The sequence below is a fragment of the Saccostrea echinata genome, unplaced genomic scaffold (assembly GCF_033153115.1).
Source record: "Saccostrea echinata isolate AGI-Se365-2 ecotype Australia unplaced genomic scaffold, CSIRO_AGI_Sech_v1 ptg000062l, whole genome shotgun sequence".
In the NCBI taxonomy this organism is placed as follows: Eukaryota; Metazoa; Mollusca; class Bivalvia; order Ostreida; family Ostreidae; genus Saccostrea; species Saccostrea echinata.
Window position 1 is genome coordinate 6,621,574 of NW_026889811.1, and position 60,948 is coordinate 6,682,521.

The window sequence follows — 60,948 nt, forward strand, 5'->3', positions numbered from 1 at the left end:
GACACTGCCATTCTTTCTATAAATTTAGGGGTACCGATCTCTTATCCGCAACTCCTCTTATACGACTGAATAAGATTTAATGATACTTTCACATCTTTGTTACATAGTGATATTGTGCACCTCCTATTTCACTTTTGATCGGACACATATTTCGGGTCTCCCATAGCAAAACATGAGCTTTGCCATTATAAACATATGGGAGGCGGGGATGTCATTTTGTGAGCTCAGTGCTCACAGTACCTCTAGTTTTTAATACATGTATCTATAAATCAGTTAAACACGAGATAACCATAAAATCGGCAATGTAAAATGAAGTTCCAAATGCTTTTAATTGTCTTTAATTAATATGATGTTTATTATATTAATAATACTAGTTTTAATGCATAGTCACATATTCATACATGTAAAATCGATCAAGGTAATTTTTCCTCCCTACAACGTTACGTTACAGAAAATGACGTTATACTAGCATTTTTAGCTCACCTGAGCCGAAGGCTCAAGTGAGCTTTTCTGATCAAAATTTGTCCGTTATCTGTCGTCGTTGTTGTCGTTGTAAACTTTTCACAAGTCCATCTTCCTCTCCAGAACTATTGGGCCAGTTTCAACCAAACTTGGCACAGAGTATCCTTGGGTAAAGGGGATTCAAGTCAAATGAAGGGCCACGCCTTCTTCCAAAGGGAGATAATTACAAATTAGTGAAAAATTAATGGCATCTTTTAAAAATCTTCTTCTCAAGAACCACTGGGCCAGGAAAGATGAAACTCATGTGGAATCATCCTCAGGTAGTGTATATTCAAGTTTGTTCAAATCATGACCGGGGGAAGGATTGAGCCACATTGGATGAACAAAGTTTTACATAGGAATATATAGGGAAAATCTTTAAAAATCTTCTTCTCAAGAACAGCAAAGCCATGATTGGTCATATCTATTTGGAAGCATCTTCAGGTGGTGTAGATTCAGATTTGTTCAAATCATGACCCCCGGGGGAAGGATGGGGCCACAATGGACAATCAAAGTTTTATATAGGAATATAAAGGAAAATATCGTTCAAAATCTTCTTCTCAAGAACCACTGGGCCAGAAAAGATGAAACTCCTGTGGAATTATCCTCAGTTAGTTTAAATTTTAAATTATTCAAATCATGACCCCTGGGCGTAGGGTGGGTTCACAATGGACAATCAAAGTTTTACATAGGAGTATATAGGGAAAAAAATTATAAAATCTTCTTCTCAAGAACATCAAGGACATGATTAGTCATATTTATGTGGAAGCATCTTCAGGTGGTGTAGATTTAAGTTTGTTCAAATCATGACCCCCTGAGGTAGGGTGTGGCCACAATGGACAATCAAAGTTTTACACAGGAGTATATAGGAAAAAAAATTAAAAATCTTCTTCTCAAGAACAGCAAAGCCATGATTGGTCATATTTGTATGGAAGCATCCTCAGGTGGTGAAGATTCAAGTTTGATCAAATCATGACCCCCAGGGGTAGGATGGGGCCACAATGGACGATCAAAGTTTTACATAGGAGTATATAGAAAAAATCTTCTCGAGAACAGCAAAGCCATGATTGGTTATTAACTATTAGGAAGTATCCTAAGGTAGTGTAGATTCATGTTTGAAAAAAATCATGACTCCTTGGGGATAGGGTGGGGCCACAATTGATGATTAAAGTTATGCATAGAAATACATAGGAATATATTTTTAAAAATCTTCTTCTCAAGAACAGCAAAGCTATGATTGGTCATAATTATATGGAAGCATCCTCAGATAGTGTAGATTCAGATTTGTTCAAACTATGACCCCCGGGGGTAGGGTGGGACCATAATGAAAGTTCAGACTTGTGGGGAAAAAAGTCACAGACGAAGAAATATGTTAGCATCTTTAGTTAGAGTAGATTCAATTTTGTTCAAATCAAACCCCTCCCCGTTTTTTTAGGGGTAGGTCGGAACCACTTATGCATTAAAGCTGTTCGATACTGAACTGATTTTTGTTTTTTTTTCTAGCCACAGTGCACAGTTGAGCGATGTGGCCCATGGGCCTCTTGTTCTTTTAAATCACAATCATACCTCAAACTCTCTTTTTTCCAAAAATATATTCGATGTCGAAAAAAGAAAAAAGGCAAAGCAAAGCTAAAGGTCTTCACTATCAATTGACAAAAAACCCGTTAATTTTTGAGACAGGGCCATTTTTGATGGTTCGTGTCTCTTGCTCTTTAATTTCAGTAGCTAGTGTATATATACGTGTAAACTATATAGGGGTAACTGGGTCAATTTAAACGAAATAAAAAATGTTTTGTTTATTTTTATCCGATGAAAACAAAACAAAACCTGAACAATGGTTATCTAACACAAAAATACGATATTTCAAAGCTTATATGAAATATGAAAACTCACAGGTTATTTTTGAGGAGTTTGGAATTTTATGAAAATGTCCCATTTACCCCAATTTTTCCTAAAGAGGTTAAGCCGATTAAGTACATTCTCAGTGAGCAAACTTCACCAGGAAAATAATGAACTTTCATATTCGTATATAAATCTACAATACATATAATACATCATAAACATGGAGTTTTGGTCACAATAAAAATACATTAAAAGCTCAGATAGTTTTTTACTTACAATATGGAACCAAATTTTCTAAGTGCACTGCCATAGCATTTTTTTAACACACACTCATTAATGTTCATGCGCAACCAGCTAAACATTAAATCGAAAGTAGGACGTTCAAATAGATTACGTATATCAAAATGTGGGACTTTACCTATTATCCGCATATCTTGTACAAAAGTAATTTAAAATCTTTCTTTTTGTAAATTTATACAAAAGTAGTTTAACTTTTTTTTGGTTCGATCTAGATCGTTCTGGAGATGTTTCAATGGGAGGGGTTTTCAGGAAAAAAAAATTATGAAAAATATGAGTATCGAACATATGAAATATTCACTGCACTGTAAAGCAAGGAAAGACTGTAAAATATAAGTCCCAGAAAAAAAACAATTAAATGGCTGTGTTTACCGTTTCGTTGTAATATCATGCATGTTAAGATCATGCAACTTTTATTCTTAGCGTAAATTTGTTAACAAGCAACGATAAGAAATATGTTCTTAAATCTTTTTTGGAAGATTGTATCAAAATTCTTGGTCTACTGACATTCTTTTTTTTGTCCCCCACTTTCTCGATTTCAAGCGAGGGGACATTATCTCATTCATCTGTCAATCTGTCTCTCCCAAAACCTATAACATTGGCCATTCCTTCTGAATGAGAAAAGACAAGGTTATCACATTTCATATGTTCATTACCTGTAACAAGACCTTTCCAAACATACTATGATTTTTGACCCCGTGACTTTGACCTTGAAGTTTGACCTACACCTACTTTTCAAACATTTTAACAAACTTTGGCCATAGCTTCTGAATAACAAAAGATAGGATTTTCATATTTCACGTGACATGTACATTTACCTTTTCAAATTACTTTGATATTTTTTGACCCCGTGATCTTGACCCTGATGCCTGACCTACTTTTTAAAAATTTTATTTTTGGTTATAACTTTTTAATGCGATAGGATAGGGTTTTTATATTTGAGATGTGTATTACCTGTGACAAGACGTTTTCAAACATGCTATGTATTTTGACCCCGTGACCTTGACTTCAAGTTCGACTTAATTTACAAAAATTTTAACATTGGTGATAACTTTTGAAGGAGAGATGATAGTGTGCTTTTATTTGACAAGTGCAATACTTGTGTCAAAACATTTCCAATTGTGCTATGATATTCGACCCCGTAACCTTGACCTTGAAGTTTGACCTAATTTATTATTGCTGCTAACGTTTGAAGGAGCGCAGATCGGGCATTCTTATTTGACAGGAACATTACCAGCAACAAGCATTTTCAAATGTACTAAGATTTTAAACCTGAAGATCTTGACCTTGAAGTTCGAGAGGTAACCGAGTTCAGAATGTTTACACCTTTGACAGACAGTTGCTTTTGATACTATCTTGCATAAAAGATGGAAGTTCTACTCTGCATGAAAGAGGATAAACTAAAAGAACGTTATACAGTATACGTGTACTATAGGAAGTGTTTGAATTGATTGTCATGATTTAATTAATCTCTTTCGAATCTTGACATCTCATATGTACCATTTCACAAAACTTTTATAAAATACCGGAAGTACTGACTTGATTGTCATATCTTTATGATAAAATGCCATCTGAGATTCTGGGTTTTTTTTATCAATCTCTTTCGAATCTTAATTGACATCTCATATGTACCATTTCACAAAATTTTATAAAATACCAGAAGTACTGACTTTTTCAAAACTTTCATTGATCTTAGTCCCCAAGTGTAAAACAACTGCTCTAAAGTTTTCGAGTTGTTAGTTGCATGGTTTTACATTCAGCGAGTGTACTTCTTGTCTCAGAAGATAATTTGAAAATTCTAGATCTCCCTCTCATGTAAGCATAGAATCGCTCGCGAGTCGAGGTAGTCAGAGCGAAAGTTTCGCTTCGTTCTAGAGTAGCGGAGAAGGAGTTGATCCTTACGTCGAGGGTTTGAATCCCATTGTGGAACGTGAAGAAGACTGATCCTTTATATGAGACCGTATAAACCGGGCTCCCTTGTCACGTTAGATGGTAGTAAGAAAAAAAAGACCCCCCAGTGCTCAACGGCTAAAAGTACCGCGTACCGAGTAAAAGTTTAGCAGCCTTCCAACCTGGCAGTCAGTGAAATATTCAAACACACATTCATATACAATGTAGTTTTTCTTTAAAACACTTTAGTTAAGGAGGAAAACCTTTGATTCCGACAATCAAAAGAAAGACACATGGGTTAATTAAGTCCAAATAATCCGCCTGATATTTAATTCAGGTAAATTGATTACTTTTGCATTTCTTTTTTTACAATAGAGAAATATTGCCATTAAGAGTTCACATGTTTCCGTTAAAAGTGTGTTCTATCCTTTTATCTATACTCCCACGCACGTTTCAACCCGCTCCGGACAGAGCTTAATCGTCTGTAGTCTGTCTAATTTCCTCGCCTTCTTTATAATCGATTATATGAAAATGCTTTGTCTTTGCCTTTTTTAACAATTTATAGGACCGCCTTCATTGTGAATCGATAATAATTTCCCACTCACTCATGATTCTTCTGTCAAGTCTGAGGAAGAGTTCTCAATGCGACGGAGAGCATTCTCTTGAGACGCTGGCAGTAGTGTGGATGGAACTCTACGTAAAGCCAGAAAAAATATTTATAAAAAAAAATTGGTTGTATAACTTATGTGTGTCAAAGTGTAATCTCATTAAGGCACGGAAGATCTGACGTAAGTCGTGAGATTGAATATAAGAAACAGTGATCAGTTTGAGCACGTTATAAAGTAGCGTTATGGAGAACGGAAGATACAACATTTCAGCGTTATCGCTTTCGAGGCCATCAGAATTGTTAGAAAAGTTAACTTTAACTGGGAGTTCTTTACTGCTTATTGTGGCCATTATAGTGAATATACTGGCTCATTTTGTGATTGCATCAATATTTTTAAAATCTCGTCCTTTTCGTCAAAGCCGGCATTTTTATATCCTCAGTGTGGCTCTTTCGGACTTTTTCACTGGAATGACTATACCTTTTTTAATTTTAGAGTCGATGAATTCCCGGTGGACTTTGGAGCCTTATTTGTGCCCGGTGTTTCTAGTGATAAGACATTCCATGATGTTCATCTCTCTCCTGAGTGTTTTGCTGTTTACCCTGGATAGATGGTGGAGTATAAGTTTCCCACTGTCCTATCGAGCACGCCAAAGCCAACAAAAATCGGTCCTAGTTCTTATAATTGTTTGGATTTTTGCGGCAATTGTTCACATACCTGCCATTTTTGTATGGAATTCTCAGTACATGCACAACGGATACAAAATGACGTTCTGTCAGTATCCGTATTATTTTGATCGAATGTACACAATTTCCTTGACAGTGCTTGAATTCATCTTGCCCATTGCTTTTCTTTTGACCCTAAATGCTTCAATATATGTGGTATTAGTAAAACGTCGGAATGCCACGGAAATAAGAAGATCACTTAGCACCAGCGAGAGAGCAGTCCGTAGTCGGAAAGACAACCAATACCCTTGTTGTATTCCAAACTGCCATTGTAAATCGAATAAATCTGACAGGTTACAGCCACGTTCGACACAACTGGTCAAAAATCACAGTGCATCGGAACTACCGTCGCCATCAAATAGTATCAGTATTGACAGTAGAAGCAAGTCTTTAGAAGCGGTCACTGCAGTTTCTTGTCAGTATAGTTTTTTGCGAAAGGAGAGTGACAACCTGGTACGAGATTTTCTTTTACGTCAGAGTATGAGAGCGTTGTGTTCGGTTGGTATTCTCACCATTTGCGCCATCTTGTTTCGCTCACCATACGTCATTGCCATACTCATCGATGTGTTTTCTTGTCCCGTGCCTTCAGGAATATTGGTGTTTCTGCAGAACTTAACTGTAATCAATGCTTCCATTAATCCTTTTTTATACAATCTAGGAAGTAAAACCATTAAGAAAACTCTCCGATCCTGCATTAAGTCTAAACTGAAGAAGACGGATAAATTTGGTGAAAATTTAGCCAGCATGTATTGTATTCTTGAACGAAATGGCAAAGTTTCTACCATTCTCAATCAAAGAGCATAGCCATGATTTGTAAATGATATTTTAAGTATAAAAATGTGAATTTCTTCCACTGATAATAATATCGGTAATTATCCAGATATTGGTGCCATTTTCTTTCACATTTCAGTTGCTATTTATTTATTTTTGTTAGAAATTTACTATTGAATAAAAGATTGTTTTTGTATTCGTTTTTATTATTTTTGATCAATTGCTCTAGTTTACAGTTTTTATTTCAAAAGAGCGTGTCTGGAATTATTGGAACTTTACAGATATATTTAAGTCTGTTGATCGTGCATAATGCTAGCACGGAAGTGCAATGAAGGGTAGATGACCTAATTAGCTTTAAATAAATCGTGGAATTATCCTCATTTCACGAGAAATGTCCACTGGCTACAGATTCTGACAAAATTAATCAATGAATGATGAATCCATTTATATACCACCGTACTTAACATTGCTCAAAGACTTCGTTCATATGGACCTAATCTCATTCAGAAAAGAAAATCGATTGCGTCGTGTCATTTGATGTTTAACATTAGAAGAAGGAGCTACAGTGACTGCATTCACTATCATGTTGAATTTTCTTGCCTTTGTAGAGTGTTTTTCTTTTTAAGTTATTTTTGGTCAGGGGGTGTATGACTAATTAGAATACTAGTCAAAATACTACAGAGTGAAAGAAGCCAAAAATTGTTTCAAACAATCTTATTTTTTGACATAAAACCCGTCATTTTAGTATCAAATAGAGAAAATAAGGATGGGATTGGTTCATAGATCACCTGAGCTGAAAGCTCAAGTGAGCTTTTCTGATCACATTTTGTCTGTCGTCCGTCTGTAAACTTTTCACATTTTTGACTTTTTGTCCAGGAACTCTAGGCCAATTTCAACCAAACTTGCCACAAAGCATCCTTAGGTGAAGGTGATTCAAGTGAAAATTTGGTGGTATCTTTTAAAAATCTTCTTCTCAAGAACCACTGGGCCAAAAAAGTTGAAATTTATATGTAACCTTTTTTAAGTAGTGTAGATTCATATTTGTTCAAATCACGACCCCTGGGGTTAGGGTGGGGTCACAATGCAGGATCAAAGTTGTATATAGGAAAAAAATCTTCAAAAATCTTCTGAAGAACAACAAAGCCATGATTAGTCATATTAATATGGAAACATCCTCAGGTAGTATAGATTCAAGTTAGTTCAAATCATGATCCCGTGGGACCACAATGGGGGATCAAAGTTTTACATAGGAATATATAGGAAAAAATCTTTAAGAATCTTCTTCTCAAGAACAGCAAAGCCATGTTTAGTCATATTGATATGAAAGCATCCTCAGGAAGTGTAGATTTAAATTCGTTCAGATCTTGATCTCCGGGGGTAGGGTGGAGCCACAGTGGAGGATCAAAGTTTTACATACTTTTATTAGGAATATATAGGAGAAAATCTTCATAAATCTTCAAAAACCTTTTTTTCAAGAACATGATGTTTAGTCACATTGATATAGAAGTATCTTGAGGTAGTGTGGGTTCAAGTTTGTTCAAATCATGACCCTGAGGAGTATGGTGGGGCTACATCTATAAAAATCATGACACCTGGGGGTAGGGTGGGGTCACATTAGGGATAAAAATTTTACATTGCAATATATAATAGAAAAAATCTGATGCTGAGGAACAGCAGGGCCTTATTGACTCAGGTGAGCAATGTTGCCCATGAGCCTCTTGAATTTAAAATTTGTACATTACATGTTGGCTCGTGGCGTCGTACACGGCATCTATTAGCACTCTAGTGTTTCCACAAAAAATATACCGTTTATGGGAAGCATAATTTCATTTATTTTCCCTTACCACATGTTAGAATTCGTAAAAATATCAAGCCTTCATTCATACAAATAATGACCATTAAGTATGTTAAGTATTCACTGTTTCGTGAATTTGCGGCTATAACGAGAATTCAAACATGGCGATAAATTATATTGCATCGTTATTGAAAGGTCCTTCATGTAAATGACCAAACGTGTTAAAAACACATTGCGTGACCAAAATATATTTTGATCTCAGTAGGTTTGTTTTCCTTTGAAACTCCCTGTTTCTTTCGATCTGTGTTCTGCCATGCTAGTACTGGCACAAACAAGAGGCCCATGGGCCACATCGCTCACCTGAGCACAGTGGCTAGGATTGATTGATTGATTGTATGTTGTTTTACGTCCCATTGGAGAATTTTTCACTCATATAGAGACTACAACATATACCGGTGAAGGGCTTTAAAGTTTGACCTTTGCTAGGCACTCAGGTCCATTGAGCAGTGAGGGATATTTATCGTGCCAACGCCTACCGTGACACGGGGCCTCGGTTTTTAAGGTCTCATCCGAAGGACCCGCAACTTTCACTTCAAAGTGCCGAGCGCACGGCGAAGGAACAGTTGCTACCTATTTTTATCGACTTAGGTCAGTCGCGGCCGAGATTCGAACTCACGACCTCCCGATCACGGAGCGAGCGCTCTACCGACTGAGCTACCGTGAACGGTTCAGTGGCTAGGAAAAAGCACAAAACAGTTAAGCATTAAAAAGTTTTTAGGGGAGACTTGAATTTTAATCTACCTGAGGATGCTTTTATCTCAGTATAACAAATGGCTTTGCTGTTCTTGAGCAAAAGATTTTTTATGTATATTCCTTTTTAAAAATTTGATCCTCCATTGTGGCCCCTCCCTATCTCCGGGCGTCATCTTTTGAACAAACTTGAATCTACACTCTGAGGATGCTTCCATATCAATTAAGCTAAACATGGCCTTTCTGTTCTTGAGAGGATTTTTTTCAAAATATTCCTAATATGTAAAACTTTGATTCCTCATTGTTGCCCCAACCTACCCCCGGGGCCATCATTTGAACAAACTTGAATCTACACTACCTGAGGATGCTTCCATATCAATTAGACTAAACATAGCCCCAAGGGTCACGCTTTGAACAAACTTAAATCTACAATACCTGGTGATGCTTCCATATCAATAGGAATGATCACAGCTTTGCTCTACTTGAGAAGAAGATTTTTTAAAAAAAAATTTCCTATGTACTCCTATGTGAAATTTTGATCGCTATTGTGGCCCCACCCTATCCCCGGGGGTCATGATTTGAATAAACTTGAATCTACACTATGTAATGAAGGTTTACTATAAGTTTCAACATTTCTGGCTCATGGTTGTTTAGAAGAAGATTATTTGAAAGATGACACCAATATTTCACTTATTCTTAATTATTTCCCTTTAAAGAGGCTGTGGCCATTTATTTGAACAAATTTGAATCTCTTTCACCAAGGATGCTTTGTTTGTGGCAAGTTTGGTCAAAATTGGCCCATTGGTTCTTGAGAAGAAGTCGAAAATGTAAAAAGTTTATAGACGGACAGATAGACGGATGCCAGACAAATTGTAAACAGAAAAGCTCACCTGAGCTTTCAGCTCAGGTGCGCTAAACATGAAGCCTGTCTGCATTGGGTCATATCTACATAGCTTAATTACCATCTTTCGGTATTCCACTTACAATCAGGTATTAACAACTTGATTCGTTTAAGAAATGAATTTTCATGCGGAAAAGGTGGTGTGCAACATCTAAGTACAAAATTCAGACTGTTCCCTCTCAAAATTTAGCGCATTTAATCTATTTCTTCAATAAACGAGCGCACTTGGGTCTTTAAAGTTTTAGTCCATTTATCACAAAAAGCGCTAAAAAATAATCTTTGAAATAAGTACGTTTGCATTATTTACATGAGAAAATGAATTTTGTGATTCAAAAATGTTCAGCCTCCATAAAATATTATGAATAACAGTTCAGTCCATAACTTTAGATCTATAATATCGAATAAAAAATTACTTATCGCCAAACAAGCAAATCTATTTATTTTTATCTTAATTGTTTAATTATTTTGATTTTATTTATTAGTTTATTTTTTTTTAGTTTGTTTTTGGAGGTTTTTTTCTTTTGTTTTCCACGAAAAGAACTCTTGATTTGTTATTCGGAGTTTTCGTTCTCATTCTTCTTGCCCTTCTTGAAAACTTTGCCCGTTTCACACAACTTTACAATTATATAAATAAAGCAGACTAAAGGCTTTGCGTATTTCTAAAAGGATCATTAGTCCTTAAATTTGTGCTTAGGGAGAAAATAACTCAAAGCAAAATTTTCCCGAATTCAATGCTATTTATTGACTATTCGTCTCGGCGTTGAAAACGCATGTCTAGAGCTATTGATACATTCCTGTTTTATATTCATACAGAAATAAATTGAAGTGACTTTCGAACTAATTAACTCGTCGAAGTTTCTTGATGAAAACCTTAGAAAACCTTCGTGTTCTGACGAATTAAATCAAGATGAGGCAATAAATATATCTACTTTTACCCCACCAAACTCGGTGCTCCAAGGCTCCTTAGGTAAGATTAAGTCTAATTTTAAAATAAAATGGATTATAATTTCATATTCTGTCGTTTCAAGCACGACCTTCTTCATGGAAATCACTATATATTCGAGTTTAGAATTGTTCAAAGAATCAGTTAGTGGTTGTTGCTCAGATGCATTGCTCTCACAAGAGAATCAGTGATCTTATGTGCTACTCGGAAGGAATTCAGTCCTTCAAAATCTAATTCAATGATTACTTGAGATTAAGAAATGACAAATTAAAAACAGGGCCAAATAGAAAATTTGAATTAAACGGTAACGAAGAATTAATAGCGATTTAATTAATAGTAACCACTTAAACTTCTTTGCCACGCATGGTCACCGATTTTGATAAAACTTTGCCTATTATTACAACTTGACACCAGAAACATATATCAAATAAAATTTCGTTCCTATGTGTCTTGGTTGCTATGGTAGCAACCAGAAAAGTTAAAAAAAATTGAGATTTTCAGCTACTTTGAATCTTTATCAAGCCTTAATAAAGACCAAGAAAAACAAACAAACCTATGGCATGTCAAACGTTGCAATATTCGATCTTTTCCATTTGTATTGTATAACTTTCCATTTGTATTGTTTAATTTTTATTTGTATTGCATAATTTTTCATTTGTATTGTATAATTTTTCATTTGTATTGTATAATTTTCAATTTGTATTGTATAATTTTTATTTGTATTCTATAATTTTCCATTTGGATTTTATAATTTTCCATTTGGATTGTATAATGTTTATTTGTATTCTATATTTTCCATTTGTGTTGTAAAAAAATCATTTGTATTGTATAATTTTTCATTTGTATTCTATATTTTCCATTTGCATTGTATAATTTCTTATTTGTATTGTATAATTTCTTATTTGTATGCGATAATTTTTCATTTGTATTGTATCCGAGGATTGTTTATTTATTTCGTTACGAAGGATGTCATTGGTCATAAAATTTAGTCTGTATAAAGGTCTCAGGTGCCCATCACAAACTTAGTCTGGTACCCTTCCCACAATTCCGATCGCGCACTCTCTACAAACACAAACTCGGCTCCTCTATTTGCGGTGCATGCTAAGGGACGACCATTTGATTCTCGGGGGGTGTTGAATCCGATTATTTATTTTCATTCTCTCGCAGGAGAGAATATTTATTTCTAATATGACCAGAGACAAGGAGAAAAACAAAAAGAAGAAAATCCGCCCAAACCCGAAAACTCAGTTTTTTGGGGGTGGGGGTAGTTACCACCACTCAAGGTCAATTTATTTATTTTCTCAGTCAGCATTCCTAAGGACAGATTATTTATTTGCCATCTACCAGCGCTCCCTTTTTAGAATCCAATGACCGTCTAACATGCACGCAAATACATATGCCGCCGAAATATGGCTGAAATATTGCCGACTCGGCGTTAAACAATAATCAATCAATCAAGCAAGCAAATACATATGAGCCCAGTTTGTTTTGAACATCCGAAACATCTTCAACCCGATACAGGCTGAAACTTGACCAATGAAATCCTTCGTAACGAAACAAATAAACAGTCCGCGGATACAATACAAATGAAAAATTATCGCATACAAATAAGAAATTTTACAATACAAATAAGAAATTATACAATGCAAATGGAAAATTATACAATACAAATAAAAATTATACAATACAAATAAAAATTATACAATACAAATGAAAATTATACAATACAAATAGAAAAATATAGAATACAAATAAAAATTATACAATACAAATGAAAAATTATACAATACAAATAGAAAATTATAGAATACAAATAAAAATTATACAATACAAATGAAAAATTATACAATACAAATAGAAAATTATACAATACAAATAAAAATTATACAATGCAAATGGAAAATTATACAATGCAAATGCAAAAGATCGAATATTGCAACGTTTGACATGCCATACAAACCATTCTCCCCAAAACATGACACCTTGTTGCCACTTATGCTATAAAGAAACTATTTAGAATTTATCTCTAAGTGGTAACCATGGGTACATTTGGAATACATTTAAGATGCTGAAAAATGCTAAAAAACGCTAAATATTCACAAATGATAGATGTTACATGATCAAACTTAATCAACAACTTAAGAAAAACAATAAAAAATATTCGACCCTAAGTAATCAGGTATTGGCAATATTATTCTAAAAATGACTTTCATGGTTACCATGGTAACACAGTGTTACTGTGCAAAATTTGTTGCTTTAATAGGGTTAATGCTACTATCTTGAGGCATATACATCCTTAGAACCTTGCAACACCAACAACATAAGAAAAATTGGGATTGTTTCTTTGCAGTGTAACCATGGAAACAACGTACTAGTTGTTTCAGGTAACATTTTTTAGTTGCTTTAGGAATTTACTTACTTTTTAATCAAGAAACATATTATTTGACTCACCTTGAATAGTACTTATCTGGTAGAACTAAAGTTGAATATCAGATATTGATAAAGTTTGTTAAAAAATACAACACTGTTGCTATGGTTACCAAGAAGAGAAAATGTTCGATTCTGTTAATTTTATGTCAATATTAAACCCTATGTGCCAGCTTTTTACATCCACTTAGAGATTTAGTGGTAGTCAAAACTGAAAGTCAGGTTAGTTGTTCATATACATCAATCATTAAAGTTTTGGGAATCTACACACAAGGGTACGTATCAAAGAAACAGAATATTTTTTAGATTTGTATGCATGTTTTTTCGCCTTATATCCATAGCAACGCTCTATTTAAAGAATTGAATTTGATTTTTTTGAAATGCGAAAATTAGGGTCACACCAACGCCTTTAAAAATTTATCATCAGTTATATAGAAATATGCTTTTTAAAAAGATAGGATAAGATTAAAACACTAAGAGAGTAAATTTTAAATCCCTTTGTGGTATTAAAACCATGGCAACCATTGCCAACCTATAAGAAATATCATATTTCGTCCTTGGTATATGTTACAAGGATATCTTGTCTATTATTTGCTTGCATTTCAACCTATAATTGTTTTTATTCATAAGTGTATGACTTTATAAAATTAAATGAACAAAATTATTACTTTTGAATACTTTGTTCCATAGTAATGTATGTAATAGTTGATTTACCAAACACGTTTATCATGCATTTAAGACACCAGGCCTTAAACTTTCAGAAAACAGTCATTGCCACTTGTTTGCTTTGCTACAAACGTAAACTGTGGGACTCTGAACAAGTTGAAAAATGCCATTTTTCAAACTTTAGGATATGTTGCTATGGTAACCATGACACATAGCAACCAAGTTTTGCCTGATTTGAGTTCACGGTGTCCAGGACTTTTATCAGAGAGAGTTTGGAGAAATTCTGAGACTATGCGTGCCACAGCTCCTATATAAAAGTTCAAGTCATTACAGAGAATGGCTCTTAATAAGTTTCTTTGTATATATGCAATTAACGAAAATAGAAACTTTGCCATTGCAAGTAAAAGCTTTTGTTTTACCCTTAAAAATGTTTTTTAAAATATAAATCTATACTTAAAAAAATAATATTTCCAATGTGTTTACTGAACGGTCAAAATAAAATCGAAGTTGGGCGGCTGAGTGAGATATTGGACCTGTCGATGAGATACAGTGCACTGGACAGCTATTGACGTTTTTACGTCATACTGTAGGCGGGATCAATTATCGCAAACATGAAAACATGAAAGCCAGCGCAAGATATGGTCAAAATATGGTCTATCCCTGACTACTATTTAGATACACTACATCCAGATCATTACCCTATTATAATTATTACGTTGACTGTTGTGTGAATGTTACAGATTTTTTTTATTTTAAATTTGTAAACAAAGCGCGCATTGCCAATCAAGCACGTTAATATACAATTAGATTGTGTCGTGTGCCTCGTGTATGGATGTTTTGTGTGAAAATGTGGCATTGTTTATTTCTGTGTTTCCGGCTAGGTGATCTAACTTGACCTTTCTTCTAACCAATAATTGATAATTTTCATATATTAATATGCATGTCCCGATAATTCTGGATCCCCACGCTTTTCGCCTTTACGGAAGAAAACTGTTACCGATATATATGTAGTATTATTTCAAAAGTATTACTTTAACTAAAATACATGTATACTGAATTCTTGGTAAGTTTTCTGTTTACAAGTACATGTACCTTTAAAATATTTGTAATATTCAATATGTAAATGTATTTCATATTTATGCATACATGTGTGTATTGTGTTATGAGAGTGTGTTCAATTTATATTTTCTGGGGGTTTTGTTCGATCTCGGAAGTCTTAATAAATTAAGAAAGGATGTACTCAGAATTTCAAAAAAAAAATTGACCTATAGGAGATAACAAATTCCCGGAATATGTCACATTTAAAAATCAATGTTAATTAGTTATTTTCTACCGTATATATGTCTAAATTTTTCGAATGTGCCTTTTGAACCTAAAATTTATTATTTGCAGCTTTAAATTAACTTCCAACGTTAGCTAAAACAGCATTTTGTCAAAAAAATACACCAATTTTTGCATGAATTTTGGCCTAGAAGTCCTTTAAGGCAGGCCTGCCCCTAAATAAAATTATGATACTATGATACTCGATATATCGACGACGTATTATCAATTAACAATAGTTACTTTCATTCATATGTCGACTCGATATATCCCAGTGAACTCGAAATAAAAGATATCAAAGAGTCTGACAAATTTATTTCATATTTGGATATTTTACAAAAAGACACGTCTGTGTTGCCATATAGGGTAAAACGCAAATAACGTGTATTTCGTGTTACAGTAGAGCGTGGAAAATCACAGTGTATATTGTTACCACCACTGATGGGGCAATTCAAAGTGTTTCTGGACAACCTCTATGCTAATCAATTATTATAAGGAGAAACTTTAATTAATATGCATAGGAAAGATTAGAAAATGTCAATAAAAGGTACAGCTGTGACTTTGCTCATGGTTGTGTTTTCTTAAAGACAAAAAAAAAAAAATGCTTTTGCTCCAAAGTTAAATCGCGCGGATTTCTGTTTCCATCTATTGACTATTCTTTTCGTGTTAGTTATACTACAATTGAATTATCATGTTGTAGAATGCCTTGAAAATAGAAAGAAAAAATATAGCAAAACGTACTGAACAATATATAAGAAAAAGTCACATCTAAACAAGAGAAGGGGGTGACAAAAACTGAATGAAAATGATCTTCTGTTTAACCATATGTCGTCAATGAGTTATAATCGTAAAAAAAAAAAAATAGTCATGGGCAGATCTATATAATTTAATTTGTACGATTCAGAGCATTCTTTTTTAAAAGCTAACTATATGAATTATGAAACTTTAATGTGATACTTGTACTACTTTTTTTAAAAATATTTTATTTCCTTAACATTAACCATAAAGTTAAATGATTTCTAATATAAATAAATAAATAAATAAATAACAATAATAATTTAAACCATTCTCCTCGTTTTCAGTATCAGTAGAAATTCTGTTCATCGTTATATAAAAAACAGATTTAAAGAAACATAATGTTTGTAAACAATTCAGACGAGCTGAGATTCAAAATAGACCTACACAGGAAAATGGGATGGGTTTTTTTTGTTTTTTTTTCTCGAAATACATGTATTATTGTATTTAGTGACTAGGCAATCACCGCTTTTAGAAATATATATGTAAATAAATATACATGGAATTAAGTATGTAAAATATGTTCTTCCATCCGCACACGTAATTGTGTTGTCAATAAAAAACATTTGAACAATCATAATATCATTGTGAACTTGTACTATTCAATTTTTGTTTTCACGTGCGTGTTTTAACACGTTTTTTTCCCTTGCTGACTGGAAAGTGTGACTTACATGTATGACCTACTATGAAAAAAAAAAACTCTTTATTTTCTCTCGTTATCTGTACTTTAATTCTTTCTTTCCAAAATAACATTGATCATTTCCTCCAGTTGTTATCCGTAGGGTACTATTGACCGATTTGTATCAAAAGTTAATCGTTGTTGCTTCGATCCATTCCTTTTTGTAAAGATTACAAAATGATTCACAAATATTAACCTTCGTGGTTTTCTTCACGTTTTAACAGAAAAATTCACGTTGGGGAAACATCGGGCGCGTTTATATAGGGCTACAGTTGATTTATTGAGGACACGCTACAATATTTAATAGGAAGTTCATTGTGACAAGTGTCTATTCAAACTTCTACAAAAAAAATGTTACTATAGTTACAGAATAAAAAGCATGTATTTGATCTCGAAGCAATTTCTTTGCAGAAACGACTCCCTTGGACTTTTCAGAAGCAAGTGCTCAACGGTCATGAAAAAACAAAATGAAACAAATTAATTTTACCATTTTTCAGTGTGTGTTGCAGAAATAAGTGCTGTCTCGATTATGCACCCAAAATAAAAATTGTATGTTCAACTGAACTGGTACTCAGAGTAATTTTTTAACCCTCAATCTGTAAAAGAACTAAAGTACTATTTATACGCAAACCAATAGTACAAACACATAAACCGTCTTCATCAGTATCGACTTGGCAGGGCTTTTAATTATGGATGTTTCAGATGCATAAAAATTTCTACAGATTCGCTGACGTTAAGAGCGTTTTTGGATTAGATGAATTGGATTTATACTTCTGCTATCTGGTAGGCGAACAATCACTGCAACCATATCTGAGTTCCAGAATTTTTAAGGAGGGATTTATTATCTATGAATCACGTTCACATAGACTTTTTTTCTGTGAATATCAAAAAACACGATAAAACGTTGGTATTCCATATACTGCTAGGGTTTAACTCTCCCATCACAATGTAGCCCTAATTGTTTTGTAACCTGTTAATTAGTTGAGACTCTATCAAACATTATTTGTAGATAGACGATCTTTTAGAATGTAGTTTGGGTATTCTATAAAACTTTAAGGTATATTTCCATGCTTTATATGAATTTTACTTCATCCACATAGGCACCTACATGTAACAAAGAGATCTAAGACCAATAAAACTTAACTTCCGTATTTTTTAGATAGCCTGTTCGTATCAAATTATTTAGATTTTTTTTTATTGAAAGAATAATGTAATCTTCCCATAGTCCTACATATTAGCTGGTTAGTCCGAAATATCTGACGTTTTCCAGGGTTTTTTTTACGATTTTGATATTTTACGTTCCAGGAAAACGTAAATTATCAAAATCGTGAAAAAAGCCTAGAAAACGTCAGATATTTCGGACTAATTAGCTGATGTGAACTATTTCATCATCAGATGTATTCAAAAAGACATTTTTAGACAGAAATTTGGCTTCATAGCAATTCACATTCCATATCCAAAACATCACTTCGAACAATCTCAGTATTTGGACCATAAATTATGATTGAAGAATGCTCTGACCATCGGAGGGCAGCATGTTTACAGGCCTAACAGTGAAAGGGACTGAACATGAAATTGATGAACCTCAAACTGTGCAATAAGTGAACAAAAGAAACTGGTTTTATTGTTTTAAAATAGCTTTACGTGGGACACTTCATTATGAAAACAATTGTTAAAAGGAAACATCATTATCATTACAAAGGATCATTTTTGTATTTCTCATTAAAAATTTTAAAAAATGTATAAAAATTACAATTTAACACACTGAAAGGAGGGGAGTTCTCTAAGTTTGTTGCATAATTATATTGCATAATTATATAATGTTATGAAAGAATAGTTCTTTAGTATACAGGAAGGTAACAAAATTTTCTAGGCAAAATATCATATGCTTTTTTTTTTTACCAAAAGTGACCTGACTGCATTGAGATTCCATAAAAATCACTGCTTTTACTAAGGAATGAAAAATCCTTGATGCGGGTGGGATATCAGTTTTTTACACTTCCTTTTTATCATTAATAATCCGACATGTGTAACAGCGATTCCTTTTCTATAACATCTCCCCTATGAAGGAAAGCATAAAAGCCAAAGCTCATGATAAAGTGTAATAAATATTTATTTGTAAAAAAAAGAAATTTACAATAACAGGTATGAGAGTTTATCTAGCTGCTTAAATATCAGGATATCCTTGGATCACAATATAGGATGGACATATTGGTCTTCTGCAACACTTTCCAGCAGGTGCAGCTTCCCAGTGACATACATCAGGTAGATTAAGTTGTGGACACCTGTTTAGAGTTTAAAAAAAAAGAAATATACACTGTATGTTAAAAGGTGAGTCAAAAATGTCTGTCATGAGAGCAGGTATATTGTTTAATAGTAGGGCAAAACACCCTTATAGAGAAGAGCCAGAGATGAACAATTTTCAATTTGATTCATTATATACATAATTCATTATATCTGTTAAGTTCAGATGTGTTAAAAACACGGGAAATAAAAATCACTTTACTGTAAGTGTGAATTCATTATAAGCGTGTTCAATATAATCGTGTTTTACTGTAATAGTTTTGTACAGTGTCAGTCAGCAAACAGAACATTATTACATACAATTGTGGAAAAAATGCATCTTGCATAAAGAAAACAAGATTTACTTACAATTCATTGCACTGGTAGAATCCACGTTGAGCATCAGTACATTTACAGGTCAGTTTGCAGCCTTCACTCCATGTCTGATCCTGTCCATAGGCCACTCCATTGTAGTAACAAGAGTCTGTAAATTAATGCATGAGAATAATTAGATGATTTAGCTTTAAATGACATAGGAAAAATGAAACAATTTGAAAATTTTAATGAAAATTTCTTTGATTTGGCAGATTTATATTGTATGAAATTATTGCCTCGTCATTATTTCTGTATAAATAATAGCAATCAAGACAATGTAATGCTTTAATAATTAACAAAGAATCCTTTCATAAACTCACTGTGTGGTTGCAATTTGACAATAGGACAACATTGGCCAGGAACCTGTTCAATCTTCCAACCACTTGGTAAATTTTCAAATGAAGGACACCTAAAATCAGAGTTTAAGGCCATCTTTAAAAAAATTTTTGCTTGCCCTCTCCCGACCCAGGATAAAAAATTTGGTTGGTAGGTAGGGGGAAGAATATTTCTATTAATGGGATGAGAAAACTTCGGAATGAATAAAAAAAAATAATTGTTTCCTGGAGGTTAAAAAAAGTTTTGAGTCGGGCCGTTTTCATTCAATCCGTTGGGAGAGGGCAACCAATCAATTTTTTAAAGATGGCCTAATCATTTTGCCACAAAAATCAGGAATTATTACCCAGTACTAACATAAAATGTATGGATGCTAAAATTTACATCTAATAGTATGTAGAAGTGAGTGCATCAGCACTATACAATGTAGCAGCTAGAGTGAAAATGAAAAACAAGAAGAATCGGCAACTTTTTAAAAACTTTATTATCTATCACAAAATGTCAACAGATTTGTAAACAACATGATAATAGTTAATTTATAGAATCAGTCTTGTGGATATCCAGATATAACAACAGGAGGAGGACACTTGGGCTGACGACAGCATTTGCCAGGAGCTGGATCCTCCCAATGACAATCGTATCCTGGTGGGAATACCAGAGCTGGGCATCTACAGAATATTCAACACAAACTTATTAACTCCTATCCCCAAAACAATCTCTAAAAAGTCCAGTAAGATTAGTCCTTTTACCTATACAGTAAATTTAGATTCTACCGCTTTACAACTTTCTAGTAATATGTAAATTTTGACATAATTTTATTACAATTTTGTATCTATTTTTGGTTGTTTAGAAATTGACCAAATATTCTTGTAAAACAGCTCTCGCTTGTAACATGTGCTGCATGACAAATTATTTTTTCTTGCAACTTACTTTTCTTTACACTGATAAAATCCATTCTTTGCATCCGTACACACACAAGAAAGTTTACAACCATCACTCCAAGTTGCATCTTGTCTGTATGCTGAACCTTTGTACTGACAAACATCTGTTAAAAACAGAGATTTGAAGTACTTATTATAAATGAACAACTTAAAAATTTAGATTTAAAATCTGACATGAAGTTCTTGGGTTTCAATATACTGTATACACTTGTGATGTTAAAATTGCATGGTTTTATAACCACATTGAAGTGACCTCATGGTAACTTTAATACTGTGGTTTTCTAATTCATATAATGAAAACTGAACATTATTGTTGGAAAATTTTTTTCTACGATTTAACTTTGTTGAATCTTCCTTCAAATGAGCAAAATTTAACTGCCTTTGAACATTTCTGCTTCTAAAGTAACTATGCAACTCTTCCCCCCCCCCCCCCCCCAGCATGGAAGCCCAGCTTAAAGTTCTTTACAAACAATAATATAAACTAGAGGTACTGTGAGCACTGAGCCCACAAAATGATAACTCCACCCCAACCCCCAGCTCCCACATGAGTAAAATGGCAAAGTCCATTTTTTGCTGTAAGAAACCCCAAAACATCTGGCCAATCAGAACATAAAAAGGAGGTGCACAATGGTACTATGTAATAAAGATTCTGTGAAAGTCTCATTAAAATTTATTCCGTGGTATAGGGAGAGTTGTGGGTAAGATTTGGGTACCCCCAATATTATAAAAAGAATGGCAGTGTCCATGTTTTGCTATGGGAACCCCAAATATCTGTCAGATCAAAATGTAAAATAGAAGATGCACAATGACACTATGTAATGAAGATTTGGTGAAAGTTTCATTAAATTACTTTCAGTGGTATAAGAGGAGTTGCAGATAAGAGATGGCTACCCCAAAGTGTTACCGACATACAGACCGAAGGAGGTACCGACGGACACCCCCATCACTATGTACCCCCCATTTTTTAAGCAGGGGGTATAAAAAATGTCATACTCATTTGAATGATTGTTGACATACAGTACACATAATTTCATATGAAAGACTAGAAAAAAATTTATATTTTGTACCTTGGGTTATCACAACAACGTCCACAATAGGACAGCACACTCCAGGTTTCTCCACTAATCGCCATCCCACAGGCAAATTGGTATAATTTGGACATCTGTAACAAAAGTTCACATACTCAAAACTTAGTGCAGGGTATCATTATTTTCATGAAATTGTCACAGATTTATTACATACTAGATAAACATGACATGAAATAATGACAGTAAAACAGATGACTTATCTTTGAAGCACAATCTTCTGCAACAACCATTCACCGATGAAGCAGTCAAGCCGAAAAAGCATCATCAATCAACACCCAGAAAATAAACCGATTTTTGTGGAACTCTTTTTCATGTTTTCAAAATGTCGAGTATAGAGGAATCAAATTTTTACAGGCCATTGGTTAATTTGTTCAATGCTGTAGCATTAAAGCAAGCATTAAGCAAAATGGTCACTATTTTATCATCACAGTTTCTTGTGTGATATATCACTATATAAAAGTTTATTACACCACTTATTCTAAATGCGTATACTGTCCCCTTGGTTTATCATAATGTGTCTCATCATATCAATTAAAAGTTCAAACTATCCAAACATGTGTTATATGCATTTAAAAAAATTTCTCAAGTGTTCACACCAGTTACTAGAATGGCAATAATACTGTCCAACAAATTATTGTAGGTAGAGAAATGAAATCAAGTTTGAAAAGGTTCTTGGTCAAAGGACATTTTTGCAATTGCCCATTGAAAATCAATTTGTTCTAATGTAATTAGCCAATAACCTACAATTTTATAATTCAATAATTACTTCCAATATTCATGCAAGTGCAATATACTGTAATACAAGTTTGTTTTTTTTTTGTTTTTTTGGGGGGGGGGGTAAAATGGGGAAGATCTTTTATCTTACATTTGTGTGCAAATATTTTTTTCTTCCATATATAACAACAAAAGCAATAAATAAGCCCAAACAGCCTTCCAAAAGAACTCAAGAGATAAACTTACAGTCTCAAGCACTTCGCAACACCATTATCGCATGAACAGTTTTTGGCATCAGCACTGCAGCCATCTTGCCACCATGTACCATGTGCATGAGTTACACCATCAGCGTAACTACAAGACTTTGCTACAAAATCAAAGATTTTATATTCACATATAAATTGAAGTAAGCAGAACTTAGATATGATTTAATTGTTGTATTAAAGGGGAATTTAAATTCCAAGAAACACTAAATTGTAAATTTCATAGCTTTATGAAACCTATCTGAAACAATATACCCTCTGCCAATCATATACTCTCAATGGCAATTACATGTATTTAATGTATTTTGCAGTTGAATTTTAAAAAAAACATATTGCAAGGAACTATTTGCACATTCTAAAATATATAAAAAAATCCAAATAGCAAGGTGTTTAATTTTCACAGTATTTCACCATTTTTACGTAGGTAATACGTACGTGCCGCTGTGGTCATTCCTGTATCACCAGAGCACATATTACAAGTCTTCCTGCAATTCCTCTGGGCCCACTGAGAGTATGCTATTGAAGTACAGATACTGACATCCATCTGAGCACACACTTCTGGGGACTCGTCATGACAGACAGCCACTGTTGTAGCTGAGTCACCTTCATGTGGCAAAAACAAAATAGTCCATTATGATTTGAATTCAAAATTTGGTTATTAAGCACTTGATAAATAATTATCCCAATATCAAATTGACTTTCAAGTTTTTTTTTGTTTTTTTGTTTTTTTGATTAGGTATACCACAACAGAAATATACATTAATTAGCAGAGTATGAACAGAATAATTACAACTCTCAAATGTCGTAGCTGAGGGTGTATTAAGTTTAAATCTGATTATTTTCAACTTACAGTAGTTGCAGAAGAGTTGACAGTTTTCTCTTGCCCATGGCTCAAACAATCCACCACAAGATTCCTTGCCGAAATCGGCACAGTTGTCCAACTTGTCACGGCAGCCAGCAGGTGGTGGTGTGGTGGTGGGTGGAGTGTGGTTACAATCATATTCTATAATACGACAAAAATCCCATAACCCCTCAAGATTATACCATTGTCATCTCAAAAACAATGACATACTGTATGATAGTCACACAGATACATGACTGTAAAATATGTACCTATATGAGAGATTTCAAATTTCAGAAAATTGAGACGTAAATTAAGTGCAGATTAGAACATACCACACAAGTTGCAATAGTTGGGACAGTTTCTCTTTGCCCATGGAATATATGGAGCAACACAGGCCTGGTGTCCGTAAGAGTCGCAGGTGGATAGGGTGTCTTTACACCACTCACATGATGGTTTGGTGGGTTTGGGTGTGGTGGTGGAACCAATTGGAACCACATGAGGACAGTTCAGTTTCTTGCAGCAGTCTCCTGGCACAGTATCCAAAGTGCAGAAAGATGGAAGTTCAGTGTATACTGGGCATCTAGTAAAATGACACTAAATATTCATAGGCTGAAAGTCTTTTTGAAAAAGCCAATTTAAGAAAAAAAAATCACAACTGTCTATTCATTTTATTTTCCCAAATTGTTCATTTTCACTTGTTTACATCCAAATAGAAATCATTTTTCTCCTGAAATACCTAATTAAAAACTTTTTTTACATAAAGCCCCCAAATTTGAAAAGCTTGCTTTGAATTGAAATATCTGCCAACTTAAAATTTAAAAGCTACCGAGGTGTGCAAGAGAATTGTCCACTGGTTGCATCGTCACATCTACAGTCAAAGTCACATCCATCACTCCAAGATGTGCCCTGCTGATACTGCTGTCCCTTGTAAATACAGACTGCATGAAAAAGAGAGAAAAAGCATCAATAGATATACATATGTGGTGCATCTATGGCTGATTCATGAGATGCAAGACTTAAATGTGCCCCGAGCTCTATAGTTAAACTTTTAACCATTTCTAAACACATTATTGTGTAAGGTGTTGAAAGTGGTTCAAACTAAATTTCATTTTCAGTAGTACTCTGTATAATAAAAGCTCTGTAGTGAATAGAATTCAGTACCATTTCTGCTTCCACTGATGTTGGAATAGCCTCCAGATCCCATCTGAGCATAGTTTGTATCGGGTCTGAAATTGACATAGCCTCCACTCAGTGATGGCACAATGGGGAATGAAGTCTGGACTTTGGTAGGATCTACAACCTGTCCGTTGGCCAGGGTACATCTAGGTTCTGAACAGCACTTGCCATCTACACGTACCATGTAGCATCGGCTAGACTCCAAGTTATTGTAGGTTGGGCAACTACACAAAAAGTGTTTGATGCATAGAAAAATTGCAAAATATTCATTTTATGCACTAACAGTTAACATCTAACTTTATGATGATTTTTTACGGACACTTCTGGACTAATTTAGCCTAATCCCCAAAGACATTAGTACCAAAGAATACTTAATTAAATTTCAAGCATAATGTTCACCTCAGATTGCTCTACTACAAAGACTTACGATGAGATGCATTCATAGTAACCGGAGGCTCCATCCTTACAAGTACATGTGTAATCACAACCATCATTCCACTGTTCTCCTTCATTATAGATGAGATACTGACGACCATTCTTGGATGGGAAAATACACTGATCTATTAAAGATAAAATCAATTATACAAGAGACGTGCCAAAAATCTTGCAAAAATACATCTTTTTCATAATACACTCAAACCTCATTATCTTGAACTCAATGGGACCGAGAAAAAGCTTTGAGATATCCGAGGGTTCGAGATATCGAGGGTAAAATACTTAAGAAATATGTGTTTAGGACTTTCCATTCACTTTGACATACCCATGGTATTCGAGATATCCGTGTTCGAGACACTGAAGTTCAACTGTAGATTAAATCTACCCACTACACTCTCTAATAGAACTAGTCATTTCAGTAACTTGTGAACTTGCTTAGCTCTGATGCAGGAGATCTGACTCTGAGAGATTGAATATTTGTGAGCTTGCTTACCTCAGAGGTAAGCAAGCTCACAAGTACTACTGAGGGAACTTCAATCTCTCAGAGTCAGTACTGCTGGAGATCTGACTCTGCGAGATTGGGAATTCCCTCAGTAGTATTTGTGGGCTTGCTTACCTCTGATGCTGGTGATCTGACTCTGAGAGATTGGGAATTCCCTCAGTAGTACCAGTACTTGTGAGCTTGCTTACCTTTGATGTTGGAGATCTGACTCTGAGAGATTGGGAATTCCCTCAGTAGTACTTGTGAGCTTGCTTACCTCTGATGCTGGTGATTTGACTCTGAGAGATGGGGAATCCCCTCAGTAGTACCAGTACTTGTGAGCTTGCTTACCTTTGATGTTGGAGATCTGACTCTGAGAGATTGGGAATTCCCTCAGTAGTACTTGTGAGCTTGCTTACCTCTGATGCTGGTGATCTGACTCTGAGAGATGGGGAATCCCCTCAGTAGTACCAGTACTTGTGAGCTTGCTTACCTTTGATGTTGGAGATCTGACTCTGAGAGATTGGGAATTCCCTCAGTAATATTTGTGGGCTTGCTTACCTCTGATGCTGGTGATCTGACTCTGAGAGATGGGGAATCCCTGTCCTGGGAAGGCTGTTACTGTGTTCTGTGGGGGGTTGGTTGGCATGGTGTAGAATGTCTGACCTGAGAGTCCTCCTGGGGCAGGGGTGATGGCAATTCCTCCAGGCAATGTTGGAGCAGGAGTGATCTGTCATAAAATTAGAAACATTTCATTAAATATAAATGCATGAACAAAAATCTTGCTTACTGTATGTGCTTTTTCTGGATTCTTCCTTAAATATTTTACTCATATTCCACAATATAACCCAGTGATAGATTAAATGGGTTAGGTTTGTCTCAGAACTACATGTACTTCAAATATGACAATTCACAAATTTGTATCCAAACAGATTGATATTTCAGCAAAAGACAAACCTGTACTTCATTTGGTGGTATGTAGGAGCCATTGGTTCCCGGAATGTCACAGCTAAGTTTAGGACAACACTGTCCAGGAATTGCTACCTTTCTGCAGTATGTGGGGAGGTTGGGTGGATAAATTGGACACCTGCAATGATGTACTTAATATCAATATACTGTTGCTTAAATGTATATGTCACCCTCTAAGTATCAATCAAGTGTTTCACAAATTATGATAAAAGTGAAATCCATTGTTGTCAAAATATCAGTTTCCCAAAAACAAATTCTGAAAGACTATTGGAACATCAAGTGATAGTTACCCATTGTCTTCATCAAGTACAAGCACACAGTAAGCATTTGAAATTTTCAGTCAGAAATAATTTATCTATAACACTGCTAGGAGTTACTTTTCCTTAATATAAAATAAACTTCAATTTCTTTCACTTGATTTTCTAATATAAAAATGGCAATGTACGTCGTTTGATTACTGTAAATGTATTTTTTCCAGGGGTCAAAATTCTGCGGAATCACAATTTCTGTTCAATCCGCGGGTAGAAATTACTTTTACAGTATATTTTAGTTTCAAATGGTTTTAAACTTAAAATGGGGAGGAAATTAAATGTAAGTAAATAAAGCTTACTTGGATACACATTTGTATTCTCCCTTCTGGGCATTGACACATGTACACACATAGTTACAGCCATCCTGCCAGGATTCACCCTGTTTGTGTTCTGTTCCCTTGTAGATACAAGCTTGGTAGCCTAATAGAAAGAATACAACATCTCTGGTCAACATCACATATATATCTAATTCAAATACTTGTAGGGAAATGGACACATCATTTTTTTTTTAAGTTTAAACTCACAACTTCAATTTAATTTCAAACACATATTTCAAAATCCTTTGCCCATGCAAAGAAGGATTTATATACCATATCCTTGCGTCTTGTGAATTTTGAATACATGTTCTTTCCTCCCATAATACAAGAATATTTTACAATATCATCATTCCTCAATTTCTGTTTTCAATTAGTCAGGCATAAAAGCAAATCTTACCTCCCATTGATGTGAATGGATTGAGGTCACCTGGTTTGATCTCATTGGAACCATAAATAGTGTTGTGGGATCCGATGGGGACAACATTGAATGCATTGGGAGCTGGAGTGGAGGATCCGCCCATGTTATTGTACACTGGCTGGTAGCTGATTGGTCCACTCTGGCATTTTGGAACTTTGCAGCAAGTGTCTGCAGGATCGTTTTGAAGGGTACAGTATGATGGAAGACCAGAATACACCCGACATCTGTTCATTTAAAATATTTGAAGTGTCATTATTTACATTATAAATATGTATTTCATTTTTTTTTTTTTAATTTTAATTCACAATGAAAATCTGCAAACATATTGTTCTCATAGCAATAAAAACAGGATGAATGATTAGAGCTCTTTCAACTGCTATATCCAATGAATGTAACACAATTCTCTCAAAGTTTAACCAATATTTTACACCAGATCAACCAATCAAAGATACAAGGAGATAGATTTACCTGGCATCACATCTGTAGTTGTTAATCTTGGCATCAACACAAACACATCTGTAATTGCAGCCATCATCCCAAGTAGCACCTTGTACATGCACTGTGTTGTCGGTGTATCGACACATATCTGAAACAAACAAATTGAAATAGTCCATCTGATATCAAGAAAAAAACCCATTTATCTGAGGTATTTCATCAACTAAATTAATTTGCTGTCTATGAGACCAAATTAAATAAATTATTTGCCACTAGGGTGAATTTCTGGTAATCGATAAGAAAGTTTTTACCTGGAGGTCTGGTGGTTCCCTGTGGTACTGTTGGGTAAGTGATAACCACTGGTTTAGGAGTGGTAACTGGTTGTGGTTTGGGTGTTGTCTTACTCTCATCACATTTGGCTCTCTGACAGCAGGCGTTGTTGGGATCCTGTTCATAGGTGCAGTACCAAGGCAGATTGTAGTATTGTGGACATCTGGAATAATTAAAAAAATCAGTTCAGCATCAATTGAAAAAGCTTTTGGGGCAATAGTTTTTAGGAAGGATTTTTCAAATTACGATGGTAGCTGATAGAGAAGGGATCAAGTAATGAGGTTAGTAGAAAATACAGCACAGAAAGCATTTGCATTCATGTACAATTATTTCTAAGATCTGCACACAAGGCATCCCTGAGAGGTTACAAAGTCGAAAACAATTACTTACGTGTAAGTACACTTGTACTGTCCTCTAAGAGCATCCAAGCACTGACATGTGAGCTTGCAACCATCTTGCCATTTCTGGTTCTGTTGGTATACCTTGCCCTTGTACACACAAACACCTGTTAATTAAAAAAAAGTATTGTTACTATACATATATTCACTCTCATCACTGCAAAGCCTATCTATAAAATGTTTATTCTTCACTTGTGAATTAAAATCTTTAATTATAAGAGAAGAACATATTCCAATCAATGTACGTGAATTCTAAATTTATTCGGGATGGCAATTTCTAATCGGTTAACCGGTTACTCGGAATGATAGTAATCGGTTAGAAAATCTGTAATCGGTTAGTCGGAAAAAAAAAATAAAATTTGTGTAAATTTGAAAACAATTTCCTAAAATTTCAATTTAAAAAGAACACAAATAAAAATAGCTGAAATGTTTGCATTTTTGACTTTCAATTTAAGGGGATTTGGAGATACTTAAGGTTCTCCAGATTGACATCGTTGGGGTAATTGGTCACTTTTCGAGATGTTAATTGTTGTTTAAAAACCATGCCATTACCCAGCCAGCCCTGCGTTTCCTTAATGATTTTAATTAAATGATTGATCAGCAGCGGGAACTGATTATAATGTGTATCTTACCTCTTCGATCTGTTATAATTACCTATCAAATCATATTATAAAACAAACATTGTAAATTAAGCAAGAGTTTAGACTTCATTTTGATTATTGTGACAGTACAGAATGAGCTCGTGTAATATCTCTTCTGAATTTTTTAAATGTATCTGAGACTTGCATGTCTTTTGAGTTCCTTTATTTTTCTTTTTTTTCTTTCCTTTTTAAATTGAAGTTAAATATAAATAGTGTTCTGATAAAATATAAACATAATATTTCTACATGTAACAAGTTTACTTCTTAGCCTTGTTTATTTTAGGAGAGCTTAAAATGATGAAATATGCAGAGAATTTTTGATATGATTAAACGATTAATCGGTCGGAACGTCTTGCAGTTAACCGATTGGCAGTTCTGCATTCGATTGCCATCCCTAAAATTTATATATTCACATAACAGTTACAGAAAGAATTTTTCTGCAAAAGATTATTGGCAGTGTAAAACAAAAATGTTGAATAATTAGAAAGAAACCTACCACTTGTGCCATTAATCAAAGTACTGAGTGGATTGTTAGGTCCTACATTGCTCTGGCCACCAAAACCTGGATTCACAACGGGAGTGGCATAGTATACAGGCATAGGTGTGGTGGCTCCTGTATAACCAGGGGGGTAAGAAGGCTGAGGATTGCACTCTGGAACCACACAGCAAGGATCGTTCTTATCTGCAACCAATTGGCAATTGTCTGGGATCTGGTTGAACTGTGGACATCTGTTAAAAAATTATGTAATTTCTTTACTTTCTCTCCAATATAAGTTTCATAATATAAAAAACATTTGCTATCTTTCAAATTTGAACTCAAAATATTAAAATCTTATATTGGTGTAAGTCATAAACTTCGAAATTAGTCTATATTTGTGGAAAGCTGTCATGTAGAGCCTTAATAACTCTTTAAGAGTTAAGTCCCTTATCAACATAACACTGATAACAGTTCTAATATTCAATATATTGACAAAAAATTGCTAGATTTTTCAATTATACTCTATCTATCACTGATAAACCTTGCTAAATTCAATTGTTCCAACATTTCTAAATGCACAGTAAAGTTAGATAAAGAATTGGAATTCTTATAAGCAAACTGACCTGGCTCTACAACTGTAGAGATTGTTGTTGACATCGTCACATGTGCAGAGCTTGTCACAGCCATCTTGCCATGTTTGTCCTTGTCTGTAGTACACACCCTTATATACACAGTATCCTGAAAACAGTTCTACTCATTACTTGCAGTGAAACAATGTCTAGTTTCCACAGAATAATAAATGATACAGAGTCAGAGAACCAAATAAATATCATTTATCTCAACATTTGCTGAAATGAGCTACTGTTATTGACATTTAATGGAGTTTTTTCACAGCAATGCTCTGCAGTTTATTCTAATTCATATCATCCTGCTTATCAAACACAATGAATCATTTTCTCACCGTTAGTCTGAGTGGGTGGCTTGGTACCAGTGTAAGGTCCTGGCTGATTGGGGTTGACATACACAGGTGTGGTGGGGGGCATGGTCTGGTACTGTGTGGGGATGTTAGCCAGAGGTGTGGGGTTCTTGGGGTTACCACAGTATGGGACTCCACAGCACTGGTCATTCTGATCTTGTACCAGTACACAGTAGTTAGGCAGATTGGGGAATTTCTGGCATCTGAAAGATTTCAAATGACAATAGTTCAAAGGACTAAGCAAGGAGTAAAAAAATCGTGAATTTGGATAAGAAAGGATTAAAGTTCATTCAATTATGAAATGTAAATTAAACTCAATTCTTGAGAGTTTTGATTTATTCTTTTACCTTTCTGTGCATCTGTAACGACCAGTCATATCATCCATACATTCACAGATGTATTCACAGCCATCTTGCCACCTAGCTCCCTTCTTGTAAATAGTGTTCTTGTAGAAGCATCCTGTAAAACAAATACTATCTCATTGCATTAATGATTTCACTTTATCAATCAGGTAATTTTCCTTCAAATTAAAATTCACATTGAAAAATTCTGGAAAATAACCAAAAGTGTAATCAAATCTGTGTATACTGTTACATTCTTTTGGTTTCAGACTATACAAACTTAAAGCAGTGAAGAAGCATTAATGTGGATTGCTGATTTGAATTCTAAGTAGGGGAAATTGACCAAAATTTTATTATTAAGAGAAGTTCAGCTGACTGCCAAAAGCCCAGGTTCATGTTAAACTGCTACAACTCTTTTTTTACCTTTCCTTGGAGTTGGAGTAGCATTGGATCCACCAGTAGCTGGCTGTGGTTTACCATTGACCATAATGGTTGGCACCGGTTCTGGTGGTGGTGTGCCATTTCCAGTGATAGTTCCATAGGCTGGTTGGAGGGGTTTGATCACACCGGGTGTCGGGGTGGCTCCAGGCTGGACAACAGGACAGCTGGGAGCTTTACAACACGTTGGGTCATTGGGATCGGGAACCAGCGTGCAGCCTGATGGTACACGTGGGTACACATTACATCTGTATAGAAAAAATCAATAGGAATTTGTATTTTAGAAAAAATATTTAATCCTCTTGTAGTAACTTAAAGATTAGGTTTTGTAGAAGTGTTATAAAAATAAGACAGCTACCGCATTGAAATTGTGGTCACGAGATGATCTGTACATTTTCCAAGATTAATTGAAAATATATTTTACATGTCTACACGTCAGATTTTGGTAGTAATGGTGTACCTCTGTTGACAGCTGTAGTAACCAGTCTTGCCATCTACACAGATACACTTCTTATCACAACCATCAAACCATTCCTGTCCCTGCCTGTAGGATTGTCCATTGTACACACAGACTTCTGTTTATCATAAAACATTGAAAAGATTGATAATTCAGTCATGACACATGCCTGCTATGGGAAAGAAGAGTTAACATAATCAACATGCAGAGAATAATATCAAAATATATCACAGTAATTTATCTGACATCTTCTTATGTTCTTGAAGAAAATCAATTAAAAAGAACATGGCTATAAAAATGAAAGGAATCTCAACACCCCCCCCCCCCCTCTCCAAGAAAACTCACTTACCCAGAGGTGGAGGAGCTGTGTAAGGGTTTGGCATGCCTGGACCAGGTGTGACCTGTCCTGGTTTTGTGGGGGCAGCAGTTGGTTGGATGGGACAGTACACTGTCTGACAGCATGCATCATTTGGATCTTGTGTCATGGTGCAGTATGATGGAACTTGTGGGTGTCTTGCACACCTGTATAGAAACAAATGGGAAGAAAAAAAATCTTTAATAGTCAGTCACTGAGCCAACTCATGATTATAACTTTATGTCTGACATAAAATAATGTACATATAGTCCTTAGAAATTTGTAAAAGAGATACAAAGATTTGAAATGCCTACCTTTCAGTACACTTGTATCGTCCATTCTGTTGATCAATACACTCACACTGGAACTGGCATCCATCCTCCCATTTCTGTCCTTGTGAATAAGCCTTGCCCTGATACACACACATCACTGTAACACAGAGGTCAATATTTATCTCAAAGTCTGTTCAAGAGGCCCACAGGACAAAAACTGCAAGATACCAGTTTCTTTGGACCTATTAATTTCTTGATTAATCAATCAACTGTAGTCAGTCTAAAACTTGGGAAAAATATGATAAATTTGAATTTCAACACCGGGATAAAAATTCTAAAGGAGTAAATATGTATGTCAATTAGCTGTTGGTTCTGTTGCTTCTTGCAGGGACACTAACTTTTGCCATAAATCTGAGGAATGCTTGGTTGTCCAGTGGCAGGCTGTTGGGGTGTTCCAGTGAAGGTTCCCTTGTTTCCAGTGACCACTGTGAAGGGGTTTGTGGAGTTGACATCAATGCAGATAGGGGCCTGGCAACACTGGTCATTTGGATCAGTGACCAATCGGCATCCTGGTTTTGGTGGTGGATAACTTGGACATCTAGGAAAATCATAGAAATTTTTTTAAAAACAGTTGTGATGAAATAATGGAAATGTCTAGACTCTCTTTATGTCTCAATATATTTGAAAGAAAGTAACAAGGAAGTTGAAAAACTCAATCATGTATCCTTAATATCTAAGCTTAAAGTAAATGTTTATTATGAAAAACATGTAAATTCCTCTTTCTACATCTGACACAAACCTTTCATCACAGTTGATCTGGCCATTCATAGCATCATCACATCTACAGATCTTCTCACAACCAACCTTCCAGCTTTCTCCTTGTTTATATGGCACACCATTGTACACACAGAAGGCTACAACAAAAAATGGCCATCTTTTTACCAAGTTTCTGCTAAATTGGCTGCAAAAAGCCATTTCCAAAGAATATACGGTGAATAAAAGCAGAGATTCTTCCTCTTCATATACCTGGTTGTGGTGGTGGGTGAGCGGTGGGGGCCAGAGTGGAGCCTGGTCCAGCAGTAGGGGCAATAATGGCAGGGCAGTCAGGTAGAGGACAGCATGGGTCGTCTGGGTTGTACTTCAGTTTGCAGGTCAATGGAATCTGGTTCTGGTTGGGACATCTAATTGCAAAAAAAATTTAAGAACTCTAAAATTTATAGACACCCTTATATGACAAAATGTGAGACATGGATTTGAAACTTAAATTTCACTTCATTTCATGTGATGCTCTATCCTAGTCAATTCAGATTAGTAGCTTTGGCTAGTAAAAATATTTATGATACTTTAAGATTATATGTCAACTATAGACCAATGTTGTTCTCTTTTTTTCACAACTACTTCTTATGGGTGAGGTTGGTCAATGTCAAATATAAAAATTACAAGAATTTCATTAAAATTGCTGAGACACAGCACGCATATAATCTGACCTCTCTGTGCACAGGTAGCGGCCAGTTGTAGAGTCTACACACTCGCACACATAGTCACAACCATCTTGCCATTTCTGGCCCTGTTGGTACATCTGTCCTTTGTATACACACATATCTGTAATTATTGCATTGTTTTAATCACTGAGAGAAAACACAATATGACAGGCTGCCTGACCCTGCATGGTAAGCATTTTGTATACATTTTAATTCATCTGGAAAGAATTATACATATTTTATTTTTATATTTTAATCAAATAAATTCCTATAAAATTGAAAAATATATTGTTTTAAAATGACCTTTAAAAATTAAATTGCAGTAATCATATTTTGATTTTTTATGAATGTTTTGAAAATAAACAACAAAGATTGACATACGAGGAACAGGTGTTGTTGGTGCAGGAGTACCAAAGATAATAGCTCCATTGGGATTGACAACGATCCTGAAAGGAGTAGTCTGAGCAGGAGTGGGGGACTGTGTTCCTATGATGACTGGGGGTACAGTGTTACCCTGGGGACACTGAGGCACCTTACAACACTGAGGATCCTGGGGGTCAGGCACCATAGTGCACTGAGAGCCAGCTTGATATTGAGGACATCTTATAAAGGGGGGAAAAATGATTATCAAATAATGTTGGATACAAAAAAGAAAATTTCAAATTCTTTTATAGAAGATTTAATAAAAAACAAATAATGAGATAGTTACAGCTGTGATGTAATATAATACTTGGTAATATAATACACATCCAGCTTGGATCAAAATTTTGAAACTGATGGAATTTTTTCACCAGAAAAATAAATTCAGAAGAGATTTCAAGTAGCAGAAATATTTTTGCTTAGGAAATATTCTAAAGCTAGCAAATCAAAGCTATGTAAAAAGAGGAAAAACATTTTGTTCATAAATGCATCACCTTGGGGAGCATCTGTAGTGTCCAGTTCTTCCATCATCACAGACACATTTCTGGTCACAGCCAACATACCAGGCCTGTCCTTGGGTGTAAGTCTTGCCATTGTAGACACAGACCTCTGTTAACAAACATGTAATTATGTAAACATCACTTTTATACATGGTGGAAATCTCAGAGCATTTTTTACATGCATCAAAAAACTAGTAAATTTGCAAGTCATTCACTAATAAATGTGTACGTACAAATGTAGGATTTAATAGTTCAAATCAAGTCATATCTTCAAAATTTTTTTAAATAGTTCCCCTGGATGTTATATATCTATATACTTGTTTCCATTAAGCCCATAGAGAAATCAAATATTTTTAAACAATAATTTCTCACAATGATAAGAAAAGTAGAATTATATCAAAGAAAGACTGCAGAATGTGAGTGTAAAATGTCTGACCTCCTGGTCGAGGTATGGGAATAAGTGGGGCAGTGGTGATTTGCTGTGGTGGTACCAAGGTGGAGCCTGGGTTTGGTGAGAGAGTAACACCCACTGGGGTGGTTTGTTCTGGGGGTACTGGGGTGGTGCCAGGTGTTGGTGGTGGACAGTACTGTACACGACAGCAGTTGTCTGATTGGCTTGGCACCATGAAGCAGCTAGGCTGCACAGGGAAAGTTGGGCACCTGTGAAATACACAGTTATTGAGACCAATTTAAGTCCTGAAACAACCATTTATTTGGAAATTCCATATAATTAATTAATTATATAAATCATGGAGTAAAATCAAATTAAATTACATATTAACTGAAGGATTTAAATGTTTTAAATATACAAAAGAAATTTTAGGGATTTTTTTTCATCAGTTTTCATTTTTATGCATAGTAGAGAAATAGTTACTTATAAGCATCCTTTATTATTCAATAAAGCCCACATTGATTAAAGATTGTGAACCACTGTAGGCTCTGGGCCTTAAAACTTAGGTGAGCTCATGCACTTTAGAAATGGAATTAAAAAAGGAATATTAGTATATAGTAAAAAAGTGAGACTGAGAACAAAAGTGAGCTTGTCTAATTTTTATGGTCCCGGAGCAAGGACTCAACTATCTATTCCTTCAAAAACACATTGAAGATGTTTCCAAGAAAATCTCTTAAGATATGATTCTTTGCAATTAAACAGACAGCATATATATTTTCCTTCAGTAATTATACTTTACCTCTCAGTACACTTGTAGCGTCCGGTGGCTTGGTCAATACATTCACAATTGTAGTCACATCCATCTTGCCAAGTCTGTCCATTTGTGTATTGTTTACCCTTGTACACACAGTATGCTGAAATAATTTTAAGGGGATAAATTAGTACACTTTTAAAAATTCAATATTAACTTTAATACTCCTAAAAGATTTCCATACCATTCACCTACACTAGGTAAATCATTAAATATTCAATCATTTAATGTAGCCACATACTTGGTTTGGGTGATGGGTTATACGGGTTCTGTGTTGTAGGATTATATCCCACAATCTCTCCTTTAGGCAGTGGTGTAACGTAAGGATTATAGGGAGTGGTAGGCTGGTTTGGTGGTGGTGTGGTTGTTGGGTACAATGGGTTGTAAGGTGTGGGTCTGGGAGTGCTACACACTGGAACCAAACAGCATGGGTCATTGGGGTCAGTTGTCTTGGTGCAGCCTGCTGGTAAGTTAGGATATTGTGGACATCTAGAAAGAAAATTCAGAAAATTAATTTCAGGACTAACGAAAGAATCACTATGGAACAAGGAATTTCTAAAATCAAAGTCACAACTTTCAGATACTATAAATCACTTTTTATTTGGGAGAACTTTATGCTTGCGAAAATTTCATTCTTGCATATATTTGTATTGTTAAGGATTATATACAAAAGAAACCATCATTCGCAAAGAATTTGTCTCGCTCATAAATACACAATAGCTATATAAATTTCACAAAAAATAAGGTGATCTACAGTTTCTTAAAACAATATTCTGGAATTAAAACATTCATCACTTTTTAAAAGTCTGCTTACCGTTATTTAGATCTTTTATTGATTATATTCTAGAAAGATGTCCTCTACCTGTCAAAGCAGTTGTACAGGTTGTTATCAGCATCATCACATCGGCATGTTGTAGAGCAACCATCCTGCCAAGTCTGTCCTTGAGTGTAAGGAACTCCCTTATACACACAGAAAGCTACAAAATAATCAAGGAAAAATGTAAAACAAAATAAGTTAAAAAAAAAAAAAATCATATAAATTAAAAAAGGTGAATTTAATTTAAAAAATATCAGAAAATGAAACAGTGTAAATACTTGGTGGTTTGGTTGGAGGTGGTGTTGGTTGTCCTGGGGCAGGAGTAGTGGTCTGACGGCACACAGCAACCTTACAGCAGTAGTCATTGGGATCTGTCTGTAGGGTACAGCCAGGAGACAGTCGGGGAAGTGCAGGACACCTGTTGATAATTAAACCTATACTGTACAGCTGTGAGCTTGCATGGGTGAATGCTCAATCTAATTAATAACTTTTTTTCATAGGAATACTAGTACTTCACAATAAAAAAAATCAATAACACAGTGAAACATAGTTACAGTAAACATGCTTATAATGAATTCATGCAAACTGATTTTCATTCTCTGTTGTTTTACAATGTACTATGAACTTATTGGATATAATGAATTACATTATTAATGAATCAAAATTGTTCATTCTTTTTGCCTTGCTATAAAGATGTTTTACTGTATTTCTCTAATATATGTAATTTTCTGTGTATGTTTATGAAAGTTTTCATAATTATATCTTTCTGGAAGAAAAATAATGGAATAATCTGTTCATAAGGAGCATGTAAGCTCTCTTCTACCAAAACATAGTAGCCCACCTCTCGGTACACTTGTAACGTCCTGTCATTCCATCCTCACATATACAGGTGTACTTGCATCCATCTTGCCATTTTTCTCCTGTCTTGTAGGTCAAACCATTGTAAATGCAAACTGTAAGGAGTACAAAAAATATTTTTAATTCCCCTATGCAATTCTATCCTTCTAATCTTTGTATTAAGTAGTAAAAAAGATGTAAAAATACCTTTGTAACTTTCATACATATAGATGTATGTATATGCATGAAAAATCTCTTATCACTGGACACTATTGTAGTTAAATTATGAGACATAACAGCTCACCATTTGGTGGAGGAGTGCTTGGTTGAGGAGAAGGAGTTGGCTGTAGAGTGGGCAAGAAGGGGTTACTGGTGGTTGGTGGAGTGGGGGGCAGGGTTTCAGTGATTCCAAATCCTGTGAAGGAGCCAGGCTGTCCCTTGATGGTGACTGGCTGGTTTGGTCCTGGGGTGGGTGTGGCACAGCGTGGTACCTGGCAACATGTGGGATCATTGGGATCTGGGATCAACGTGCATGTTGACGGTAAGCTGTCATATGTGTTACATCTGGAGAAAAAGTGGGATTTTTAAAATTCAAAATAAAGTAAATCTTACATACGAAATGCCACAATACACAAGCATCTGTTTTAAAATGAAAAGGAACCACTTGAATAAAACAATCTTGAAGTAAAGCCTCTTGCAAAACAAATAAATCAAATCATAATTAAATGACACTTGAGCTTAATTTTACCTCTGTCAATTGCAACTTTGATGGTGTTTTTCAATTCATTTAAATAAACATACAGGTATTTCTCTTCAGAAGTCATGAAGTTTCACAGACTAAATAATTATTTATTTTTAATTAATACAGTCACACAAACCTCTGGCTGCATCTATAGTAGCCTGTCTTTCCATCTTCACACACACAAACTCTGGCACATCCATCATACCATGTCTGTCCCTGACTGTAGGTCTTGCCATTCATAATACAAATATCTACATGAAAAATTGCAAAAAAATGTTATGTCACAATGAGGCCTTCTTTAGGCACCTACGCATCTACTCATTATCATCATGTAATTATACAGTAAAACATGGTTACAATGAACACACTTGTGGAGGAACACAGTTGTAATGAATTAACACTAACACCAAGGTCTTTTCATTTCTTGTAGTTTTAAAACATATCATGAACTTATTGGATATAACAAATTAGGTTTATAACAATAACAGAATTGTTCCTCCCTGTCATTTAGCTATAAGCATGAAATACCGGTACTATATTTATACAGTCAAACCTCATTATCTTGAAACCAATTGGATGAGATATCAGAGGATTCAAGACATCGAGGGTAAAATACATAAAGAATAAGTGGTTGGCACTTCCAACTCATTTTGACATATCCGTGATATTCAAAATATAGATGTTTGAGAACCCCAAGTTCAACTGTACTTACTTTTGGGTGTTGGAACAGGAGTGTTTGGTGGGTTGGTCAGGTATGGGTTTGGCACTGGAGTGGTACCTGGTTGTGGTGCAAGGGTACCTGGGTTGTTGGGGTTGATGCCTGTGACGGGTGGTCTGGTTCCAGTGCCGATGTTGAATGTTGGGACAGGAGATGGTGTGGGCTGTAGGCACTGCAGCATCTTGCAGCAAGGATCTTTTGGATCAGTGACAATCTGGCAGTTAGGTGGTGGTACTACACCATCCATAGATGGACACCTGTAAGAAATAGAAACATCCCATGGCTTCAAATGTTAAATAGATTAATTTCTAAATTACTGGCATTGCATAATGAAGAACAATGTATTTATTGCTTTCATGGATATCAAACACATCCCTTCAAGTGATGTTGCAAACCCAATTTTTCACCTATAGTGTACATGTGTGGTCTTTTTTTACACCACATTTTATACATATAACTTCAATTAGTTTTAACATTTCTATCAAAATGAGATCCAAAGGTGGTTTAATTTGAGTGGTTCTGCAAAGCAAAGAATTTAATATTATCGCAAATCTTGCTTGAAAGTATACACTATGACCGAAATAGTGATGCGTTGAGTGACGACACTGCCGGTGTTGAATCTGACTGAAATACAATTGAATCTGACTGACATACCATTGCGAAATCCAACAAAGAATCTGATTGGTGCATTTTTTATAGGTCCGCCCACATTCTCAAATGTACTGCCGAAAAACGTGGAATGTTTCCAAGATAGAAAACGGGCAAAAGATCTAAAGTATTTTCTTTTGGTGAATAAGTGGGATGATGCAATACCTTATTAAATGATTGTGAGTGTTGGTAAACTGTTAAATGGCCTTGCAAATAAAGTCTGTGCCAGGACTTCATGCATCTGTATATGTACCCCGGGACATACATGTATTTCTGCGATTGAAAAACATGGCCGTCCCCCCCCCCCCCCCCCCCCCCCCCCCCCGTTTTCTTCAGTACATAAATAAAATTAAACGTACTTAGATTCGGTGAATATATATTTTTAATTATTTATTTTTTAACATGCAAGTATATATGATAATTATTTTTTTTTTATAATGAATATATAAATAATATCCGCCGTTATAGTAAAAATTGCACTGAAAAAAACACAAGGATTTCGAATGTTCTGGTCATTTCTTTATTGCCATGACGGCCGTTAAAATGGGTATTCAGTAGCACACACACATTTGAAACATGGTATTTGTGACAGTTGTGGCAATAAAACAGTAAACTTTTGAATAATTCCGATGTTTCACGTGTTTTTACCAGCTATCAATATATACTAGTATTTTTTTTTTCAATAACAAGTGCTCCGGTATATCAGCTGGGTATGCTAAAACAATAATGCCCGAGTTTTCAATTTGCTTGTGTTTGCCTACCCAATGTAAAAGTTCACTTGTTTACTCACTAGGGACTAAAACATTAAGAAAAAGATTTTTAGTGCGCCGAAAAGTCATACAGACTATCCAATTTAACGAACACAGAAAATGGAAAATGTCGTCAATTTATTGCAGAGGAAATCGGCAGATACATGTAGGATAAATCAGTTTTTGTCATTGAACAATATACATGTACCGTATGTGAAAGGAATATCACATGCGGAAATATGATATTTTGGTTTGTTTCTTTTTTTCTTAGTTCAAGTTTGCAACCATCAAACTTGGCTATTGGCTAGGCCGTTGGACGCTTTCCAACTATATGTAGGCAAAGGATACCACAAGAGAGTGGGCGGGTCCTAATCAACCAATTAAAACGCATGTTTTATAAAATGCAATCCGTGATTCAAATTGTTCAATTGTCAAATCCAATAGTGTCATCACTCAACGCAACGCTATTTCAGTCGAAGTGTATACTTTCAAGCGAGATTTGCGGTAATAGTACAGTAAAACCTGTTTTGTTGTTGTGTAATCTGAAATATTGTTTATTATGTTGTAAAAATTTAGTCCCTTTCAGTAAAATTAATTTGTTGATATGTTGTCTAATCTAGAATGTTGTCTACTGACCAGCCAATTTCATGGAACCAGTGGTGTCCAGATTAGACAAGTTTTACTGTAACCTTTTTTTTCGAGAGCATATGAAGGGTCTGAGGTAGCTATTAGCTTATTAGACTGACCTGTCCTTGCATCGGTATCTTCCAGTCTGCATGTCTAAACATTCACAATTGTAGAAGCAGCCATCTTTCCATGTCTGTCCAGCATTGTAAGAAATTCCCTTGTACAGACATCCATCTAGTGATGGAAAATTTCGTTTTATTGATTGCGCATATCAAGCACCAACTTATCATATCATAAATATTTGTTTTCTCCACCTGGTAAACCTCCAATCATATATTTACAATATATGTATATATATATATATATATATATATATATATATATATATATATATATATATATATATATATATATATATATAAATATGCAACTCAATAAACATAAATTGCATTTAATTTGGTTGCTTTAAAAAAAAATAATTTATATAATTCTTTTAAATATTATGACAGTATAAAGTAAATAGATATAAGATATTTAGTAAATTTCAATTCTGAAAAAAAGATAATTCCATGACAAAAGAATAATGTAGAGAGTATAACTACTTACGTCCTCCATTTGGTCCTGATCCGTAGGCTACAGCTGTAGGCATTGGTAGTGTATATGGAGTGGGGGATGGTGTGGGAGCGGGTACCTCTCCTGGCTTAGGTGAGGGAGTGGGGGCCACTGTTGGGGGTTTCATAAGTTCTGGGTGGCAGACAGGTTTCTTGCAGCAAGAATCAGCAGGATCAGACTCCATGGTACATCCATCAGTGAGCTGGTACACTGGACATCTGATAAGAGGAAACAGATATGAAGATTCAAGTGGAGCTACTGTGGTTAATCCACATACAAAAAGACAGCTAACAATGAGAGCTATCGTCTATTTCAATGTACCCACAAGATAGAATCTACACTAAGTCCTAAAAATAAACTTATTTTCATACCTATCATCACATCTGTAGAATCCTGTGGTTCCATTCTCACAGATGCAAACCAAATCACAACCATCTTTCCAAGATTGTCCTTGTGCAAAGGGTACACCCTTGTACATACAGACAGCTAGAAGAAAAAACACATTGCCAATTATAAGTATATTGAAATAATTAAAAGCTACCTATATCGTAAACTTATAAGATCAATGATGAGCCAAATAAATGTCCCCATGTTTTTTTAAATTAGGAGTTGACTTTTCTCACTTAAATGTGAACAGTATTAGAACTCATAATAAAGAAACTGGACAATTTACTGTGTAGATCCCAAAAGCTGTATTTATTGCATAATGCATCTGTAGGTCATTTTTGCTAACCTGGTCGTCCATTGATGGTGGTGGGTGTTGGTGCTTTGATTACAATGGGGGATACGTTGGGGGGACAGTATGGCTTCTTGCAGCAAGGCTCATTAATATCTTGAACCAACTGACAGCCTGGATTCAGATCTGTGATTCTTGGGCATCTATCAACAAAGAATGCATCTCATTTAATGAAAATCATGTTTAAAAACATTAAAACTGATATAGATTTTTGTCATAAAAATTTATTTTTTGCTGCTTGCAGAAATTTCATCAGATGAAAATTTATGAAAATAAGGATCAGAATCTATTTGCTTTAGAAATCTAAATAAGCAGACATCTTACTTTTCAGTACATTTGTAAACACCAGTCATTTGGTCTTCACAGACACAGTCATAGTCACAGCCATCCTGCCATCTTTGTCCCTGTGTGTAGGATTTACCCTTGTAGATACAAGTGTTGGCTGAAAAAAAAATCAAAACATTGATTTCTTTCTACTATATCTGATAAGCTTCTATAAGCTTCTGTATACGCATATAATGAACAACTGGACATTGTCCTAGCAAATTACTGGCAAAAATCAAAGCACAGTTAAAAGTTGTGCAAGTTCCACAATATTTTTTGATGCATGCAGATTCAGAAATCAAAACCTACGCAAAAAAAAAAAAAAAAAAACAAAGCACAGTAAAGTATATAAAAAATGTTTATAAATTTCAAACACTGCAAAAAACCCAGTAAATTTTAATGATAAATATTTTCTTTTAATGTAAATACTTGACAAGAATATTAATAAATAAGAAAATGTATCAAATCATGATCCTATGAGAGACTTACGTTTGTAAATAGCTGGTGTTGTTGGCACTGGTTGGCGAGTTGTGAATTGTGGTGGCAGAGTATAATTTGGAGGGTAAGTTCCTTCTGGGTATGGGGTGTATGGCACGGTAATACCAGGTGGGTATGTTCCTGAAGGATAGGGTGTCAAGTATGGAGGATAGGTTCGTCCTGGGATTAAGTATGGCTGGTTTGGATTTCCACCTGTATATCCTGGTGGGTATGTTCCACTTGGGTATGGTCTTGGTGGAGGAACAGTTCCTGGTGGATAGGTTCCACTTGGATATGGAGTCTGGTTAGGTGGATATGTCTGATATGGCTTAAATGTGATTGGAGCACCACCAGTGAAATAACCAGATGATGGTTTGATTGGTGGATAAGTACCACCTGGATATGGTGTATATGTTGGGTAAGTCAGATTTGGTGGATAAGTAGGACCTCCTGGATATGGAGTGGCTCCTGGTGGATAAATGGTGCCACCATTGTAATGAGGATAGTTAGTGACTAGATAGAATGGAGTATAGCTAGGTGGGAATGTTCCTTGTGGATATGGTGTCATTGGTGGGACAGTTTGATGGGGAGGGTATGTTTCACCAGGATATGGTGTAAGGTTGGTTGGGTAAGTCTGGCCAGGAATAAATGGACTCTGTGTGGTGGGTTGTGGTTGCTTGAAAGTGAATCCTTGAGGATAGAATCCACCTGGGTAAGGTGTACCCATTGGAACAGTACCAGTTGGATAGGTGCCAAATGGATATGGTGTTTGATTAGTTGGATAGGTACCACCTGGTCTGAAAGTGGATGGTTTGTAATATGGTGGAGGAGTGTTATTTGGTGGATAAGTTCCTCCAATGAAAGGTGTGTATTGTGGCACAGTCACACGTGGTGGGTATGTTCCACTTGGGTAGGGGGTTTTATTGGGAGGGTATGTCTGTCCTGGCATAAATGTTGGAGGTGTTTGTCCTGGTCTGAAAGTAAAACTAGGTGGGTATGTTCCTCCAATGAATGGAGTATACTGGTAGGGTACTGTGCCTGTGGGATATGTTCCACCTGGATATGGAGTCTCTTTTGTAGGATAAGTATACCCAGGAACCAGAATTGGGACCTGTGGTTTTGGAGTTGGTGATGGACGGGGAGTGTATCCCATAGGATAAGTTCCACCGACAAATGGAGTAGGAGGTGGTACAGTTCCTGTTGGGTATGTTCCCTGTGGGTATGGTGTTTTATTGGTGGGATAGGTCTGGTATGGTGCAAAAGTTGGCTGAGTGAAATATGGTCCAAATGTAAAGCTTGGTGGATATGTTCCACTTGGGTATGGAGTGTAGGTTCGTGGAGGAACAGTGCCAGTGGGATAGGTTCCACCAACATAAGGGGTACGTCCTGGAGGATAGGTACCACCAGGGATCAGTGGAGGGTTAGTAAAGTAAACCACTACAGGACTGTAAGGAACTGGGGTTGTTACTGGACTAAAACCTGGAGGATAAGTTCCACCTCCTGGATAGATGGTAGGCTGTGGGTATGTTTGCCTTGTTGGATAGGTGCCACTTGGATATGGTGTCAAATTTGGTGGGTAAGTTTGTCCTGGTTTGAATGTTGGGATTTCAGATGGATTAGGTGAGTAGTTGACTGGATAAGTTGCTCCTGGATATGGTGTGTAAGTCCTTGGTGGTTGTGTAGGAACAGTTCCTGGTGGGTAGGTGCCTCCTGGATAAGGTGTTCCTGATGGGTAAGGTCTTCCTGGGATCAGGATTGCTGGGGTAGGACGTGGAGTGGTGTACACAGTACCACCAGTGAATCCTCCATAGAATGGTGTGGGTGGTGTGGGATTTGGAGTGTAGATGGGTCTCTGAGTGGGGCCTGGTGTGACCTTTCCTCCTTGAATGACCAGAGGTGGAGCTGTGTTATAGTTTCCTGTAGATGGACACTCTGGGATCTTACAACAAAGTGGGTCTTTTGGATCAGCGACCAATTTGCATTCTGCTGGTGGTGCCTGGAAGGTTGGGCACCTGTTAAAAAAAAGGGGGCCAATATTTTGTAAAATTACATGGGTACAGGATGTGTTATGAAAACAAAACAACATCTAGCTAAAAGTAAGTACACTGTGTGTCCATCACTTTGAACGAGAATGTCTTACCTTTGATTGCACCTGTACACACCAGTTACACAGTCTTCACAGATACAGGAGAAGTCACAGCCATCATACCACTGCTGACCTTGGAGGTAGCGCTGTCCTTTGTACTCACAGGTACCTGACAACCATAATATCAATACAATTAATAAAAACAATATCAAAAAAATGCTAAGTTTTAAACACAAATGATATATAGAAAGTCAAGTGCAAAGACGTTATTTTCATCAAACACACTGAGTTGTCAAATCAGTGAAAATCTACCAGTTAACCAGTCCTTTTAACCATCAAGTACTCAATTTCTTAATCAATTGGGAAAAAGAGAATGACTCCTTATTTGTATCTACTATATACACTGAGTATATTTATATGTATATTTATCTCTTTTAATCTTTACACAAGCAAAAAAAAAAAATTCATATTTTTTTTTATTGTTTCATCACAATAACAGCATTAACAAACACAAGAATCAGCATATAATGATATTTGAGCCTATCAACAGTTGTCTCTGCAATGTTACTGATCTTTTAACCAAATAAATGTTTAATTCTATTGACAGTTGAAAACTTACATTTTGGCTGTGGAGTGGGTTGTGGTGTGGGTTTGACAGTGTATACTGGATTTGGGGGCTGGACTGTGGGATTGGGATTAGGACCTGGCTGTGTAGTCTGAGAAGGATTGGGAGCAGGAGTAGGCTGGGCACACTCCACAATGTCACAGCAAGGGTTGGCAGGGTCCTTATGAAGTCTGCATCCCTGTGGCAAGTCAATGTAACGTGGGCATCTACAATGTGCATCATTAATTGTAGTGTACAGCCTATTCAACCCTTACACATCCACCTCCCTTAAAACTATGATATATGTAATCGATCTTGATAGCAAAGATATAAATAATTATTTTTAAACTGTATGCATAACAGGCATTTAATAACATATGTTAAACAATGGAACATAGATCAAATACATGTACTACTGCAGATATTTGTACAAAATGCAATTCAACTCATTTGTGAATTGTGATAATAGATTGTACTGAATGTGATCTTACTTGGGATTACATCTGTATTTTCCATGCTCAGCATCATAACAATCACAAGTGTAGTCACATCCATCATCCCATTTCTGTCCTTGCATGTAGGTGACACTCTTATATACACAGAAACCTGCCAAAAATGAAGATTGGTATTCACATATAAAATCTCCTGAAGATATTCAGGCGTTAAAAAATGTCTGAAGTGTATCAAAATCTGTCAAATGGACACTCTGGTTGCCTATATTACTGAGTCTTTCTATATCAAAGAGGAAAATATAAATGAAACTGCATTCAAACTTAGGGCTTTTGTAATGAAAAGAAAATTGATTACATACCAACTGGTTTTGGTGATGGTTGAGGTTGTCCGGGAACTGGGCTTGGTGTGGGCAGGTTGACCTTTCCTGTGATGGGAACAGGCTGAATGGTAGGTACTGGATTAGTCTGATGTGGGCCTGGTGTGGGCTGTGGGCAAACTTCAACCAGACAGCAAGAGTCTTCAGGGTCAGTCTTCATTGTGCAACCTGGAGTCAGGCTGGAAAATGTGGCACACCTGGAAGAAAAATCAAGATTAGTCTACTTCGAAATAAACTTTTCTCAATTTCTGAACTGTAATAATCAAAATTAATCCTGACAACTTTCACATGTCTTGATTAATATGAGAAACTGTAGCAGTCTCAATGTTGGGATTTTGGGGTATATACTTTCCAATCAGACTGACCTCTGGTTGCATGTGTAGATACCACGGCTGGAGTCGTCGCATCGACACTTGTAATTACAGCCATCTTCCCAGGTCTGTCCTTGCAGGTACTGAGCATTCTTGTACACACAGAATTCTATAAGGAGTAATATAAGTTATAACAATTCAATATCACATAATACTTTTGAGTTAATAATACATGTATTACAAACTTATCCCCAGCAGGAATGTTCAACTCAAATGACTGATTGATGTGCATTATTTAATTATTTACTTGAAAATATGAGAAAAGAAATTATGACATCTGGTTTGTTGATTGTCATTCAAATTTCTTTGAGAATATTCACTAGCCAGATTATAGATCCTGATACACGTATATTATTTCTGACTTCTTTGGACCTACCTAACTCAATATGACAATTATTTGTTTTGAGATCAGTAACTTGCAGACTCACGTTGTTTTGGGGGGAGTGTCTGAGGGAGAGCAGGATTGGGTGTGGTGGTTGTTCCTGAACCCTGAACTACTCCTGGATGACCAGGGATGTTGCATTGTGGCTTCTTGCAGCAGGGATTGGCGAAATCATTAACCATTCTGCAGGTATCTGGCAGATTGGTGTACACTGGGCACCTGTTATAATTTAAATCATCACAATAAAACCTTTACTCTAAATGCTCTCAACAAAACTTTTTTTGGATACTGTCTATATTTAAAACAGAAACTTGAAATACATATCTGTTTACTGCATACAGTGAAATTTTTGTCCCCATTTTATTTTTGCCCCTTTCCCAATTCTCATCATCGGGTGAATTCAACAGAAACATAGTCTTTTAAAACAACTGTGTCTGGGCATTTACAATTGGGGCCAAATCATTTGAAAGTTATTAGGGCCAAAATAACATAGACAACTGTATACAGTACTATAGATATGGGATTTTTTAAAAATATTTAAGGCTACATTAAGTTGGGAAGGAGAAGGATGCTTAAACAAAGCAGAATATTATAGATTATTAATGCAGAAATATCAACACTTATATTGCTCAGTGATGAAAACAGATATCTACCTGTCCACACACTCATAGTGACCTCTGAGGGCATCAGTACATGTACAGGTGAAGTCACAGCCATCCTCCCATCTCTCTCCTGCCTGATATTCTACCCCCTTGTACACACACTTACCTGCAAAATATTTCAAAATAATTTTGAACATTTTTAATGGATACCAATTTCAAAAGCTGCAAGCTCAATTTTTTTTTTACAACTCAAGAATGTTTTAAATCAATAATTCTTATTTTGAAATGGCAATTAATGTATAATTATTATCAACAAAAAAATGGCAATGGACTTATACATATATTTACTTACCAACTTTTCCTACAGTCTGTCCCTGATATGTCTTGGGGGGGATAGGGTGAGGTTGAGGATTGGTAGTATTTACTGGGGTACAGTCGGGGATCCTGCAACAGGTAGGATCTCGTGGGTCTGTGATGTAGTTACAGCCTGGCTCAGCATTTAAGATTTCTGGGCATCTGTAATATAAGATCAGATTCATCAATGTCAATAATTACCTCATCAATGATACACTTTCTCTTCAATTCTCAACTTATAAGGAAAATTATTATGAATGAAATATCATGTAAGAATAATATGAAACATAAATAAACGCTTTTGTTTGCCTTGTACCCTATTCATAATGAACTTGACTTTAGGTTAAGTTGTTTGCTTTTTGTTGTTGTTGTTGTTGTTGATGTCTTTGTTTTGTTATTCCAATTTTTTTTTTCATTTAAAAATTGAAACACTTTAAATTTTAAATGAAAAGCTAACAATGAAGAGAAAAAAACAATTTAACACTCCTTCAATTCCTTTTTTTTTTTACATTTTAATTTTAAAGTCATTAACTAAAGTCTTTTAAAAGATAAATTTTCATTCATAACAATTTCACTCATTACAGGAAATTAAATCCCTGTATAACAGACCTGCTAAGACATCTGTAGACTCCATTTTCAGCATCCTCACAAGTACACTTGTAGCTGCAGCCATCATACCAGGACTGGCCTTGTTGATATTGTTTGCCATTGTACACACAGAAGTCTGTTGAAAATATTTCCCAAAATTCTTAACTAAGTACATAAATAGATACCATAAATTGTATTTAATATACATGAACAGTCAAACCTAGTTATCTCAAACTCAATGGGGCTATGGAAAAAAAATCAAGATCTATCCAAGGATTCAAGACATTGAGGTTAAACTACATGTATATAAAGAAAAAGAAGTTAGGACTTCCAACTCATTTAGACATATATCCACACTTTATGAGATATTGATGTTTGAGATTCCGTAGTTCAACTGTATTAAATAATGAAATATTTACATAGTTGAAATATCTAATTTATTTGTAGAGCAATTTCTCTAAGCATTCAGATTTTGCCTTGATTTAAAATCAATCAAGTTTTGACAACTTACTGCCTTGTACACTGGGAGTGGTTCTCTGGCCCTCAATCTGTGGATTATGGGGTATAAATTTACACTCAGGGACTTGGCAGCAGGGATTGTTTGGATCCTGTGTAAGTCGACAGTATGGCTGTGGTACATAGTCAAATGTTCGACACCTTAATAAACATGGAGAAACATGTATGAAACACCTTTATACTAAAAATGTTTCCCGTAAATAATACAAATATAAAAACATCAAGTCTTGCATGTGTCAGAGAATAATGACATGTTTGAAAATTTTTAAAAATTCCTTCTACAAATCAATAACTTTTAATACCCTTGTCATTTCTTTTATTACAGATAGTTTGCCTTCCATGTAGGCTACTTACTTGTCAATACATTTGTAATGTCCGAGAGCTCCATCATCACAGACACAGTTGTAGTCGCATCCGTCTTCCCAAGTCTGTCCGGCATTATAACGCTGTCCCTTGTAGATACAGAAACCTGAAGAGTTCACAAAAACAAAATAAAACTTAGATTCCTTATATTCCAAACATCATTTGTGAACAGGTACGTATCAAATATATATTGATCCATGTATTTTCTGCACCTGTGACCAATGCTTTTACAGGAAGCAGAGAAAAAAGAAATGAATGGGGCAATTAAAATTTTAATACCTTGCTTGACATTCACTGGGGCAGTTGGTGCAACAGGTTGCATTCCAGTAGTATTCAGAATGACCCAAGGTCCATCAGGATAAACAGTTGGATACAGGGTTGGGACAGGGGGCTTTACCATTCCAATCCCAGAGGTAGCTTGGCCATACGAGGGTACAGGTACAGGGATTTGGCCTGTAGCTACATCAAATCCACATTTTGGAACCATGCAGCAAGGATCATTTGTGTCTGTGACCATGACACATGTTGCAGCAAGGTTAGGGTAGGATGGACACCTAAAACATAGCAAAAAAAAATACTTAGTACTTTGAAGCTTATTTCACCTTAAACAATATTTTAATTTACAATCTTTATCTTTTTTCATATTAAAAATGCATTTAAATCGTTGTATACTGTGGAATCATTTTAATTCATGGGGGTCAATGTTGGTGGACAAGCAAAATTTTAATTGTTCATGGGGACGTAATTTTCTGGGTTACTCGTTTATACGATAGATTCAATGAATCAATATGTTTACAAAATAAACGTTTTTGGGGATGTAAATTTGTGGGTAAGGGTGACCTGAGAAATCCACGAACATTGGTCCCCCACAAAAAATGATGATTCCACAGTAGGTATCTTAGAAAAACATGGTTCAGTTCTAATCAAAATTAATTCTAATGGCTTCCTTGAAATTTTATCAAATAAGAACATTTGCAATCTCCCACTTCCTTCCCTAAATGCAAATTAACAAAGTAAAGGTCCAATAAGGATACATACTTTTCACGACATTTGTAGTCTCCTGTGGCAGCATTCAAACATGAGCAAGTGTACTTGCAGCCATCATCCCACATTTGTCCTTGTGCATAAATCTGACCATTGTACAGACATCCCTCTGCAAATAAATTCAAATGAATTTTGCTGCTTTTTATTTCAGTTTTCCAAGCAAATGCATTTTTATTAGTGAAGAAAGACCCACATACTTAGTGTGGGGGCCATGAATCCTGTTCCTCCAGATCCTATTTGGGTCTGACCATAGGGTGGGTTCTGAATGTGGTTGCCAGGGGGGTACAGTACATTGATCAATCCTCCATTTCCAATGGAGTTAATGTTCTGACTGGATGTGTAGAAGACTCCAGACTGACAGTTTACCTGGGGACAGCATTCACCTCTCTTGGTTACAACATTGCATCCAGCTGGTAAGTTGTTATACTGTGGGCACCTGAACAAAATTTTTTTTTACTTAAATCCAACATAATCAAACATTAAACACACAATGGGCAATCTAAAAATGTAAGAGGCAGCATACCATTATATATCAAACTATAGGGCTGTCCTAACATAACTAATAAAGAAAAAATCCAAGCCCCCCCCCCCCCCCCTTTCCACAAAAGAAAGACATCATTTTTGCCTTAGAATAAAAAAGTGCAGATCTTGTACTTTCTACAGTTGTCTTGACTACCTCCACAAAAAGTCCCTAAGCACCTTCTAAACTCAGATATGTGGCTGCAATTGGCAAAAAAAGATATCATCCTTTATATTAAGTTGGCTAAAGTCCTTAGTGCTTCAAACTAAGAAAATTTTGAAAGAACAAGTGTATTTCTTCTTACGCATCATTGCATCTGTAGTAGCCATAGTGGGCATTTTCACATGTACATCTAGTGCTACAATCGGGTTCCCAAGACTGTCCTTGCAAGTAGGTCTTACCCTTGTAAATGCATACATCTACAATAAAAGCAGTCCTATAAAGTCAACTTAATGCAAATGGTAAATAATAAAATTTATTAATAAAATGCAATCACTTAGTAAATGGAATAAAATCTAACTTAATTATATGGAAACATATTTAATTTCCTTTTTTTCCAGTAAACTTAACATTGTACTGCATCCACTTCTAAGTTATATATATACAGTGTACATGTAATTCACTTTACTTACCTCCAGCAGCTGGCTGAACAACAGAGTTCTCTGAAAATGGAACAAAAGAAGAATACAATTTGGAAATTTCAACTTCAATAGTGTTTTCACAGTCTTTCATTTACAATATTGTAATGCTAGATTAAGATTCTTGCTTTTAATTTAATATAAGACATATTTCTGGGACTTTTGAATTTTTTTTTTTATTACATAAACGATTAAAATAAAATCCTTCAAATTAAAAAAAAAAGAAGACTTACGACAGATCCCACAGTATTTTCGGCAATTGCTTGAAGCCCACTGTGCATAAGTGGTGCAAATGGATTTTCCATACACTTTACAGTTGGTTGCAACATCTACACAGGGCTGAGGTGGTACCATGTTCTGAGCTGTATAAAAAAAAGTTTTCCTCACAAACTTTCTTTTATTTTAATGAAATAAGGCACTTCATATACTGTATACTTTTTTCCCACAGGGTCATAATTTCGTGGAATCACAATTTCTGCTCCATGTGCAGGTAGAAAATTACACAGATTTCTTGATTTTGCCATTGTATGTCTTAAATGCATTTGAGAACACAGTTATAAAGAGCAAGAGCCACTTAGGGCCTTTTTTGGCCCTGAGAATTTCTGAAAAATTGAAACTCCTCAGTTTTGGCTGAATATGCAGTATTTATAACTTGGATCCTTAGTGACCATGTATCTATTGAACATGACGTAATTTTCTCTCTAATCAATGCATTATGACGTCATAAAATGCGTAATTTTTCCCATATCCTGTAAATTCCCTTAAAAATGACTAAAAGTTGAGGCATTTTTTCAATATTTCAAATAGAGCACAACCTCTGATCGAAAATATGCAATTACATAATGAAAGATCTGTTTCTGAAGATCACAAAACATGTTTTAATTTTTGGATCGTGGGCTGCGCTTATATTTTACTTCTTTGCTGAAGGTAGTCAAATACACATGTTTTCTGCAAAATTCAAGAGCATTGCATTTTCTCAAAGCCTGTTTTCCAATACCAATATTCTCAAAAAGAAATTTTGTTACAGGAAATGAAAGCACTAAGTCTCTACTTTATTTTGATACATGAAATGGGACAGAGGGTGATAATTAATTGATATAAGGACTGTGCAGGGCCATTGTATGCATAAAGTGAACCTAGCTCTTTCTGCGGAAAATCTGTGACCGCATACTAAGCATACATTAATCCCACACGGAAAAAAAAATATGTCTACAGTACCTACTGGATACAGCCTTATGAGAAATTCTTCAACCAATGAAATTACATGTATGTGGAGGATAACAAGTTAATACACTTATTATTCTTAAATAAACAAAGAATATCACGATTTCAAATACTACCAGGTGCAGAGATGATTGTCAATTTCAATACCGACATGTACTTAAGTTATACAGTACAGACCTGTTCCATCACCACTGGTAAACCCATATCCAGTGTAGCTACCCTGCTGTTGATCAAATTCACATGATGGGGTTGAGCAGCAGGAACCAGGATCCTTGTGTAGGTGACATCCTCGGGGCAGGATGGAATAAGTGGGGCACCTGATTTATTCAAAACATTGACATATTGCAACAGAAAATAACACATTAACTACTGTAATAAAGCTTTAAAAAAAAGCAAAGTGTAAACCTTTTAAACCCATCCCCTTATTTAAATAAAAATTTTCTCTCAATTTTTACTAAGAAAGGTATAATATACATGTATGTATTGGTACTAAGTGGAGATGTACGTAACTTTCATGATGTATGTATTTCATCTAAAACACTTTTCCTAACTTTGCATTTTATGGGGTAAAATTGCACTTAAAAGTTCTATCCATAGCCCCAGACAGTCCTTATAAAAAAAAAAGATATTCAGCTTACAATTGTTCACAGGAGTAGTAACCCTTAGAGGCATCAAGACAAGTACACTGATATTGGCAGCCATCTCTCCAGGTCTGGCCTTGGAAGTACATCTTGGATTTGTAAGCACAAGTAGCTAAAGAAAAGTAGAATCAAATGAAAATTTCCATAAGTCATGAAAAAAAAATTTAAAAGTGCAACAGCCCTCTCAAGATAATTAACAGTTAATTAATGCTGTCTGAGATTTACTCACGTATTCCAGTGGCTGTGGTTGCCATTGCTGTGTTGTTGAATCGGTTGACTGATGGGTTAAAATTACACACTGGCTGTAGACAGCATTCGCCCTCTTTTTTCACCAATGTACACATGGATGGGAGATTATAGTACAGAGGACATCTGAAGGAATATATTTTGAATTATTTATATTTTTTTCAATCTAAATGCTAAACATTAGTGCAACATTGCCTGAGAAACTTTTAAATAACTTTTTTGGCCTTAAATTGAGATTGTTTTCTTCGAATGAAAAAATGAATGCATTTGTAAAATCCCCATTCATTCTCAGCTTCTTTTCTCACATAGTACATTTATATCAATAAATTTTTGTTTAAAAACTTGCAATAATTCACCAAAGAACCAACACAAATGACAAAAAAAGGGATTAAATATAATAAACTCTGAAAGTATTCAACCTGTTGTAGCATTTGTAGTCTCCCTTGTTCCCATCTACACATACACATTCATAATCACATCCATCTGTCCATTTTTCTCCAGTCTGGTACATCTTTCCTTTGTAGTTACACATTCCATCTGCAGACATAGCAGAAAAGAATTATGAAAACACTATAACAATTAACAACAGCTCATTTGAAATTCATTTTTTTTTTTGGAAAGGGGGGGGGGGGTATCAGAAAAGAATTATGAAGTCACAAATAATTAAACACTTTAATAACAACAGCTCCTTTGAAATTCAAGTATTTTTGTTTTTTGTTTTGTTTTGTTTTGTTTTTTGTTTTTTGTTTTTTTTTTTTTGGGGGGGGGGTATCATTTCAAGAGTGAAGTATATACTTACAGAATCCATTGGAGCTGGCTGATGTACCTGAAATCCACAGAGGAAAATGTAACTACATTTTAGTTTGGATGTTTATTAACAAAGAAACTTTTAAAATTTGTTTACATATGCATTAAAAAAATGAAAAAAGTAATGCTTACTATAAAATGTTTAATAACAAGTATTTATCAGTTTGATTATGCATGCATAATTAACATCCACATATTGTTGTTTTATAGAAGAATTAAAAAAAAATGATTTTTCAGGCTTAAAAAATTATATTGATGTTACAAATTCCAAGCCAGCTGAACAATTCGTCACAATTTGTTGGACTAACTTGTTTTGGATCAGTACAACTTTTTCATTTATTTTTATAAATTGCATCTACTGACCACAGAATCCGCAGTAAAGTTTGCAGTTGTCCTGGGCCCAGCTTCCATGGGACTTACACACATCTCTGCCATAACTCTCACAGTTTGTAAGTTTGTTGGTGCATGATGGGAACTTTGTAATATATTGATCTACAATTGAAATATTATGTATATATAATAATTCATTGATTGTTTATAAGTTGATAACATGTTTAGATGTCAAATCAAGTGAAATGTAGAGTGAATAATACAGGAATCAAAACTTAACATTGGCCAAAAAAGTTGTAGGCAGCTAGTGCTGCATGGCCATAAAACTGTTAAACATCAATTAAAAATCAACATATATGTACATGTACCAATTAAATATAAATAATAATTATAAATAAATAATTATTTATTAACTGTTAAATCAGTTTCAAGTTACAACTTATTTGTATACATTTACTCAGGTGTTTGATTCAGTATAGGTTTTTCTTACTGTAAATTCACAATATTTTTTCATGAATAAACATTATCAAATGAATACATCATAAGACATTATTAACTTTAAACATTTTTATTTTAAAATAATCTTCCCTTATTCAAAAACTTGTCAAAAATCCTTCCTAAACAATATTATTTTGATTTCATTGTAGTAAACACATGTAGTAATCACTCTGTCTGCAGTACTCACATCGGAAGTGTTCCAAAGATACTAAACGTTCTCATTAGTCTAGATACGCAAACTGTTATCAATCCGAAATATTTATTACGAAATTTGTTGCCACGTCTCATGATAATTCATTTGAAACGTAATATCATACCTTTCTTATTAAAAAAAATTAATCTTTATTGTATAATTCACCCATATGGGTCAAGCAATTAAAAAAAGATGATGCAGAATAATTAAAAGATAATGGAGAATATTTACAGTTAAATGAACAATTACTGAAATCAGAGACAGACTGATAAATTCTAGTTAAAATTTTATATTTATCTGGATCTAGTTCATACTTACATGAACATAGTCCACATGACTTTTTGCAGTTGGCTTCTGCCCACTTTGGATAATCTCTGCATACGTTGTTTCCGTATTCGTTGCAGTTAGTAATTTTGTCGGAACATGTAGCGGTAGAAGAGCTGGCAAAGTTGTAAGTGCTTGAAACTGTTCAAAGAAATTTAAAACATAAAAAACAAATATTATCATTATTTATATATATATTTATTTTTTGATAACTTAAAATACCGCAATCTTGTGCCTTTCCGTTAAGATTTCAAGGCCACCGGAAAGGGGGGGGGGGTGCGTTGGGCGCGACCGCAATCCCTTTTTAAAATTATAATGTTCGAAACAAAATAAATTCATTTTTAATCTGTTTAGAATAATGCTGCTTTACTTTGTTTATATGATGTGTGAAGAAATGGCTTCAAGGACGAACCACAATTCGCCAAAATGGTTACCCATTTAAAATAAAAATCTGGCTCTGAGGAAGGGATACCCCTCCCAGAACCTCCTCGCACCCCCCCCCTTTTCAGAAACCGGTCCTGGATTTAATAACTAACCAGAGCATGCTTGGTTGAGAACCTGGGTTGCCGCTTTTTCAAGTTGGTCGAAGTCGGTAACTGTGACCACGTGACTTCCAGCTGGCTGGTTGGCGATGGACTGAATCTCTTGTTGGTTGATGCTGTTTCCAATGCCAACAACATTAATTCCGATTCCGGCTTGTCTTGCAATATTCGCTGCATTGATGGCGGCTTGGCTGTCAACGGTACCGCCATTTGTAAGCAAAATGCCGATTCTTGGTACGTTGCTCCTGGCTCCACTTGTAACAGAGAACATCTCGTCTGTGGTGAATTTGATCGCATCGGCTGTGTTTGTTCCTCCACTGGTCATGTGCATATTCTCTACGGCGTGTAAAACATCTCCACGGTTTCCGTACAGTTTGAGAGGGAAGCCCATGGTTGGGTAGCTGCTGTATTGCATGACGCCCACCTGAACTTTGTCATGGCCCACGTCCATGTTGGTGATAATGTTCTTCAGGAAGTTTTGTGTTTTTTGGAAGTTTTCACTTCCGACACTTGTAGAAGAATCTACCATGAAGACAACATCGGCCCTGTGGAGACATCCTGTAAAACCAAAAAGGTACACTCAGCATACATTTACTTTGGTGACACTGTCATGTTACGTTACGTATCTTGCTTTGAATTAGGAATTTTGACTGATATACCTGTTGGAGCTGGGAGAGTGGATGTATCGGGTGGCAACTCTTCAAGAAGAAAAATACAAAATTATGTAATTTTTTTTAAATTTCATAACAGTTGATACACTATACTCTGTAAAATTGGTCAATTTTAAGGCAATGGCAGTCTAGTGTTGAATCTTATTTTTATTTTGTTTTCACTTTTGTAAGAGAGGTAACAAAATGGAAAGATTTAGAAAGACAATGTTTGCCTGAAAATGATTCCTACCATTGCAGATTTTGGTAGCGAGCATGTCAGACAAGCTGTTCAGGGTTTCGTAGTTATCAGCAAACATGGAGTATCTAAGGTCTGGGTTGCTGGATACGGATGTCAGTTCATCCACATCTACGCCGCTGCCTACGCCGATCGTGTAGATAATGGCATTATTATCCTTTGCCGTCTGGGCTTGCAGTTTAGTAATAGCCTTTGTGGTAGACGGCCCGTCCGTAAGAAGCACAGCTATGTGTGGCACATCTCCTCGGGCTCCATGTGCTGGGCTAAAGCTCTGCTGTGACATGAATTTAATAGCATCAGCAGTATCGGTGTTACCCGGGAAATACTGAATGCCACTAATTGCATGCAGAACGTCACCCTTACGCGTGTAGTCATTGAGGTAGAACTTGTTATGAACTCCGGAACTAAACGTCAGAGCACTAACGTGAACCTGGTTTTGTCCCACATTCAATTTATTTGTCACATCCTTAAGAAAATCTAATTGTTTATTAAAATTTAATTGTCCTACGGTGTCTGAAGAGTCTATCATGAACGTCACATCAGCTCTTGTATTGCACCCTGAAAGAATATGGTTAGTTTGAATATTATCAAAGATAAAAAAAAATCATGTGACTGGTCAACTCCTTCATCTAACTTTCTGACTCGTTTAAGTTGTTAAAAATATTGGCTTCTCAAAATGTTATATCTAAGGTCTAGAACAATGCACCACGGTGTCAGCTTTTTATTAATTTTTAATTGATTCTTTTAGAATTTTTGAAAACTTTAAGAAATATTCTCAAATTATCTATTAAGAGTAATTCTCTGAATACAATTCCTTGTAGAACTCCTTTGAAAATTTAAGCTCCATACAAAAAATAGTATGTACATATGTGATATGTTCATTTGTGAAAATTTCGATAGACATTTATTATACCTCTTACACTGAGATTTCTTTTCATTTAATTGAACATTATAACAAGCTACATGCCCATATTATACAACACGAGCCTTATCAATGGGATTGTCAACTGCAGGTCTGGGAAATAACATGTGTTCTATAGACAATGGTGTAATTCTGAACGATGAAAATTGCTGATTGAAATTCAAAGCATATCATATTTGTAATCTATTGTCATGTTTTCTCATTAAGCAATATGTAGGTCCTCAGTGAAATGAAAATCCATTTGAATTTAGAGTCGTTCAACATCCTCGACACTTTTTTGTATGACGTAATGTCTTCCTGATTTATTTACATACTGTACCTCATGTATTCTCTTTTTGAATGTCATATACTTTTATAAACTCATGCTGAATTATGCAATTTTAAAGCAATTTGTATGTGCATATTACATCATTGATATATTAAAGACAACTACGTCAAAGTATGCAGTGGCATCATGTGATGTTGAACAGACAGAATACCAACATTGTACCGAAATGGTATAGCCAATTTACCGAAACCAATATCTAATTAATATTTCTTACATAAACTATTTCATTGAGGAAAAGCACAACCTATCTGATCTATATCATACATAAACTAGAATGTTAATTTATTTTTTTAAATCAAAACAAATAATCAAATATTTTTTTTTTTAATTACTAAAATTACTAAAGTTAAATTACATATAATTAAGTTTATTTTCTGATTTTCAATTTTAAAAAAAATGACCTGTACTCAAAGACCAGCAAATTAGGTGTTATTTAAAACCATGAATATTTTTTTTTATCAAATTTCCACTTCTGTTTTTAAGTGATGAAGCATATGCAAATAAAAAAAAAATGATGCTCAAAATATTGGATATGTTACGTAATGTTTAGAAAAAAAATACAGACCCGTCGAAAGCGCCGCCGCTCCTTGGACGGCGACTAACCAAAGAATGACAGTAATCATCCTTTGGGTTGTACGAAACGAAATAGTGAAATCAGAGAGAAAACTTTGCATATATACTCCTATCTCATGTATGGGCGCCAAACGTGCGGACAAACCAATGTAATTTTCAGTACATTCATTGTTTTGAATCGATTGATAATTTGCATTTAAATCTGTCAACTTAAGAAAGTTATATGTCTATATAAATCCCAACTTTACAAAATGCTCACTGACTGCTTTATAGACGTAGAAGACGTTTGCAAAAATATATCTATTTTTGAACTAAAAAACAAGAATTTCTTTGCTTGGCCTAAGTCTTTTTGTGTAAGCTGATAAGCTTTGGAGTGCCCGTGTCAGGTCGCAAGGTCAGTGGGGTCAACCATCTTATAAGCATTTCCGTAAAATTCTTCTAGAAATAGAAACAACCTTCGCAGAACTCCCCCAGATTTAGGTATGGTATCTTTGAAATGCACCCGGAAAATCGACGATTTTGCAAGCTGATAGAAAACATTTTATCGTCATTGGCAATAAATGGCTGTCCAATCAGAGTTAGCCTGTTATTTTGTGTGTTTTATTTTGACTGTTTATAACATTCATTGTTTGAAGGTTCACAAATTTGATA

General features: G+C 35.2%; 2 protein-coding genes across 2 annotated transcripts; one reads left to right on the forward strand and one right to left on the reverse strand.

The window, feature by feature from the left end:
- Positions 1-5,293: 5,293 nt before the first annotated feature.
- LOC133175417 (probable G-protein coupled receptor No18) lies at positions 5,294-6,764 on the forward strand. Its single transcript, XM_061310523.1, has one exon. It carries the CDS (start codon positions 5,381-5,383, stop codon positions 6,662-6,664), a length of 1,284 nt encoding a protein of 427 aa, XP_061166507.1. The 5' UTR covers positions 5,294-5,380; the 3' UTR covers positions 6,665-6,764.
- Positions 6,765-20,364: 13,600 nt separating this feature from the next.
- LOC133175500 (uncharacterized) lies at positions 20,365-60,363 on the reverse strand. Its single transcript, XM_061310614.1, has 74 exons — positions 60,290-60,363; positions 58,469-59,032; positions 58,228-58,266; positions 57,563-58,126; positions 57,021-57,167; positions 56,045-56,173; positions 55,674-55,700; positions 55,294-55,411; positions 54,858-55,000; positions 54,626-54,740; positions 54,165-54,304; positions 52,997-53,125; positions 52,758-52,787; positions 52,430-52,544; positions 51,803-52,041; positions 51,600-51,714; positions 50,841-51,115; positions 50,553-50,667; positions 50,194-50,339; positions 49,704-49,818; positions 49,093-49,256; positions 48,792-48,906; positions 48,185-48,357; positions 47,751-47,865; positions 47,368-47,582; positions 47,048-47,162; positions 46,572-46,783; positions 46,007-46,121; positions 43,879-45,878; positions 43,390-43,507; positions 43,063-43,208; positions 42,701-42,815; positions 42,324-42,547; positions 41,837-41,951; positions 39,688-39,950; positions 39,112-39,226; positions 38,538-38,797; positions 38,238-38,349; positions 37,675-37,814; positions 37,442-37,556; positions 36,821-37,068; positions 36,568-36,682; positions 35,814-36,037; positions 35,372-35,486; positions 34,839-35,059; positions 34,464-34,578; positions 34,003-34,157; positions 33,776-33,890; positions 33,375-33,574; positions 33,019-33,133; positions 32,699-32,871; positions 32,353-32,467; positions 31,878-32,140; positions 31,461-31,572; positions 31,099-31,316; positions 30,761-30,875; positions 30,156-30,388; positions 29,011-29,125; positions 28,602-28,783; positions 28,324-28,441; positions 27,835-28,079; positions 27,420-27,540; positions 26,798-26,927; positions 26,402-26,570; positions 25,352-25,484; positions 24,910-25,148; positions 24,575-24,686; positions 24,081-24,328; positions 23,755-23,907; positions 23,340-23,507; positions 22,888-23,008; positions 21,907-22,001; positions 20,829-20,943; positions 20,365-20,566 (listed from the first exon to the last, which is right to left on the reverse strand). The coding sequence occupies exons 1-74, from the start codon at positions 60,345-60,347 to the stop codon at positions 20,443-20,445; spliced, it is 13,710 nt and encodes a 4,569-aa protein (XP_061166598.1). The 5' UTR covers positions 60,348-60,363; the 3' UTR covers positions 20,365-20,442.
- Between the last annotated feature and the right edge of the window lie 585 nt (positions 60,364-60,948).

Bases quoted from the DNA above. Each gene is read 5' to 3' on its own strand.
- LOC133175417 (XM_061310523.1), top strand. From the start codon at position 5,381: ATGGAGAACGGAAGATACAACATTTCAGCGTTATCGCTTTCGAGGCCA.
- LOC133175500 (XM_061310614.1), bottom strand. From the start codon at position 60,347: ATGATTACTGTCATTCTTTGGTTAGTCGCCGTCCAAGGAGCGGCGGCG. The intron at 59,033-60,289 runs GTCTGTATTTTT...ATATTCTTTCAG, and splicing joins AGCGGCGGCGCTTTCGACGG to GGTGCAATACAAGAGCTGAT. The intron at 43,508-43,878 runs GTAAGTCTCTCA...TTTTTTTTTCAG, and splicing joins AACACCAGCTATTTACAAAC to CCAACACTTGTATCTACAAG.